Below are 71,689 nucleotides of genomic sequence, written 5' to 3' on the forward strand. Positions count from 1 at the left end.
TTATGAAGGAGTATCAGAAGTAAGCGATCTGGGGAAGCTGTGCTTCATTTAAGGGTGACACAACAGTACTTATCAACATAAATAATTTCTGAACATCATTATACAAGCTCTTCTACTGAATTTTAAAGAGCTAAAGCACGTATCTCAAGTTTTATTGCCTAGAGATGAAAATATGTGCTATTTTTCTGATTTGAGTCTTAGTAAAAAGTAATATGTACAAAATACTTTCCCGGGTACTTATCTGTTGGTATTTCTCTTATCAGGGAATACTGTACTGCTCTCAATGGCCATTTGCAGCAGCTCAAGGAATGGCTGGTGGCAAGGCTCTCTGTTAGCTTGCAGCTACCTAAGCCTGATCGACTTGGTCTAATACTAATTCCCTTCATAACTTTGTACTAGAAGGATAAATCCTTTCTGTGCCTGTAGAAGCTCACAAGAGTAGGGAAAACAAAGTTCCAAGACCTGCTTTTCAGGCTTTGTGTTTGACTGCTACGCGTGAAATGACAAGAGTGCAAGCTGGGGTGTTCCAGGCTGCTGTGCTCTGTTTTTCAGGCGTTACTGGAACCCATTTTGGAAGTGTTTTCTGACAGTGATACCATGTTGTTTGATTGCTTTGCACTCACAGCAGCTCAAAGCTCTGCACAGAAGGATGGTAAAAGTGTTTTGATTTTTCACTTAGGCACCCAAATGTACAGGTTTTTTTCCCATCTCTGAAGACAGTTGAACCTCAGCCTTTTGGTTTTCAAACATGGTTCCCTTGTTTCAAAGTGTTGAAAATGGTTGGCCCCAAACTCATTAAAAACAACTTTCTAACTCGGCAGCTGTTGGTGCTGCTTTTCCTCACATTGTCAATACAAATGAGGGCTGCCTGAAAGCAGCTGGAACAGAGTTCCCCTGCACTCCTTGCAGGTTCTCTCCTGGTACTTCAGTTCCACTGAATTTATCTTATTCATTAGACCTGCTTTCTCAGTAGCCTGCCTGTGCTGAACACCTCTTAGCAACTGTAATTACTTTAAAAAAAACCCAAAAAACCCCCACAATTTCTTTCTTGTTGCAATTGAGACTTTGCATTTAATTCAAGTCTGAAGCACAGCACCCTCACAAACAGCATTTGGGATGGTGACTGGGGAATGTCTACTGACAGTAGAATTCCAGGGTGGCACCCAAAAAATTACTGCAATGAAACTTTGAACAAACATAATCATTTTAATGGATGCTTTGTTCTGCCAGTGTATTTACATCTCTCAGTGTTGAGATAGAGTATCTTTGCTGCTTGTTGCTTTTGTGGCTCTCTTTTCCCCTCAATACTCTCCCATATTCTCCGCCTTCACAGGCACTGCACCCTCATGGATCCCTTTAAAAGCCTGTCCAGTGTCTTCTGTCTTGGCTCCCTCAACCAGTCCTGGCTCAGACCTTGAGTCTTTTCCAGGGCTTGGCACACAGCAAAGGTAATCAAGGATGGGATTCAATAAGAAGCCAGGCCAGACTGCATGGATGAGGGCCAGGGCCCAGCCAGGTGATTGTCCTGCCCAAACACTTGCTGTCATATCTGACCCCTCCAACCTCCTTCCTTGTCATCTTCCCATACTTGTTCCACCCTTATCCTTCCCTTCCTGTGTCTTTGGTCATTTCTGTAAACATCTTAGAGTAAGATTTGTTCAGTCCCCCAAGCTCCCTCAAATACACCTTTAATTTCACACTAACCATGTTTTCTCCATCTTAGCAGTTACAATATTGAGGCAGATCCTCTCAAAGCCAGAGTAGCTCCTTTAATGGCCATCAGTCAGTGCCTGGCGAGCTCTGGCTTCCCTTACTGTCTCTCTAATCACCTGCTCATTAATGGTTGTGTGCCCGTGTGTTTTCAGTCACTGTTTTCCTCGTTATTTGTTATTCCTGTGACATGGAATAACCAGACAATTTACTGAAGCAGAAAGAGGAGGGGGAAGGGGAAGAGGAGGGAAGAAGAGGACGGGTTCAGGGAAGGACGAGCAGGTTAAAGAGTCAAGCACATAGATGCATCAGCATTTTGCCAGCAATCTCGTGCTCACAGAAACCTCCTCCCCTGCTGGCAGCTCTTGCTGGTTGGGGAAGTAGGATGTGGTCCCAGCTCCTCGCTGCAGATGTTCCTCCTGCCTTGGCAGGAGCATCCAAATACCTCATCCAAGTGAGAGCTGTCCTGCTCGGGTGGATAAACTGCTGCCAGCTGCTTTGGGGATGGAGCAGAAAGCAGGGGGACTGGATATATGGCAGGCTTTTCATGTTTGCCCGGGGTGTCTAGAGGATGTCTGCTGTGCCGTCCTGGGGAGCATCCCTGTGCCAAGTACACGATGTTCCAGCCAGGGCTGGGATGTGAGCGAGGAGGAGCCAGCAGGTGGGCTGTGAGTGCGAGGAGATAAGTGCTAGGATGCTGTGCCTGGAGAGATGGGCTGGAGCCAGGCACGGGGATGTGTTGGGCAGTGTTTCTGGAGAAAAGGGCCTGGTGTCCCTGAAGATCAGCTTCTTTCTGTGGCTCTGGCTTCCTGAAGCTACAGACAGTGGAGCTCTTGCTCTGTGGTGATTACAACCTGCCAACTCCTACCCCAGCCTCCCTGAGATACATGTCCAACTTGTTCAGAAGGAACTTGAGTCACAGCCCAGAAGGACTCCTCTTCCCTCCACCGAACCCTTCAGAAAGGAGGAGGCCTGTGGACCAGAGATGAAAGATCACTGTTTGGAGGAGATGCTAATTAAAAACATGAACTATCTCATTGATAGCCTATCACTCACAACTTTGGCCTCAGCAAACGAGAAAGATTACTACACCTGCAACTACAAAGACAGAGATTTATTTAAACATCAGTGGATTAATATTTTGTCAGACCAAAGCAATATTTCAACAGAGAAGATATAGATAGATAGATAGATAGATAGATAGATAGATAGATAGATAGATGACAGACAGACAGATGTGAAGGAGGAGTTCAGAAGAGTTGTTTAGAAGAGATATTCATTGCCATAGAATGTGCATTGCAAACAGATTATTGAGAATGCAAGGCAACAGAAACAAAACTTAAGTATGTTTAGACAGTAAGAAGACATTAAAGTATCACTGGGAATCTTAGGAATAGCTTCTCTGTCATTTACAATCTTACCATTTATATCCATTACGTGGGAAAAACATCACACCAATTGTTCATAATTACTGCTTTACTATATCAGAGCAAGGTAGTAGGATCCATCTATACCAGATGAAATAATTTACCATCTGTAGCTGAGGAGGATGTGAAACATGACCTGCTAAATGCAAACACTTTAAGTTCAGAAATCTGGGGTCATGTACACTTCCATTCTTAAGACCAGTAGCTCAGTACTATCATTTCACTAATTTTAGATCTTAACAAACTTTGGAAAACTGGAGAGGTGCCAGAGGACTGATGGAGGGTCAACATGAACCCGTACTTAAAAGAGAATGATACTAGCCTGGATAAACAGACTCTAATCAGGGATAAATTAATGAAGTGGTTACACTGGGACTCTGTCAATAGAGGTTAGTAAGTATTTTCCACTGTGCTTCACTGATCAGACACATCTTGTCTGATACAAACAAGGTGGATACAGCGATGTAAGACAGATACAGAGCAGGCAGAGGTTTTGTTTCTGGGACATTATTTTACTGCCTGAGGACTAACACAGTTTCCAAACACTGTCATCAGTCTCAGCCCAGAGTTATCTGACTATAAGCAATGACTTGTGCTGTATGAGACCCCGAGAAGAGAGTTCACACCCTCTCACTTGGCATGGAGCCCTCTGCCCTCAGACTTATGGTGAAATCCATAAACTTTAGCAAGATAACAGCTCCCTGGTGCAAAGAGGATTTGCATGACTTGCTTTTCAATTCAGAGGCTGTAGCCACTGCAGGTTTTGAATTGCACATGCCCATGGAGAAGAAAAAACCTGCGGCTGGGGCAGTGCCAGCTGGAAACATTTCAGCACAAGAGGCGGCAGTCTGGATTTCAGGCAGATGTTTTAGTCAGCCTCTGGCTAGCCATTGTTTAACAGAGCATGTGCCTCAGGAACATTGAGTTTTGGGAAGAAAATCTCCTTCTCCTGGATGTGCTTGGCTGTCAGGTAGCCTTGAGGTGGCTTGGGAAGATGGATGAGGCACACAGACCCTCGCTGCTGGTGGGATGACCTCTCAGAGCGTGCTTGCTGTGGGCAAAGAAGGTTTTTCATCTCACCTCTCTGCAGAGAATCACAAACCCCTGCATTTCGAGGCTGTGGTAGTGCCAAAGGGGAGCTTATGCACATACTAAGGAAGGACAAATAGCTGCATAATTTTCTTTTCTGTTCATCCCACTGTGGAAAGCTTAAATGACAAGATGGAAATCCTGCCAAATCAGGAGGTGGTACTGCTGCTGTGTGTCCTTTTGCTATTCAAAGTGGCTCTTTTCTTCTTGAAGATCAGTACCAATGCAGATTTCCCTGTGATGTTCCTGCCACCCTTGGTGAGGTGAGGGGTGATGTGTGACTTGCAGATGCAGCAGATGAAGGGCTGTTTTGCTGCTCAGCTGGTGTGTAAGGACCGGTGTCACACCGAGCTCTATCCTCTGCTCTTCAAAGGGGTGTTTTGAAGCAGCCCCACAGCTGCTGCCCCATTTAATGTCTGCCACCAGCTCAGAGGAGCAGTTGGTAAACTGCTTATACATCTATCAGAAGCCCAGGAGGGAAATTTGCATTGTATATGCATACACGTGCATATATTAATGAAATGTTTATCTTTTTGAAGATATTTTTTCTCAAAAATAAAAAAATATTAAGGAAAATTTTCTCTAAATCTACCGAATGTTGACTGCTGAGATTTTGGAGCATGAAGGAGTAGATGGGAAAGCTTCTGCAATTCATTAAGTAAGAAAATATAAAAGAGGGAGAATCCACAATCCTCATAAAACTCAAATGCTGAAAAATCCACAGGAGAATGAAGATTATAATGAATAATTCAGACAATACATCCTTGCATGAGAATGTTTCAGCTTCCTCATTTGCTCAGTCACTCATCTGATCTCCAAGAGCCAAACATGAATGTGGAAAAAGTGAAATAAATAGTTTTTCAGAACTGTTTGAAGCCCTCTGCCTGCATTCCAGAGCTTGGAGGGATGCCAGGGGCTGAGGTTTGCACAGGATCTGTGTGCTCGTGCCTCCCTCTGCTGACTGCTTCCCAGGACCTCTCTCTCCTTGGCTACAAATCATAAAAGGCCACAGTTGTTTTCACCCTCCTGTTGGGCTGCTGTTCCTCCCCATGGCCCAGACAATGACAGTAAAATCCAGGGAGCTGTTGGGTACGGGCTGCTCACACCAGCCCCAGCCCCACAGTGACAGTGGGTGTCACCCCAGCAGCCCTGTGTTCCCTTTGTGGCATCTGCCCCATGGGTCCCAGTGCCACTCAGGTTCTCCATTAACTCTAAATTAAAGCATCCTTGTTTAGGGCAAAAACTCTGAAAGTTAAGGCAGAGACTCAGGGGAAGTTACCATAAACTGAGAGATGCAGGCAGAGACCTTTGGCTACATCCCTAGATTACACCTGGGGTATACTGGAAATACTTAGAAACTTCCTGTCCTCTCAGCAGAACATGTGCCCCCAGCAAAGGCAAGAAATGTACAATCTCAGCATGGCAGGATTAACAGAAAATCATGCCCCTTGCTCTGGGGGGAGCACGGCTGTCCTCGAGCTGGTTGTCCCTTGATGATCTGCCAGAGTCGGGTGACCCTTTCTGTGGAGGGAGTCAAACCCAGCTCTTCTGGGATGATGGAGAGGGATCTCAGTGTTGTAAACGTTTTGTCCATTTACTCCTCTTCCAGAGTATTTCCTCAGGTTGGGGGGCTGATAGAGATGAGATTAAAATCGGTTCTAACAAACCAAGTTTGTTAGTCAGGTTTCCTTTGGACAGTGAAAACAGCTCCTGGGTGCCTCAGAAGTTTTGTGTTGTGGAAGCTGTGTTAGAAAGCTCTGAGGAAACTGCTATCCTTTCAAAATAAAGTGTGCCAAGTGGAATGGCCCCATGGCCATTGTGCTGGGAGCCGAGGGCTGATTTAATAGTGCAAAAGCCAATGCCCAGGCTGTCACCAGTAATGCTGTGTCGGGAAGGAGACAGGAGCGCAGGGTCTGCTCTTGCTGGAGCCGAGAGCAAGATAAATGGCAGCAGAAAGCCTCTGCTACCAAAGAGCTATGGAATAAATTGATGCATTAGAAGCCCCAGCACATTAGATTACTAGAAAGGACACAGAGAACATCAGGGAGCCAGGTCAGTGAGGGGCTGAAGGCAGCACTGCCTGCCCAGATGAGTTACTGACCTCCACCCTGGGACTCCAACAGCCAGCCGGTGAGGTACAGAGGCTGCAGCATCAGTGACAGTGATATATAATTAGCCTTGGGATATACTGAAATTTTCATATTTGTGCTGAATTAAACCTTCACCCAGAGTACAGAGAAAAACACATGATAACTTTTAATATAAATAAAATATTAGACAGGAGAAAGCATATAGTCTTTTATAGTCTATGGTGCTGATGTTCTGAAGAGACTCCAAAGCTCTCTGCAATTTATGGGCCAAATCTATTTCTAGGAAGTAATGCCAGGAATATTTTTGAGGAAGGAGAGCTAAAGCTCAGCATGTAAACCTTGGAACTGCTGTAACAGATGCAGCCAACTGTAATAAATGTAAAACACACTAAATTAGACCGAGGGAGTCATGTCCAACCTGAGCAGTACAAATCCTTCCAATGTTAAATCATCCAAGATTTCCTTTGATATTACTTCCTCTATTAAATAGCAAGTTGTTTTTTATTTCAGACCTGAGAAGCATAGGTACTTTTCACTGAAGATTGATATACTTACTTTGAATTGTAGAAAGAAGTGAATCTTTTTGGTCTGTTACATTAGTGGCTCAATCTGACTCTCTCATCAAATTAGAGCTGCTGTCTACAAAGTGATCACATCACCCAGGAAGCACTTTGATGCATGAGTGGTCCAGGTGGGAGAGATGTAGGTTGGTTAAGTGTAGAAGATGTGTAGCACTTGGAAAACAAGATACTATAGCAAAGCATGGGCTGAGAAACAAGTAAGTCCCCTGTTCCAATATTCCCTGATTATTGATTCATTGATTGTTATGCACAAGTAACAATTTGTGGTTTTCAGCAAGTTTTGCCTGTGTTTTGCATTTGTTCTCAGTTATTCAGTGGATGTTGGAAGAAGGTTATGTCTCTTTGTCCCACCGAGCCGTAACTCCAAGTTTAAATGAGGCAGGGCGCTCCCACAGTCACCCCCTCCAGCACTGCCATGCCCCACCCAGACCCTACAACCCCCTCAGTATTTAATCTGGGCACAGCCAGAGCCTGCTCAGGAAAATAATTAACACACAAGTACTGAAAAATGAACACAGAACCAACTGTTCTGTAGGTCAAGAGCACTTGTGTGTCAGGAAGCCACATCCTTCACACCATGGGATTGTTTTTTTACCAAGTGGCTCAAGAGGACATAAAGAGTCTGGAGACCCTTCTTTCCCAGGGAACTCTGTTCTTTCCCCTCTGGGAACAGAGGGTTACAGGAGGCCTTTGTGCCTTCCCACCCAGCACTTCAGCTCAGGACACAGTCAAGCTCATTGAAGCTGTGATGATTTTCCAGCCTCTCTTGAATTCCATACTTTTCCCCTTTGGAGCTGGGATGATTTTCCAGCCTCACTTGAATTCAATACTTTTCCCCTTTGGAGCTGTGATGATTTTCCAGCCTCTCTTGAATTCCATACTTTTCCCCTTTGGAGCTGGGATGATTTTCCAGCCTCACTTGAATTCAATACTTTTCCCCTTTGGAGCTGTGATGATTTTCCAGCCTCTCTTGAATTCAATACTTTTCCCCTTCGAGGCGGCGGCGCTTTGGTCTCCGAGCCTGTTGAGCTCAGAGATGGAGTGCTCCAGCCCTGTGTGCACAGCACGGCCCCAAGGCAAAGCGAGCACTTGAGAGCTGAAATGACAGAAATGTTTCACAAGAGCAGCTGATTTCACCGGGCTCTTGCTCAACAGCTGGGGAGCTCCCATGAGCCGTGGCCTGTGGCCTACAGGAGGACCTTGGTGACAGGAATTGGAGCCACCAACAGAACAACTGCTCTGACTGCTCATATCTGCAGCTGGTGTTCTTCTTTCTGATCTTCTCACCTCCAGACCTGGCCTAGAAATCTTTTCGATCCAGCAAGAAGGAATTTCTCCTAAATTCCAGTGGTATTTATGGGAGTTTGTCTCTCAGGGGCAAAAAGCCCCCTGGAATTCCAGGAGGAGGTGCATGGCAGGGAGAGCAGGGTCAGGGGGAAACCACAGAGCTCATTTGAACAAAAAACTTACAATCTGTCCTGGAAGCCACAACATTTAATACGTCTTAATTGGTTTCTTTTCATCCTAAAATGCACTTGGAGAAAGGTTGTATCCATGATGGTCTGGGGGACATCCAAGAGGAAAGCTATTTTCTGAGACCAAGTAATATAAATAGAAAAAATTAAATTAATTAAAAAGTAACAAAACCCACCGAAACCAATATAAATTAATTTAAATAAAAAACGAAATGAAAATGTAAGTAAAATATAATTATAAAATTAAAATAGATAAAAATAAATTCAAAAATGACAATAAAATTAATGCCCCCAGGCTTTCTCACACACAAACCCATCAGCAGCTCCAAAGCAGCAGCAGCAGCAACAGTATATGGGATAACTTTGGCTAAGAAATGTATACAGCAAAAGTGTTTTACTGCCACCAATCCTAGCTCCAGGAATAATCCCTCTCTTTTATCTCGTTTAAGTGGGTAACTCATGTAGGAGACCAAGAAGAGCACATGTGAGTTCATTTTTCAGCTCTAGCAGGATCAGATGTTTATAAATAAATAAATAAATAAATAAATAAATAAATAAGCCCCTAAAAAATAAAGTAAAATAGAATAAAGTAAAATAAAATAAATTACAAAATAAGAAAAATACGACAGCTGTAAAATAACGGTTAGGTTGGACATCAGGAAAAGGTTTTACACCCAGAGGGTGGCTGGGCACTGGAAGAGGCTCCGCAGGGCAGCACTCACAGCGCTGAGCCTGACAGAGCTCAGGAAGGGTTTGGACAACGCTCTCGGGCACAGGGTGAGGTTTGTGGGGCATCCTGTGCACGGCCAGGAGTTACACTGATGTTACTTTTGGGTCCCTTCCAACTCAGGATATTCTGCTTCTGAGGGTAAAACATAATAAAGGGAAACACAATAAAAGGAAAAGAAAAAAGAAAATAAAACGTATAATAAGAAAAATCAAATCGAATCGAAACCAAATCAAATCAGGCTCCTTCCTCCAAGCTGCCATCATCATCCTTAATGAGATTTGCTCAAATACCGCAACTTTGTTGAGCAACAAATCGGCGCAGTCAGCGGCGGCGCTGGCCCCGCCCCGGCGGCTCCGCACCCGCGGGGCTCCCGGTGCCGGGGCCGCTCCCGCCGCTCCGCCCCTGCCGTTCCCGTGCCCGTGCCCCGCCCCTGCCGTGCCCGGTGCCGTTCCCGGTGCCGTTCCCGTTCCCGGTGCCGTTCCCGGTGCCCCGCCCCCGCCGTTCCCGTTCCCGGTGCCGTTCCCGTGCCCCGCCCCCGCCGTTCCCGGTGCCGTTCCCGTGCCCCGCCCCCGCTGTTCCCGGTGCCGTTCCCGGTGCCGTTCCCGTTCCCGGTGCCCCGCCCCCGCCGTTCCCGTTCCCGTTCCCGGGGCCGCAGGGGGGGCGGGCTGGGGGCAGGCGCAGCATGAGCGGGCGCCCCCCCCGCGGCCGCCGGCGCAGCGCCCCCGCGCCATGGAGGGATTCCCCGCCCGCGGGTACGGCACCGGCGGCGCGGACAACCGGCCGCTCTTCGGGGAGACCTCGGCCAGGGTAAGGGACGGCGCTCCGCCACGCCGGCGGCCACCCCCGGCACCCCCCTCCCCCAAAACAACCCCCCGCCAAAGCGAACCGCGGCGGAGGAAATGCGGCTGAAAGTCCCGTAGTGCCCCCCCTCCCCGCGCTCCCGGCGCAAATGCCCCCCGGTTATGAGGAAGCTCCTCCCGGCCGCCCCGGAGAGCGGCAGCTCGCCGCCCCCTGCCCCCGGGCTCGGCACGGAGCGCCGCAGGCAGCCGAGCGGCCGGCCCGAGCGAGGAACCTGCCCGAATCCTGCGAACAAATTTCAAAATCCCCACGAAATGAGAAAGAATCCTCGGTCCCCCTCCAAAACGGCATCAAAATCAGAAAGGCTGCATCCCGATGAAAAAAATCTAAAAGGAGCCCCCCCCAGATTCCAAAAGAAGGAAAAGCTTCAATTTGGCGTAATTATAAAAAAATCCCCCGAAATAAAACAAAAAATAACCATCCCCCAGTTAGTGCCCCAAACCAAAAATAATCCATCTACCCCAAACGAACACCGCGCCAAATTAAAAAAAACCCCAAACGATATCCCCAGAACTAAACTCCCCCCAGCAAGACCCCCTCCCCAAATAACTCACAAAACATTGCCCTCCCCTTCCCCCCAAGGAAATCAACTTTCCAATAATCCTCCCCAAAGCAACATCTCCCCAAAACTCTACCGGGAACTTGGGGCTCGGGGTCCCAGCGCGGGGGGACCCTCGGAGCGGGGCTGGGAAGGGCTCTGGGCACGGGCAGGGGTCACGGAGCCGCCGTGTCCCGTCCGGGTGTGCCGGGGCTCTGGGGCTGCCGCACCCCGGCCGCCTCTCACCCACTTTGGGGGATCTTTGCTGGGGATGGGGATGGGGATGGGGATGGGGATGGGGGGCTGCGTTTGGTTCTTCCTGGGAGCTGATTTTCCTCCCGGGCTGGAGGAGCTGGCTCCTCGGCTGACGGGTGGCAGCAGCGGCTCCTCAGGTGTCAATCCCCGTAAGCCGCTCGGCTCCAGGCGCTGCTGCGGGGGCTGTGCCGGGGAGGGAGGGGGCTCCTGGGGCCGCTCGGCATCGGGATCCCTCGGGAATCACGGTACCTGGAGGTGTCACATCATCCGTCTGGGACTCGGGGTTGTCCCCCGTTAGGAGGGGCTACCGCACTCGAGTGTGTTTGGGAGGTGCAGGCTGGAACTGCCTGAGATTATTCAGAAGTGTATCAAGTCCATCACCGCCCTCCCTGCAAGAACTTGGAACTGCTGCTACAATTACAATGTTTAATGAGAACGAAGTGATACCGACCGGATTTTCGGGGGAAAATGGAATGATGTGGCATGGGAGGACGGGCAGGACCCCAAGGAGATGAACTGAGGGGGGACAGGTATCCCCAGTAGCCCTGCTGCCCTGATGGGAGCACGGGAGGTGCTGGAGCTGTGCCCTGCGCTCGGGTCCTGCCGGACGGTCCTTGCGCAGGGATTTTGGGAAGCTCCCAGCGGTGGGCACTTCTAGGACTGGGATGTGCCATCGGAGCAGGGTGGCAGTCCTGGCACGTAACTCCCAAACTTTTCAGCCCAGGTTAAGCCTTCGATCCCCAATCCCTGTCTTTTTCCAGCTACGCCTCTGCTCTCAAGGGAGAGCGGTAAATAATAACCGTGGGATGCTAATTTCAGTTCCTGGGCTCTAACGGGGATCCGGCATCCTGCACTTCACCCCCTGCCTGTGTCCTGTGGCTTTTTTGGAACCTGCCAGCGGGGCCGAGCAGCAGCCTCTCGCTGCTGTGCCCGTGTCCCACAGGGACAGGGAATCTCTGTGCTGGTCGTTTCCTCCCCGATTCACCGGGGTTGCTTAGGAACGGACGCTGGTGAGGTCCCGAGCTGGAATGTTCTGTGTCAGAAGTGGAAAGCTAAACTTTGCCTTTAAACAGGAGCAGGTCTGCCGGGAGGAGTGCAGCTGCCCGCACCCCAGCTCTGCTTTTGGGTCTCTGCACTTGATGGCTGATACTGGCAAACCGGGATCCTCTGCTCGGGCTGGGGCCGAGGAGGGGCAGGGGCAGTGCTCGTGCCCAGGCAGCCCTGAGCCCAAAATTAGGGGTCTCCCACCCTTTGCCAGCAACTGGAAATGGATGTAGAGATGGGGATTCCCTCTTCATGCCTTCTTGCACTCTCCTGGTCCCCAAGCTGGTGACTTTGAGGGCAAAGCCACTCTGCGGGGCGGCAGAGCTGGGCAGCAGCATCCGCCTCCTTGCCCTGCCGTGGTCCGGCTGCCCCTGCCACGCTCGCTGTCCCGTGTGACTGCTGGGCAGAGCCTGGGGCGAGGTGGTGCCAGAGCGGTGGCTGGTGGGCAGAGGCGGTGACGAGTGCCAGGCCTGTGGACTCAGCTGTGCTTTCCAGGGATGCAGCACTGGCAGGGAGTGGGTGGGTATGAGACCGGGCAAAGGCACAGCTGTACAGTGCCAAAGAGGGGACAGGGTGCCACAGGTGCTCAGGGAAGGTCAAAGTTGGGTTCCTCCGTGGCGGGAGCGTTTGAGTGGGTGGGAGTTAATTGCTGTGGCTTGGAAGCAGAAGGCAATAGAGAGACTGGGCAGCTCAGGATGGGAATGATGAGCTTTTGAGGACACACCAGGAAGTCCCCATGTCTTGCAGAGGGTGGGTGTCCAGCATGGCCCTGAGCACAGCCTGTATTGCCTGCAATTCCACCAGGCTGGGTCTGGCACTGCGTTCAGGCGTCCCCTACGGCTGCAGCGGGCTGCAATGGCTGCTGACCATCTGGACTTGCTGATGTAAGGCATAAAAATGGCCTTTCTGTCACTCCTGCAGAGATGGCACCAGGTACCCGCGCTCCAGGGAACCTGTCCATTCCCTTCTCCTGGCCAAGCCTCTGTCAGGATCCCTGTGGGCTCAGCCCACGCGCCACTGACCTGGAGGATTCAAGGATGGAAGTGCTGAGCTGGAATGGAGCGAAGAGCAAAGCTGCCACTCTATCCAAGCCTGTGGAGGGAGTGTAGATGTAGCCTTGGTCTAGCCTCAGTTTCCCTGCTGCTCCAAGTAACCTTGACCCAGATCCTAAAGAATCCTGGATTGTGCCCTCCTGCTTTGCAAGGATTTGATGCTTCCTGACCTTATGTCCCTTTCCCAGAGGCAGGCAGAGGGAGACCTCTGTGCTGCGGAGGCTCCCTGGGAGAAGTCTGATGCCTCCAGCCCCTGCAATACCCTCCCCAGAGTAGAGGGACAGGGCAGAAACCCTCCTGTTTCAAAATGCATCTTGTGCAACAGTGAAACATGGAATTCCTCTCCTTTCTGGCCAGCAGCTCACTACGTCTCAGCAGCTGGCTGGCTGAATGGGGACCCCCATGGAGGCACTGCTGGGCTGTGTCAGAAGTTGGTGTGTGTGTGCCAGTACCCTGGGCTGGTCCAGGTGACCTCAGGCAGCTGCAGGCTCTCTGTTTTGGCGTGCCTGCTGGGTTTTTTTGTCTTTTTACTCTAGCAGCTATTGCAGTACATAGTGATGCTGGAAAAAAATCCTTCCTGAATCAGCTGTGCTGGCCGTAGGAGCTGGCTGTGCCAGCTGGGTGACTTGTAGGACACAAGGCTCACCACAGGCAGTTTCTGCATGCCCAGGAGTGTCTGCCTAGGCCAGGCTGTGCACTAGGACAGTGTGGAGGTGAAAGGCTCCAATCCCCAATCCCTTTAGCCGTCTTGGCCTCTGCTTGAGTATTTTTAACCTTTTTGCTGTGCTAAGCTGCCTGGGGCTGAAGTGTCAGTGGGCACTGGGGAATACAGCCTCTCACTGCTTTGCCAAGCCCAGGATTTCAGGATCAGTGTCTCTAATCCCTGGATCCTGAAATACCTTCTTGTGCCGGCAGTGTGTTTGGAAAATTTGAGTGCCTGCAGGTTTAAGCAGCAGAAGGGGCTGCCTTGGCTGCAGGGACTGGATGCCAGCAGGGGAAGGGGCTGCCTTGGCTGCAGGGACTGGATGCCAGCAGGGGAAGGGGCTGCCTTGGCTGCAGGGACTGGATGCCACTGCTCCACTGCTGGCATCCCTACCTGATCCCGCTGGCACTGGGAGGTGCCTCAGTGAGCAGAGTGAGATGAGGTCCCTGTGCTGGGGGATGCTGTCTCCCACACTGAAACAGTCAAGAGAGAAATGCTCCATGACTGCTGCCAAGTCTGACCCCCTTGTTTCCTCCTGCCAGTCCAGCCTGTCCTGGCACATGGGTCTCTAGGTAATGAGGAGCACAGGCATGGCTGGGTTTGTGAATGGTGACTGACTCTGTGTCCATCCCCCTGAGCTCTCTGCAGGCCTGGCTGTGACTCTGTGCTCACCAGGTGAGCTCTGCAGGTTGGTGACCCACTGCTAGTTCTGCTGCTGGTTCCCTGGCATTCCCTGCTATCTCTGCTGTTGGAAGCCCATCTCCCCATGGCATAAGGGATCCAGCTGCTCACCTCTTGCCATCCTGAATGGAGAAGCTGAGCCTGAATGCCAGTTCTGGTCCCCCTCTGTAACATTGCCTTGGTGGGCTCAGCCAGGTCTGCAGGGCAAGGGCCGAGCAAAACCGCCATCCTCTCCTGGTACTGGAGTGGATTTTGGGGTAAGGACCTTTCCATGTCCTGCCTAAAGTTAGCTTTGAGCTCTTTATTTTAGGTGAGGAGGAGGAGTCCAGCTGAGCTGTCAGGATGTGCTCTCATGGAGCATTTCATGCTTGCCCTTTTCAAGTTGCTCCTCTTGTTTGCCTGGAGTTACTTCTCCGGGCTCCTTTTTGGGGTCAGGGGTGGGTGTCTCGTAGCTGGCTCTCAGAGGCTGCTGTCACATCACCAACTCCATGTGTGGAAATGCCAGTGAGGACAAGGGGTTTGTGCCTGGCTGGTGAGAACCTTGCACAGGGGATGCTGGTGACACTTTCCTGTGGATGGGGAGGTCACCTCCCACTGCTGCAGCCACTGCTGTTCCCCCACAGCATGGGGCCTCTGACCTGCAGGAGCATCAGTGGTTTTGTTTTACAAAGAGGAGCTGGGGACTAATAGGAGAGGTTTTGGAGTCTGCTTGCTGTGGCCCTATCCCCTGGGGATGAACACAACCAGGACACAGCACCCACCTGTTCCTGAACCACCTCAACGTGAGCTCACCAGCCTTAGCTCAGGGCTGGTGGTGTCCCACAAAAGCATGATTTGCTGCTCTCTGCCTCCTCTTTGCTTTCTTCTAGTGCCCTGCTGCTGTCATGTGTTACTTCCTGATGATCTGAGACTTCTCCCTCTACAAATCCAAATTCTAGCAGGGAAGGACTGTGCCAGAGCAGGTGGAGGGATGCCCGTGTTGCCCTGCCTGCTGGCTGGCATGTCCTGGGCTAAATGCTTTTATTGCTCAAACTCTTTTCTCACTTTCCTTTCACCATACCTACTTAATGACTCTCAGGACACTTGATCGAAGTCTGGGGTGTTTTCCCTCTGCACATTTTTTCTGCTGTAGCAGTTTTAGCCTTTGATTTGAGTGATTTGATCTGGAGTGCCACACCTGGCTGTGTGCAGCCCAGTCTGATTGTGGTTTTTACATGTTTATACTCAGAGCAGCACCTGGGAGGAGGCAGTGTGCTGGCAGGGATTGGAATATCCTCCTTTTCCTTTGCTTTTTACTCCAGAAGATTCATCAGCACAGGATCTTGCTGTGGGTGCTCCTCTGAGCCTGTGGTCACACAGCCCAGTGTCACAGCCAGTCCCTGCCCTGATGCCACCGGGATGGGACTGATGCTGTCACTGAGGGATCTTTCTTCCCAGGGGCAAAAAGTTGTGTCCTCCCAGTTGTTCTATACTGATCAGGAGCAGCAGAAAGAAGTGAGGGGGGATATCTGTCTGTCCAAGCAGAGTCACTGTGTGCCATCTTCAGGTCTGCTGGTGTTAGGGTGGAGCATTTGGGGTGTGGGCAACGCTTCACCTCCTTGCCAGCAGCCCACAAATTCCCACCTAAGACTCTATCAGTCTATTAATTCTCAGGCAGTGAGGCTAAAAAAAGATTTTTCTGACAACCTCCATCTGTGCACTCCCACTTTAAAAAAACAGATTTAAATACAATTTGCACAATTGTAATTGATTTAGATGTAGCAGAGAAGCCGTTTGCAAATGAGCAAACCTGCTGTACAAGGCCTTGACCAGTGAAACCTCCCTGGGGTCTCTGGAGGAAGGGGAAACCTTCCTGTGTGGCAGAGCTGACCAGGGAGCCTTGTGTGTGCTGGCAATAATGTGGATCCTGGCTGATGCTCTCAGTGTTGCTGGTTAATGCTCTGTTTTATATGGTTTGGGGTTTGGTTTTTTTTGTGATTGTTTTTTTAGGTACACATAACACTCTTCTCTTTTCTTCAGGACAGAATCATCAATCTAGTTGTTGGTGGCTTAACAACCTTGCTGCTTGTAGTAAGTATCTCCCATCCCACCCCATGTTGCATCTTTAAGGGACGGGGAGAAAACCAGAATTCCTCCCCAAAAACGGCTGCTGAAGCTTCCAATGACCAAAGAGGCTCTGATTCAGAGCAGGCAGTCACTTTGGGACATACCTGTCTTTTGAAACTCTGACAACAGGAGAAGGGGAATACCTTTCTTTAAGAGCTGCAATAAAATCCTTGAAGTTCTCTGGTGGATTGTCCATCCTGGCTGAACGTGAGCCTGGGTGAGAACAAAGCACTTAGGCACCAGGAGAGCATGTTTTCTTCTATTTCCTTCTATTCACGATTTATTGTCCTCTATTTATGGCTTATATAAGTCTTTCCAAAGTTTGTCCCGTTGCGTTGAGCTGTGCTTTCCCCAAGCTTCAAAGACGAACCCAACACTGTGTGGTCCACGGGGGGATTGTTGGGAGCTGAGGGGCAGGGAGGCTGTGGGGACAGGTGAGGGGCAGGGAGGCTGTGGGGACAGGTGAGGTGCCAGCTGGTGGAACACCTGGCTGAAGGGATGCTCCTGCACGGGCAGTGTGCACCTCTGGGCCTGATGGCTTCATGGAGGGTGGTTTCTGGCAATAAGCCAGCGTGGCAAAGCTTTTGGCAAAGTTTTCTTCCCACTCCTCTCAGCGTGCAGCTGTATCAAAGCAGTTTTCCTCCAGACTTGCACATTCTCCTTCAGCTCCTCAGGGGTGGGAGTCAGAGACCAGGGAGGGGCGTGCAGATCAGGATGTGAGCGCTGCGCTGCTCCAGCCCTTGGGCTGAGCCTCTTCTCGCTGCAGCTCTGGCCAGAGTGAAATCCTCACCTTTGTTTTCCTCCATACAGGTCACTCTAATCAGTGCTTTTGTCTTCCCGCAACTACCTCCAAAACCTGTGAATGTATTTTTTGCTTTCTGCATCTCCTTGTGTTGCATTTCTGCTGGCATTCTTGTAAGTACCGCCACGTTTGCCGTGCTTTTGAGTCGATGGCTCGGAATAAAATCTGCTTCACGTGGTGCTGCCTTCTTTTTTACACTCTCCTAGAAAAGCTTTCCTGCCTCCATAACACAAGCTGACAATGAGGGAGTGGCAGTGAGTTTTGTATTTACTGCAGAGTAAGTGTGTGAACCGAGCCAGCTCCTGCAGCCCAGCTGTGGTGCAAGACTTGTCATCTCTGTGGCACTGCCACCCCCAGCTGCCAGCGGAGACACAGAGTAGGAAACCAGGGAGCAGAGCGCTGAAATGGGAATGCAGAGATGGATTGTGCTGCAGAAGACACCTGAATGGGATCAGCCGTGCACTTGCATTAGTCAGTGACCTTTCAAACACAGGGGATGAGTTACAGGGGTAGGAAGTGACAGCAAGTGGCTTGTCCACGTGCTACAGCAAGTCCTCTACTCATCAACTGCAGAATTCCAAGGGAGCTGGTCCCAAGCACTGGCAAAGGGAACTGGCAGGTCTTAGTTCACAGAATGGTTTGGGTTGGAAGGGGCTGTCAAAGACCATGTAGTCCAACCCCCCTTCCACGGGCAGGGCCATGGCTGGCTCCTTCTGCTGTAGCTTTTCATACTTGGAGCATTCTCCTTCCTCCAGCTGTGACCTGGAGCAGCCCTGACCCCCTCACTGCTGGGCACGCTGCGCAGCTGCTCTGCAGGGCCTGGTCAGTCCCAGTTTTTGGTCCTACAGCTGGTGGCCATGACTCGGCCCAGAACAGACTGTGTTAGTGCAAACCTGCTGTTTGTCCTCATCTGCCAGGGTGGAGCCAGCTCTGAGAGTTAAAACACCCCCAGCTAAGCCACCCACTCTCCCTCCCTCTCAGCAAAGCTGCCCAGACAGCACATGCCCTCAGGGCCAGTTTCACATACACACACTCACACACTCAGTCCCTCTGGCCAGAGGAAGTTGGATTGTTTCACAGGAAGAAAAAAACACCCAAAACTAAAGCTGCAAGTTGCCAATTCAGTTACCAAAGAAAGTTTCCTCAGAATACCTGGCTTTTTGAAATAACACAAACTCCTCTTCTCTTCTAGATCTACTGGTATCGACAAGGAGACCTGGAACCCAAATTCAGAAATCTAATTTACTACATATTGTTTTCTATTGTCATGTTATGTATATGTGCCAACCTGTACTTCCATGAAGTGGGTAAATGAAGGACACTGGGAATACCCAGCAATGATGCTGCTGTGTCAGGCTGCTTCCAGCTCAGCTCTCAGCTCTACTCGAGACATTGAAGTGAGAACCATCAGCCTGAAAGAAGTGGGTTGTGCAAGGATAAATCAGTACATGATTTTCATGTAAATGTATATGTAATGTCCCTCTTGTTGGGGAGAATTATTGCCATAAGACGTGACATTCTGCTTTTTTTTGAAGAGCTACTGTTGCGCTTAATGAACATTCCAGTTGTACTGATGTTTCAGAATGGCACAAGCTTTTTCATTTTGGAAAAAAACTGCACTTTTTTTTATTACTGTACAAATAAACTGCAGCACTGAAAGGATCTGTGGCAGTATAAATAAATGGCATCTTACAGTCAAGTAAGACAAATACTCTTTATTTTGTTGAAACTGAATATACAATTATTTCTGTTCCCTAGGCAACCATTTAAAACTACAACTTATTTTTCACATTAACAAAACCACAGACTGAAAAAGACCAACTCTTGATTATGAAGAGCTAATTACAGAAATAAATAAAATAATTTATACAAGTCTTTAGTTTCTATAGCTTTTTCTCTTGATTCCTAGCTAACAGGCTGCTGTTCAGCCTAGTGTCTGTTTCAAACAATGCAGGAATTAATTGGCCTTCTTTGCCTCAAGGCCCTATGTCCAGACTCTCACAGAGCTATTCCTCCAAGACTTTGCCACCTCCACACCACTTCCCCATTTACTAACTTGCTGCAGAAATCATGTCTGGAGAGGTGGCTGGTACTGTCAGGTAAACAGCAACAGAGACAAACGTTCCAACCTACTCACAATCTCCAAGGAATTCCAAGCTTTTGGGGGAGGCCAGTGGGTCCCAGTAGCTTCCCTTTCTCATAGCCCTTCCCTTTTTATTTAGCTTGCTGTAGTGATGAAAGAGAAAAAAAAAAACAAAAAAACAAGAAAAGATTTTCCACAAGTGATCTTTCTGAGGTCTGTCCATTGCCAGCAATGGACTCCTCAGGAACAAGCAGACCAGGCAAGTCCCATAAGCTTCTGCCTTCTTCCTCTGCCACAGACACAGGAACGAGCCAGGTGAGATGGGAACACACACCACTGCTTCACGATGCTGCCCATGCTCCCTGAAGTCTTTGATGGAACTTACTCCTTCCTGAAATGTAACAGTCTCTTACTCCATGTATTACAAGAGTCAGTAAGTGCAAAAATCCTCACCCATTCTTCATGAAACCTGTGCAAACTACCACTTGCTGCAGCACTAAGAGGCTACAGTCCACAATCCTTGACTTCTGTCCAGTTTTCCACGTGTGCAGTCCAGCACATCAGTAACAAGTCAGATCAGAACTGACTGGATGGATCTGAGCACTGTGAGCACTGCAACAGAGGCTCTTCAGCACACTGGAACACCCCAGTGAAATGTGGCACCTCAGTCCTCCCTCCTGGATGAGGGAAACAGCCTGAGCAGAGAAAGTGCACCGTAGTCATTCCACACTGGAAGCTTCTGCTCCAAGAGACAGACTGTGACTGCTTTCTTTGGAAACGTGGCACAGGGTTGTAACTAACTTCACAATGCAAACATGGTCAATAGAAAATGGACACCACTGCTGCTTCTCAGTGACAGCTCACTAAATCCTCAACATCCTTTGAATCTTCTGAGTCAGGACTGCCCAACGATGAGCCAATAATGTGTGACCCATCTCCATGATGTTGTAGGATAGGATCTGTCAAGGGACAAAAAGCATTACAACTATTGCTGTGCCACTATAACAAGATATAAAACACAAACTTAGGAGACAGGAAATGTAGCCTGGAATTCTAACCAATCATAGGCAGCGTTGCTCAAACTAGGCAGTTTGCAATTTCTAGTTTCACAGGAACACAGAATAGCTGGGGTTGGAAGGGACCTCTGGAGATCCTCTAGTCCAACCCCTTGCTAAAGCTGGTTCAGCTAGAGCACGTTGCACAGGACCACATCCAGGTGGGTTTTGAGTATCTTTAGAGAAGGCAAGTGATGGCCAGTTTGGATGGATATGGATGCAATGGTGTGACTCACATTTGCATCCATCAGGTATTGCACTATCAGTGCTGATCCTCTGATGGCTCTACAGGGAGATGCTTCCTCGGGGGAGGAGTATTTGGTGGGTTAGATGCAGTTTCATAGCACTGGTATGTAAAATTATTTAAGAAAAAGCAAGGATCTGTGAAGTGCTGTCTGCAGAGACTCAGAAGCTCTATACACTGCTTTAGTGACAGGGACTGTCATACCTGTGAGAGTTGTCAAGGGCAAGACTGATTCACTATCGATATCATCCGCTGCCTGGATAAAACCATGGGAAGAAGGAACAATAAGCACAGTCTCATCATCTATTGTAGGCTGATCAACTTGTTCTTCTATTGTCGGGGAACCCAGGTCCTGCACAACACAGAACAGGCCATGAGAATGGATTCATGGTGACATAAACAAAACCCTGCATTGCTCAGCCATACTCCACTCTGAATGAATTTTATCTCATTAAATTGAAATGTCACCACCTGAGAGAGTTTATTTCAGCATTTACAGGGCATGTTATCTTAATGCAGGCACCCATAAAGATGAGAAGACTTTTACCCTGTTAAGCAATGCGGAGAGGAAGGGAGACACTGCAAGGTGGTGATAAAATGTTCCCTTGCAAGTCAAATATTAAGTCTGTGAAAAGGAATAATTAGGCTTTTCCACTGCTTTCTGTCAAGATGTTCTGAGACTGAAGCATTACTGTTAGAGCACTTACCTGCTCCACAAACCTTAGAGCTTTACCTTAAATTTCACAACTCCTGTTGTCAAGTTTTTACTGACACTGAACAGAGAGCTCAAAAGACCCCCTTTATTTGCTGTGCCTTGCTTGGTCTGCCACTGGCTGGAATTTGGCTCCAGACTTTTTTTGCTGAACCTAATGTACCATAAGATTGGCAAGACACTGATTCCTTCCAGGTACAAGTTGTCAATACCCTCATTCTCTTCCAGTCCTGCCACTGCCCTGCTCCTGCCTCTTCCCTGGCCCCTGTGGTACTGGAATGGCAGCAACACATCTGGCTGACTCAGTGTCACAGCACATTCCTGGTTCCACAAATGCAGTGAAAAGTCATCCCACACAGTAGTGTCAGAACCAGCAGAGATATTTGGATTCCAGTTTTTGTGTGTAACACGTGTAAGGTTTGTTCAAACTTCAGGAATCCCTGATCTAGAATGCTAGCAACTGCTGCTGACACAATGGAAGGTACCTGGATTTATCACTGTTTTCAGAGGTTAGACCCCTCTGTGTTTAAGAAAATCCTGGTGTTCCTCTACCTTGTTTTTTGTAGGAAAACTTGTTTCCCTCTGTAACTGCACAGTGTTTTTGCAAAGGCAGCTGTCTGAAAAACCCTTCCTTGATGCTGCTGGGGAGGAGCTGACCTGTGCTGCAGCTCTGTGAACTGCACAAGGTCCCATCCACAAGGGCATGGTGTGCCTGACCTACAGGAGCAGCTCTCAGCAGAGCACACAGCTCTGCCCACCAGCAGCACTGGGCTGCAAGGCCTGAAACTGGGAAGAGGAGGCGTGAAAAACTAAAGAAGCCATTGTGGCAAATGGGCACCTTTCCCAGCCAGAAATAATAAAACCCTGCAGCACGACTGCCTGCCTCCCACTACCCACCCACAGTGACAATACAACTTTGGCAAGCTCATAAAAATAACACTGACTTAAAGAAAACAAAATTTAGGCATGTTTTTCTGGAGTAACTTTTCACTGAGAATTACTCACAGACAGTTCACTATTTCCTAGAATTTAAGTACACATGTCAAACTTGAATCTGACTTGAAGGGTAAGGCAAATTAGAATTACAAATTCAGTTTGTTTTTCTGTGTAGAAAAAAAAGTTTACATTCTGCTAGCCATGAGCAATTTGTACAAAGTTAAACTAGGAACTAGCTTAATATCAAAAGTTTATTAATTCTACCTCGAGAAGCTGAAGTTTTAAAATAAGAATAGAAAGCTGATGGTCTGCCTCAAATGTTGAAAATCTTATCACAATGATGTCAACCATGACACAGAAAGAGAAAAATGGAAGAATAATCCCCATCTTCTGATGCATTCAGGATTCAGATGCTTCTGTAGTAGCAGACTTGAGATGTACAAAGATTCTCCCTTTTGTAAGAGCATAACAGATATGCACTGTCTATTAGAAGCTTCTTCAAAGACAAGGCCAAAGCATATTAATGATGGGTTTTCAAGGCTTACAAGCAGAAATGCAGCTACGGTAGAAAACAGTGTTCTAAAAAACAGGAAGGAGTATTTCATCCTAACTCATCTTTTCCCAAATTCCAACTTAACCAAATCTGTAAAGGAACAAGAATTTTCTACCCACTAAAGAATATTATCTTCTTTTTAGCACCTCTGTTTTCTGTGACTTAGTCATTTTCATAATTCCAGCAACTGAAGGAAATGATCCAAATACCTGTCATCATTTGGATAAACTCATTTCTGCATCTTAGGTGCTGGAGATGAATAAATCTGAGGCCAGAGAGAGAAGTAGCTCGATGTCAAGTATCTACTTGACTGGAGCAGTATGTTTAACAGAAGTCCTCAAAACTAGAAACTGAGGTACATCTTGAAGCATGTTATTAGACTCATAAAGCAAAACCCAAATACTCTAGCTCATCTCCCTGGCTCAATCTATCTGTTGATGCAGGTGTGGTGGGCAATTAACAGCCCAGGTTACAGCAACAGCATCAAGCAGGAATCACCTGAAGGCACCTGTTCAGTGCCACCAAAGCTGCAGCTTTCCTCTGTCACCATGCAGAAGAACCCTGAGCAGTGAAGCAACTCCACAGCTAGTGAGGTGCTCAGTACTCCAGATGAAGTGAAATAGAAGCTTTGATAGCACATTAAATGCTGTTGCTTTCATACTTGTAACACACTAACAAAGCTCAAGGATAGAGGATCTCAGCAAATACTTGTAGAACTGTGATACAGAATCAAGGAATTGTTTGGATGGGAAGGGACCTTGAAGATCACTCCAGGCCCATCCAGTCTGGCCTTGAACACTTCCAGACATGAGGCAGCCCACAGCTTCTCTGGGCAACCTGCTCCAGTGCCTCACCCCTCTCACAGGAAAGAACTTTCTCCTAATGCCTCATCTAAACCTACATTCTTTCAGTTTGAAGCCATTCCCCCTTGTCCTGTCACTATATCTCTTATGAATAGTCTCTCTTCATCTTTCTCCCTTCAGCTCCCAATATAAATGAAAATCACTGAGATATTTCAGATTAATAGCTTAACATCAAGGCCACAGATTCAATGAAATAATTCTCCATGCAAAATGGGGGAAACATCAAGTATTACACCCTCCCTTACCTCAGTAACGTAAGTGCTGGGTAAACCAGAGTGAGGATCCTCATTCTGTTTCAGGCTAGCATCAGCAATCTCCTCCTCTGCTCTTACCATAACTCCATCCATCAGCTCTCTACTACTCCTGCTGCTAAATTTGGAGGCATCATCTTCGTTGTAGGCTGACTGCTCTTCGTCACTCAGCTTGGACTGATGGATATCATGTGGGAAAGTATTTGTTCCTAGGGTGTCTGGAGGATCTGTCAGGTCAGCTGACTGAATGTCTGCATCCACAGTCAGTTCTGTCTGGGTGACAGAGGAGGAGATGTCTTCAGCAGCTACGGTGCGGATTATGACACTCGGCGTGTGGCACTGCACTGTGACGTTGTCACTTGTGTTTAACAAATGCTCTGGCTGTCAGCAGCATTTGCCAAAAAGAAACAAAACAAAAACCCAAACAAGGTCAGAGACTTTCCTGTTACTATCTACAAATCTTTCAAGCAAATACAAGCAAAAAGATTCCAATTGCTAAGTGTAGTTTAGAGTTTCATATATACAGTATGTCAGCCCAGATCATCTGTTGACCTCTCCTGTTCCTAAAGGATAACTTTGTAGACTGAATGTGGTGTCATGTGTTCTTTAAGTCACAAAGTAAATACATAATAATATGAAAGAAGCAACCATTCAGGTGAGGATCACTGTAGATCCAAAAGGTCAGTGTTTTTTCCACTGAATTTTTCGTAGTTTTGTGATTCAGTCTCCAGTTTGCTTCCCCTTCCCTCCCTCTAGCAAAAAGCAATACTTGTCACTACTATCCAAGTGCTGTGGACCAGTGTCTAGTTGTGAGAGTAACTGAAAACATCACAAAACAACAAGACTTGGTTTTGCTGGGGACCGAGCCACTAAACGGAGACATTCTGTTCAGAACTTCCTCACTAAGCTAAGCTCTGAAGCAACCTGAGGTTGTTTTTTAAAAACAACGCACAAACCCCCAAATTCTCACTCTTCGGGATTTGAAGCAAAGTAACATGGTTACGACTTAAGAACCGCTTTGCAAGTTGAACATGCGTGTGCAGGGCTCCCCTTCCCCCAGGGCTGTCCCCCAGAGCTCTCACAGATAAGGCGTGAACGATGATCTGCTCCGGGGAGGCCGGAGCTGCCGCGGCCGTCAGGGTCATGGTGGGACTCGTAGTCAGCGTTAGAGGGAGGCCTTGGCTCGAGCTTGTCTGCAGTAAGTAGGTACCTGGCGTCCCAGTCGGCTGGAGGTGGAAAGACTACAAAGACAACACAGGTTTAACACCCAAAGGCAGCGCTCAGGACGTACTGGAGCATTTTCATTTCCATGAACCAGCCTAACGGCGACTCCCCTGGAAAACCACCACAGCAATCCAATCCCTTCGGCACTGACTGCTGCACTGCACCCAAAAGGCAGAAAAAAACTCATCTGTAGCCTTAGGCTACCAGGGCAAGTATTAAGGGCAGGAGCCTAGCAGGTCTGTAATATGCTGTTCCTTTTTTACTTGCTGTTGTACAAATTCAACTTACTTTTGCATTGAGATGGAAGAGAAACTGTGCTATGAATTACAGGACAATGGAACTGAGACAATCTTTAATTGCTGGGAGCTTTGTCTGGCTCCTTTATGCCAGATTTCAACAATGAAAAAAATCCAAGCACAAAGGAAAACTTTGCAGCACTAAAGCAAATTTAAAGCATTTAACTATAATTCACAATTTACTCAGGAGCCCTAATGGATGACACTTTCAGAAATAAGTTTTAGGACTTTTCTTCTTTCTACTTGAAAACATTCCCTTTTTTTTTTTTTTTTTTTTGGAAATGCACTCTTCTATAGTCTAAGAAGCAGCTGGGTTGAAAAGAAAAAAAACACAGTAACAAACACCAGTTACTTACTGGAAGAATCTCAAAGGTCTGTAGTGTTCCACTGTTCAGTGTTATTGTCTCAGAGTCAACAGTAGCAGCAGGGGAATCAGTTGAGGCTGCAAAAGGAAGGGGAAAAAAAAAAAAAGAAAAGGAAAGTATGTAAACCAGAATGTTCAGCCCTGTAGAGAGCATAACATACTATAATTAATACATGGCAGGGTACTGTTAATTCCCCTAAGAGGAAAAAGAAAACTGGCTGCAGTCCTAATGACAAGGTTCTCTAATTGGTACCCAAGATACAATTCTATTTAAAGAGAGCATTCCACAATCCACAAGAGCAAAAGAAAGTAAGTATGGGTTTAGCACACAGAGATAAAAACAGAAAATAAAGTTTCTGACATGATTTAATTACTTTTTTTAATGAGATTTGCAAGAGGTTCTAATGTAACAATGCCCTTTGGTGTAATAATATCCTCTGGATCATGTACTGCTTGTTTTAAACCAGTGTCAGGCTTAATATTGTTATCTTTCCCACAGACCTCTTTTTCTTTTTTTTGTATTTTTAATCTTTTCTGCCCTCCACAGTATGTCCACTCCTGATGAAAGTTTAGATGCTTCCCAGATATTTGCCTATCCTGTGTGTTATGACTGCAGTATAAAAGCTCTAAGTATTCTTACTACAACTATGTAATTACTTATGCAATTAGCTCCACTAATTCTAAAAGCAGTGAAGAGTAGCACTGGAAACAGTTCATGTACCAGGTATTTTAAGATCACCATCACACCAAACAACTTGTACTCAAAACTTTATAACCATAATTACAATTTCTACTTACTCTTAAAAAAAAAAAAAAAAAAAAATCACAAGTTCCAGGAAGCTGAAACCAAATTAATACTCTGCCTGGGGTTTTCCAGTAATTTCCTAAATACAAAAAGGGGAAAAGATCTACAAGATGATAACAGTGACCCAAGCACTGGAAACTTTGCCATTTCAGACTCCGTGGCTGCAAAATACAGTAATTTTGGTCTCCTAAGAAGATAAAAGCTCAATTTTGAAGCTATTATTGTTGTAGTGGCATGTTCAAGGTTTCCTGCTGCAGATTTCCTGGTACTCAGTAGCAGAGAGCTATAAAGTGTGGCCTGTCAGTCACCCAGCCAGCATATTCACAAAACCTCAGGAATTGCTCCTTTGAAACCTTGAGCCTTCCACCAAATGCAGCTCAAAGTGGGTAATAGGTTCAGCTCTCATGGGACTGTGAAACACACAATACAAAATACACTGTGATTACACAACCAGAAATTCTTCAAAAAAGCAGACTAAAATGGGGGGAAAGGCTTGTTAGGCAGACATGGGCAAGTGAAGTCATAAAACAACAATTACAGGATTCAATTCAGGAATGACTAAAGGTTCCAGGATCCCAGCCCATGTTGCCTGCTCATCAAAACCCATCGGCTTTGATCAGGCTTCATTCAAAGTCTGAGACTACTGACATACTATGACAGACAAAAAGCTCTTGGCTTGGTGTCATCTGTCATTCTAATTAGAAAATAAACCTCATAAAATGAAGCTAGCACTTAGTAAATAGATTAAGATAGACTGATCTACTAAAATTATAAACAGAAAATTGTCTGCCAAATGCCTGTTCAGGCATAGTCTGAAGAATCAGTTTGTAGACTGATAAGCTTAGCTCAGAGAAAGGTGCTAATGATGCCAGGGTTATATAGGGTCCAATCCCTGTATGGGCCATTCATTTAAGAGCTGGGACTCAATGACCCACGTGGATCCTTTCCAACTCAGAATATTCTGTAACTAATTTGGCAATCAGCAAGACCAAAGCACTAAATTCTCCAAATAAAATTTACAAATCACAAATGGTGCAAAATAATATACAGTGCAGATGACAGACTGCATGTGACTGGAGTTACTAAGTAAGATTAGTTACAAAATCAAGCAGTAAGAATTACACTCAGAGCAGATCTGGTAATCAGTGTTAGATAATGAGCAAAGTTCATCCTTAAGAGCATGGGAAGCATCCACTTGGAAAAAAAATACAGTGGTTTAACAGAACACTGGCTGAATGTTGGTGTGACTTAGCAGCTAACATTTTCCAGAGTGTTTGTGACTAGAAATAATTGCATAATAAAGGACTAGGAAAACACACTTACACCTTCCCTTCAGTGCCCTGCATCAGAACTTAGGGACAGCAGTCTATGTAACTTAGAAAAGGAAAACTTGTACATGATGTTCATTGCTCTGCACAAGAGTGACCAGAAACAACTTAAGGAATGAACATACACACTCTATCTTCCTTAAGAGGTTTGTGCACTGAAGTCTTTTCAAAGAACAGGTTATGTGGGAAACTCCTGTGTGCACACACACAGATACCTACAACACCTGTGTCCAGGTGCTCCAATTGTAGCTTCTCGGAACTACAGTCACAGCAATATCTACATTTGCCTAACAAAGTTAGAAATAGGTAAACAGAACACAGAAATGTTTCATCTCAAGTTATGGCAGGGCAAAGGGAGAATGAATACAACTCTTTAAGACATGCTCACTCCTCCTTCACCACCTCAGCAGAAGCAAGTTGCAGGTTTTGTGTGAGTGGTTTGTTGCAGTACTTACAGACGTGGGTGATCTGCACTGGGATCTGCAGAGCTGCCATGGGGCTCGGGGCACTGCCCGTGCTCTCCTCCAAGCGAGCCACCCGGATCTGCACGTGCTGCACCCCCGAGCTGGAGTTAGTGCTTGCTAAGCCACTGCCACATTTGCTCTCTGGAAGCTGGTGCCCTGGATTGTTTTTTTGGTTCTCGTGGAGCTGTTTAAGACCCTTTATCAGCACTGAGAGAAAAAACACTCATGCTAAAACAGGTTGAACAAGCACATTTGAAATGCTGCAATTGGTGATTTACCCAAGATGAAAAGAGCAAACAAAATCCTACAGAATCTGGAACTTAAGCAACCTCCAGAGATACAGAAACTAGAAATTTAGCACATACATAGACCATTTATAGCCAACTACAGCAGTGAACTAGATTTCCTCATGGAACCCAGGTACTTCACGATGCTCGGGGGAAAAAAAGAACACATAGCCCATACAATTTTGGAGCTTTCTGAAATGATGCATGGTATATCCCCAAGCTACAATCAAGTGCCAGTATCACTAGCTGTGTAATGCTGCTACCAGAAGTAAATCCTCCAATCTTCTACAACACAGAAGCAGATTTGTTCAAGAGGCTGACAGAGATGTCACTGAAAATGGGGAGCAAGAGAGAATGAATCCCACACTGGTTATATTACAATTCTTCACCTGTGCATGGAGAGGCCCACTGCTCCAACAGAATCACCCACCCTTCTCTATAACTGCTTTGGGAGCAGCTGATTTAACAGCAGGTCACAAAACCTGAGGCCTCAGCTTGTCTGGAATTCATTACAGCAAACTGCCTAAACATCTCCCCTTTGTCAGGGGAAAGAGAGCAGAGCCTGTTGATTCAGTGCTGCATTTATCTGATGAATTATTTGCTGCAACAACTGCCTATTAATGTGTGGCAACAGGGGCTCTGCTCCCAGCTGCAGCCTTGAGGCAGTTCTAATATATAACCACACTGTCAGCCACAGCACAAGTGTGCATTAAATTACATCTTTCATTAATTATGGCATGACTAATCTCTCTGATTTTTTTTCCTCTCCAAGTAAGACAAAGAGAGGTCTGAAGGTCACAGACATCCCTTTGGCTTAGGCACTAGTTTCTCCAAGCCAGAATGGGAAAATGGTATGAAATGTATTTGGGAGAGCTTTATACTCCTGACTCCTCCTCACTGCAGCGAGCAGTAGATCTACTTTCTGTCTACAGCTAAGGCTCAGCACCTGACAGAGATTACATTTTAACATCCTAAAGGCAACACATCTAACCTGAGGCAGATACATATCCTCTTCCACCTGAAGAGGTCACTGCCCTCCATACCAAAGATCAGCATCATCTGAGATCTGCCAGCTGAGCTGCTTATATACATACTCTCACTTCAGCCAAAGTGAGAAGGGATGGCAAAGTCTGTCTAGCTGTACACATCAGCTTGGCCTGCTTGACTGAAACCCTTCAGGATTGCTTGTAGGAGCAATTCAGCCAGCAGATCTAAGGGGCCAGTAACTGCCAGCAAAGAAGCAATGTGCTCTTTGGCCAGCAATGCTGTAAGCAGACAACAAAATGCAGCCTTATTCCTTTGACATATGTGAAAAGAGCTTTCAGAAGAGAAGTGTGCAAGTAGTACATTACCAGGGAATGAAACATCTTTGTGGTTTGCAATCTGTCTTTTAATGGTCCACCATTTACTCCGAAGCCACTGTGGGGAACGGACACTGCTCCATCCCTCAGCCAGTAAGTCCCAATTGATGTCATTTTCATCAGAAACTTCAAGTTCCGCTATCCTGGCAGGACACAGAAAACATGGACCTGTTAGAAAGTGCCCTCCAGACCGGCAGGGTGTCGCACACGTCCGGCCGTGGCACACGTAACAGCGCAGAACGACATGCTAGTGACCAGCCCACCAGAGCTCAGGAATCGACACAGGCTTCCAAGGCTCCACGCTGCCAGAGGTCAAGCAGAATCATAAACAACGGAAGATGGACTAGACCTGTTAGATGATCCAGTCCATCTCCTTGCCATGCAGGATTATTCTCCTTATTTACTTATACATTAGGTCTTAGATCGGATTATCGTGAAGCATTCCAAGTGGTGGTACTTGCATCTTTTCTTTTTGAAAAAACATTCCCCAAACACATCTCCAAGGCAGGAAATACTTCCTGAGATTCACTCTGAACATTCACTTAATTAATTTCATGTTATGATATTTACTTGTTTTCTTCTAAGTAACAACCATCCGTCCTTAACACAGACTTTTGCCTTCTCTCAGATGCTTCTTAGCCAAAGTAGATGAAGTTAACTACAGCATTAAACACTTCCTCATAAATCAATCCCACCAGGCTCTCCAGATAAGGGACAGTCTTCTCTACCAGAATCTGTTTGAAATCACTAAAAATGTCTCAAGTGCCCTTATCTGTACATAGAGCATATGAAAGACAGGTGAATAGTGGGGGGAAAATATTTTTGTGGAAGTTAAGAAAAGTCCTCTTCACAAATAAGGCAAGAGCACTCTTGCTAGCTAAAGAAAGAAAGAAGTAAAAATGAAAAAAAAAAATAAACCTGCCAAAACCAACCCTGTAGGATGAGTAAAGGATATCTGGACAGACCAAACCAGAAATACTAAGAAACACATCCAGCACATTCTGAAATGTGGAATCAGGCTCCTCATTTTGAGTTTATGTCAAACAGCTTCAGTAAATTTGTTAATACTACTTTGTAAGTCATCCTCAGATTCCCTGGATGTCTTGGCTTTTTTATTCCCACCCAACCCATAAAAATCCACTGGCTAAAAAGCTTGAGTTAAAGGCATTCAAAATGGGAGGAGGACTGGAGAGAGCAAAAGATTTCCAAAGTCACTACCAGGCTGCCAGTTCAAATGTAGTCAGAGATGCTGATATCCAATCAGTGTTTGTTGGCCTACATGAAATTAATTTGCAGTCTCAGTTTAGCTCTCTGTAGACAAGATGTCCACATCACAGAAACCACCACCACACTTGACCCTTGTTGGTCATCTCAGCAGAGAGGCCAAGGACTGAACGGGCAGGGAGACTGAGCTACCCTCCAGTTAAGGGTTAAAGCGCATCGGTGGGGCAACGTGTGGGAAGCTTGCACGGTTTGCTGCCTGTGCTGTACCTTTTCTGTGGAATAAAGAAGACTTCAGTCTCCAGGGTTTTCAATCTGACACCTTTCACGAACACTAACATTCACTAAAAAAACAAAAAACAAAAAATATGTTCAATAATAAATCTCTGGGAACTGTAAACACAGCAGTGATTTTTGGAAGGTTCTAGAATTTTCAGCGTCTAGGAAACCAGCAAAATGGACCCCAATGGAATCCTGCTAGCAACACATATTACAAACCTCTGAAAGTAACTAAAATAACAAACCTCAAGATCAGGTTTATTTCATCCTCCTTGGTCCACTCGGTGCCTCCACTTTGTTTCCAGTTGAGATAGTTGAGCCATTTAGAGCGGCACTGCTTCTCGGAGCGCGTCCCGACCCGCTCTGCCACCGCAGCCCACGACACACCTTGTGTGACAATGTCACCTGGCTCTGTGCTTGTCAGCTCGTGCACTACTTCTGCCAGTCTTTTCTCTTCTTTCTCTGTCCACTTTCCTGAAAGAGACAGAAGCCCTCCAACTTAATTAGCAAGACATAGTCTCTGTTCTGATCCATAACATGCCAGCAGATATTTAACTGCCATGTCCAGCACCTTATTCCAGATGCACATATTAACTTGTGAAAAAGATGTAACTGCTCTGAATTACTAACAATTTATATTATATTCATTCTTGATTACCAAATCTACAATTCCGTTGTTCTGCTGCCGAATTTCTTTTCTCTTCCTCTCACAGATGAATAAGGCCACACAGAACTTGTACAAATAGTGACCAGAGCAAACTGACCCAAGCTATCTGAACTGTATTAGCTCGAGTGAGTTACCCATGCACCAAATTAGTGCACATTATTCACATGAGGTCTGACTGAATTCTCCTTTATACTTGAATATATACTTTACAAAATAAACAGTCCTTTACTCCTGAAGTGCATCTGTCTCCCTCTTGACACCAAACACACAGTGTGAGTCTATAACCACTAAACACAAGGGACAGAATTTTAACCAGAATATCCACTTTGACACCAGCATTTACCTCACCTGTGTTGCAGGTATCCTTCATCAGTCTACATCGATCCTTTACAGATGAAGCACTTCTCCCCAGGGCAGCTCCTATTGTGGCCCAATCATTTCCATGCTTTACTCTCAGCCTACAGAGAAACGTGCTCATTAGCACTATATCCACTCAGGAAATTACCAAAATAGCAAATATTTGCAAATAAAAACACGATGAATGTGCTGCTTACAGGCTTAAAGACAGAATGGGGAAATCACTTTGCTACTTTACTATTACTATTTTCTGCTACTTTTTCCTAAGTGTTTCTAGAAGCATTTGGACCAGCTGAGCCACAAGATACACATAAAATGCATAGTATCTATCTTGCAGGAAGATTGTGAGGCTTAATGAGTGTGTTAAACACAATATGAATGTTTAGATAAACAGCTGATTTCCATTCTATACAGGTTCCCCAATGATTTTCAGGTGGTGTAGAGAGCACTTGAGAAATTTCAGTAATGCCTGATGAAAACCCAGGCATCCTACAATTTAAATTAAGCACAACACTGCATAATCACGTTCATCATTTTAGCAATCATCTCCCTCCTTCACATGACAGCAGGTTGCTTAAAATGTTGATCCATGAGTAGTTCTGACACATCTGGAACCTCAGGCACCTTGTGAATGACACAAACCAGCTCAGTTGGTCCAAACAGATCCATCAATGCAATGCAATATACTCCCTTCCTTCCTTCCTTCAGTCCAACAGTTCCTTCCAACTGCTCAACCCTGGACATGTGCAGCAGGGGATAAAGTCTGCAGCCCCATCTCCTAGATGTATAAAAATTAGGCTTTTTGAGCTGATAATTTATGTATCTGTAATACTTCCTAGGGGAGATCCTACTCTTGACCTGCCACTTCCTTTAGGAACAACCTTTGCTCAAATTTCATAAAGAAAAGGAACTTCTGTTTCTTATAACCACAAATACTGACTGCGCTTGTAAAAATCTGAAACTTTCCTAGTTACAACAGAAGCCTTGCTTTAGAACTTTGTTGCATATTGTTAGGTCCTGAACACACATTAGAAAAAAAATCTAAGAGAATCCAAACGTAGTTTCATTTTTCTTTAGACAGTAACCACTACTTTTGGGTAGTGTTGGAGAAGTCAAATTTATTTGTACCTCTTCAGTGATTTTATATAAGAAAACCTTTAAAAATGGATCAAGCTACTAAATATAAACACAAAAGAGTGACCTTGTCCATAAGATAACTTACTCTTTAAGCTTTTCAATTTCCTCAGGAGTATACCTAAGCAACAGGTAAATAAAAGGATATTATTTTAAACAGAAAGCATACAGGATCAATATTATTATTTTACTAACCACACAGCACACATTTAGTTACCAGAAGACATTAAGGAATTTCAGCTGTAAGATACAATCTGACTGAATACTTCAGAAGAATGTGAGGAACAAATGTCATTTTCCACATTAAGGCATTTCTAAGGTTAATTTCTAAGATTCCTCTAATTTGTCAGAAAAATTCCTCATTCTCCGTGATCTTACTCCTATGAAGAGAATTAGAATTTTCTGCATTAGTCTTTCAAATAAACAGCTTCCTCCTTTACTGTCCCAACTCACCATCACCATAAAGCTGACTTTCCATCAAAAAAGTGTATCAGCACTGAGAAGATAATTTTAATTTTCAACTACCTTCTAAAAATTTAAAAGTAAAATTTAAAATCCTTTTTGGATAGCACCAGATCACAACTTTAAAAAATGGCAAGCAAGGGCATAAGAGGTGAAGATAAATTACTTCCAGGTCACAGCTCTAGAAAAAGTTACATCTCAGCAGATCCATCCTCGTGTCCAAGTCCTGTCATCGTATCAGAATCTGTTATTCACCTTTGTTTTGGGTTTTTGTTTGTCCTTTAAATCTGTCATTGAATACCAGCAATTGAACACAACTATTGCCAAGGATGATCTATCAGAATTGAGCAGAGGTGACATATTAGCAACACCTAGGTCTGTTTGCCTACAATTTTCTGTCTCACACAGAACATGTCAAGCACAAATACATGACCCTAATCATACCAATAAAACCATGCAGCATTAGAGGGTTTCATACTTTCCAACATGGTTTCTGTCATCATACATGCGAAGAACTCTTCTATAGACAGCAAAGAGAGGCCGATTCAGACCCCAAGCTATTGTCCTGTAGAAATCTTTTCTTTCATCTTTTGACATTTCAAATATAATTTCAGTGGCATCTTTTATTCCACGGGCCTAGAACAAAGCATTTAAAAAAAAACAACAAAACAAACAAAAACAAAAACCACAAACAAAACACCTTAGATAAAGTCTCCTAGGAATGAAGAAGCAGAACACAAGAACTGAAGCCATTATGCAACTTTCAGTGTATCACAAATACTACAGTTCAAAAGTAAAACTGAGTATTTATGGATTAGCTCCCTCAAATACAAACCCTTGAACACTAGATTTTGTTGTTTTGGTATTTTTACATTGCAATCCAGGGAGACATAGAAATTCTAACACCTATCCACATACAATAAAAAAAGTCCGTCCAATGTATATTTTAAGATCAAAAATTGAACCATCATATAGAACATGATGGAATATGTACTGTGGTGGAATTAGTCTGGGGCCATTCAAGGGAAGGTTGTCAAATAGTGCTATATTGATTTATTACATAATTTTAGCTATTCCTTATGCAAAAGCTATTTCTTTCAATTAAACTACTCTTCTTGTTCTGATGGAAACTCAAATAAATTCAGTACAAAACCACTGCAAAGTATAACAGTAAAGCTTAACTTCAGCTTAAACTAAGAATCACTATATTTCAATTATCCAAAGCAGTACAAGAAAGCAGATAAATGGGAAAAGAATGAATCAAATGATTTATCAGTAACTCAGAAAAGTTATTTAGCTAGGTTAAAAAAGCTTCACTAGATTTAAAGTGTAGTATTACCCATGAATGATTTTGTGGCAGAAACTCTAATATGCATGTGGGCAGACACTCTCTTCAACTAATACTGTGGATTTTTATCCCAATGAACACTAAATTCAGGGCTTTTTTTTAAACCACAAGTGAAGGATGGTGAAACTGTAATATTCAGGCTATATATTCCCAGCTGCAAGGGCTCAGCTCAAATATTCTCAGCTGCAAGCCTACCACAAATATGATTTATGGGCAATTATCACCATCAGTGTGTTCACCACATGCCCATTTACACTGAACTCTGACCCCAGTAATTTAAGGGGAAGAAGGCAGACACAGGCATCCTGCTACTATAGTACACAATCACAGACTTGGCACCAAGGATGTCTGGAAGTTGTATTCAGTGCTCAGTAAGGAAACTGCTAGCGCAATTTTTTTCCAGCATCTTCTACAAAGGTTTTATGAGTCCTCAATGTATAGTCAGAGAAAGAGAATTGACCATGTAAAATGTCATGTCAGCATGCTCAAAACAGGCTATATCCAGTAGACAAAGGAAAAGCAATGTTACATACATTAAATGCACTGAAATCCTCTCTATGAATACATTTTTCTTATGTATTTCAAATGGGTGATAACCATTCCTACAACAAACCAATCCAAATCACTTATTGTGTATTCTGGGAAGTACTAAAGAAAGTCGGTTTCTAGTAGGAACTGCATCACCACATCAACGTGCAGGGAACATACTCTAAACATACCTTTAAATAACGCTCAATGTTACTCATCAAAATGTCAATTTCTTCCTTTGACCACATCCCTTGCTTCCACTTATGGCCTGAAAATAGAAATGACAACTAATTACTGAAGTAAAGGCCAGAAAAACAGCAAGAACAGAAGTATCTGAAAATATGACCCATGCTGCAATTAACAAGAAAAAGAATAATTTTAGTTACTAAAATATAACTAGCATTAATTTTAAACAGATGTTATTTCATAACTGACAGTAACATTCAACTAATATTTAAATAATGTGAGTCAGACCCCTCTTCAAAAACATCCCATTTTTAAAAACAGAACATGAACTCCTCTATGAGCTGTCAAGTCACATTTTCAGCCTTTCTCTTCAGCTGCAACTAGAAAATTTCTGCCTTTAAACTGACAGCTGAAATTTCCATGCACTCAAAATGATTCCAGAAGCTGGAACTTAAAATACATCTCGGAAGATTACCTGAGGAATTGGCAACAAGGTGGGGTTCTCTTGCATGCCTAAACATTGCTGAACATGAGAGCAGTGCCACCTACTGTGAGTGCTTTTCATAGAGGTAAAGGCTCCATTAAGCCTCTTTTTGACAAGCTGGACCCCATCTCTTTCCTTCTTTTTGCATTGGGAGTAATGCTCAGGGGTCACAGCCAACATAAAACCTTGTGGTGGGTCTTTTACTTCCCCAAATAAAAGTGGCAAGAAACAACGTTTCCTCTCTGTCTATGCCTTTAGTAACTACAATGCCAGCTAAACTTTAAAAGCAAATCTGACCAACTTCATTCAGAAAATTTCAAACCTGAAGTCTATCAATAAAACATTAAACTATTCCTACTTTAGATTATCCTTTTTTCCCCTTATGGTCATACCAGACTTTTAATTGAGCTTATGCTGGTGTGACCCAGTTTACATATTGGTGTGTGCTGGCTATCTGCCCACCTCTGCTCAGAAAAATCAGGGTACTTCCTTCTCAGCCTGCTAATTACCAGAGCTGAGAGACAGAACACACCAAAGAGACTGTCTACTCAAATCCAATTATAATGAAAAGTACAGGCATTATTACTAATTCCATTGGAACTGGTGAGAGAGTACTCTTTCCCTGTGTCCCATAGCTTCAATCTCTTCTTCCACTGTTACACAGACAGAAAAATAATGGATTCCAGTAACTGTGATTCACATAGGTCCAAGCCTCTGAACTGACTTAATGGGACACTGCTACTCTTTGCAGGGAATAACCTTTAATACCAAACTATTTTAGGAAAGGGCAGATATTCTGCACTTCACATGTTTGCATATTCATAGTCAAGATTATCATAACCTGCCCACAGGTCTGGGAAGAAAGCATTATTAGGTGGAGACTGCTATGAAGTGATGAGCTCAGGCAACACATGCCAAACTCTGAGTGACTGTAGAAGACACACACTAGCATTCCCCCACTGCTATCTCTGTGACAAACCACAGAGCTTACAAGAAAAGTTCAGCCAGTAGAGATTCTCAAATATTTTTCTTGGCATCTTTTACTAGAAATATCTTCCTCAAGTTATTAATCTCTTAACTGGAATCACCAGATTGAGTGTCCTCCTTTGACTGGCTGACAACGCTGTGTCTCTGCCTGAAGGTTTCTAACAAAAAGAGGGTGCTGCTTTGAACTGACTGAAAAAAAATACTTTTCCTCTAGAAAAAGTAGAAGTCAAAGTACGAAAAACAGCAGAGGGGCTGAGGAAACCAGAGAAACAACCCGTCTTCATTTGACAATACATTTTTTCTCTAGGTTTAGAAAGCCACTTCCCCTGTGGGCAGGAAAGAAAAAGACAAAATTTCTGGAGTTCAGCAACTACTACATGATTGCACAGATACATTTGGAAAGGGAGGAATGCCCAGTGGGGTGGAAGTTTTAGGAGTAGTAGAGATTATTTCATTAGGTTCTGGTCTGCAGGAGTCCTCTTCTTCTGAAGCAACTCCATTAATCTGAGCATGGATTGTTTTTTTTCTTCGTGTCCCCCACTTCTGCTGCAGATTCCCACCCCCTGACCAGGCAAACACAACTCTCTGCCCAGTCTGGGCTGACACACAGCACCCACAGCCCTTCTCTACTCTGGCCACTACTGTTACCACTGCAGGCATGGCCCATCTCCAGAAAGCCAGACCAGAGACTACTTTACACAACTTGCAAAATGTTCTGAGACATTTGGAATAATTTACCTTTCCACAGCACGGGAGAACTGCTTTTGAAATACCCTACCTTTATTGGTTAGAGAATCCTTATCCTCTTTGGTTGTGAACCAGGCTTGACTAACAGCTGATACTTCTTCATTGCCCATTGGGGAGATTTCATCCAACTGCTCATTCTGAAGAATCTTGAAAAGACCAATGTGAAATGATACAGTCAGATATTGCTTATATCACTTGGCAATTAACATGGAGACATAGTTTGAAGGAAAATGAAATCACAACACCTCATCACCTTGCTGACTGTTCAAAAGTGTCATGTCTTAGATATGGCACTGGAACTGTCACCTTTCTTAAAACACCTAAGCAAGATTTAGCATTTTAATATACAGATGTTGTGAGAATTAAACAGGTAACATTCTTCATCTTGTTTAATGTACAGTAAGTAAGAAGAGTCTCTTCTGTGGTGGGAACAGGACTATATCCAGCATCTCCAATCTAGAACTTTTAAACATACTATACCCACAAAGAAAACTTCATCTAAATGTTAGAACTGGTGACAAGACAAAGACTATTTGAGCATGTTATAAAGCTTAATTTATAATCATAGAATGATAGAAATAACAGATAAACTTATCTTCTATGCAGATCACAACAGAGAACATAACTACCAGTGGAGGGTTACCTTTATTACTCTTTGCAGTATTGCTCTTTGGGCAGCAACTTCAGACTACAAATAACCTCTCATACATAAAACTATTCAACTGTCCTTTTACAGACCAACATTTTACAAACAAGATCCCTGGTCACAAACATCAGTTTCAAAGAGTTTTATTCATTTAGTAAGCATTTCTGATACTTGTTTCCCTTTTCATTTCAATTTAAATAAAGGCATACATCAAATAGGTAAATTTTGAAGTTTTACTGTACCTGAATCTGGGTAACAGTTCCTTCATTAATCTCATCTTCAGCTACCTCAGCGGTAGCAGTCATGGTCACCTCAAAGCTCTGATCATTTTCTGAAACTTCAGAATGGGTAAATTAGTTGCATACTTAACACCTGAAGCATTTTTTTACAAGTGTTACAAGTTTTATAAATTGCTAGCTTGGAAGTGAAAATTTTGAAGAGCCTTATTTGGTATTTATTTGTTGACACAGTAAATTCTAGAATTATTATCAACTGATTATCAACTAAAATGATTATCAACTGCTTCTCTTCATAAAATTTAATATGGATTTTGAAACCTTCAGTTTTATGCTTTACTACAATTATGACCTAATGTAAAACATAAACAAAATGTGTTTGATGCAAAAATTTGAAACTGTATTAATATTTCTTTTCCAGCCCTACCTCCACTACTTTCCAATTAAAGGACAACATTCAAATCTTTTGGCTGCATGCATTTTCCCCAGTCCTCTTCCAAGTTCAACATGATAATGCCTTTACTTCTAAGGAATTTTCACCCAGTTCCACCAAATAAACAGGTACTCCAGGTACTGCAAATTAGTATTTTAACTAGATCTGGTTTTGTCTCCCTTCAGGAGATTTTATTAAACTTTCCAATATTCAATCAACTTCCAGAAGACTAATTCAGTATTCATCCTATATTTTTTTCAAATCTTTTTAACACACACCTCAATATTACAAAACACTGAAATACTAACCATACTGTCTGATCATTAAAAAATCCCAAATCTCTTTGCAGGAGAGCATCTAGTTGCTAATTTACTTATCCTTCATTTTATTCAATGCACCTGCAGGTCTCTAAACTACTTTAACACAGGCTTATTTTGCCAGAACTAATTGCTGCAAAACTATCCAAGATTGAAAAGTATATTAATAAAATTTGGAAGAAAAAGACCCCATGCAGAATATTCTACTCTGATTCAAGATCCACTTTTAATCTTTACCAACAGATATATTTGCTACAGGAGTACATAAAAGAACTTACTTGGAACTGCAACAACAGAAATGCATGGAGTAGAATCATCAAGGCTTTGATCATCCTCTGATAAGCAAAGCCTCTTGTGTGGAGGTTCAGAGCTGTCTTCAGAGTCTACTTCATCAGCTTCTAACAAAAAAAACACACCCAGGTTACCTCCTGTAAGCTAAGGAGCCTTGGACAGAGTTCTCCTATAAAGCTAGCCAAAGCAAATAGTAGAAAGAAATGTGACAAGCTGGTTCATGCTTTTCTGCTGCCCAGGAACCTGGTCTAAGTTATGGGCAACAACAGTCCCCATGCTTTCTTCAACATGCATTTTCTTTGAAAATTCCTTTCACAGTCTGTTGAACACTAATCAGTCCATAAAAATTTGGGTATGTGCTTGGTTCAAAGAATCCATTTCAAATGAAATAAACCACAGCAGCTGTAACTTTGTTGGGCACACACAGACAGCTTTGGGATTTACACCTAATTCAACACTATCATTCTTTAAACTAAAGCAGAACATTTTTTGTACAGTAAGCTGCACCTGAGTAGCTCACAGAATTTGTGGGCAGGGATATATGGTGGTCAGATCAATCAAAACAAAGAAGAGAAAAAAAATACTATGTAAAACAATTCTGTACCATTTTGAGGGCAATGAAGAATTAGGTTCCCTTCAGTATCCTGAGTCAAAGTCACTGAGTTCACGGTTTCTACTGTCACTGTGTCAGACTCTTCTTCAACTGTGCTCATACTCAAACCTGAAAGAGCAACACACAGATTATCTTTCTGCACCTGGACTCCACTTGGACCTCAATGCTGCTTCCATACCCCACACAACCAGCACCAATTCCCACAGGGAATGAGCCTGCTCTTTCACATGACAAAGCCACAATTTCAGACATTCACCTACCTTTACTTTGCTGCACACATATACTGCACAGGGAAAAACCAGAGAGCTTTAAAGTAACTCTCCCAGCTGAAAAAAGTACCTAAACTCCTTACTATGAGGATTTGCAATCTACTGATTTCTGTGGTTTTTTTTTTTTTTTTTGAACACAAACCCAGGCTATTACTTTTTCAGCATTTCTAAATTCTTCACATCTGATGACTTTTGTCCAGTATTTGTTCCACTGTTAATTTAATAATTCTGCTATTATAGAACTGAAAGCTAGTCAGGACTGACAAACATTTTTCTAGTGTCCTATTAGTCACAGCTGCCCTATTTATAGACTGTCAACTTGCAAAGTTTTATTCTCCTTCCATGCATATAACTAAATGTGAAACTTGTATTTTTAATTCAGCATTTAAACAACAAGAGCAACAGAAAAATTGTTGGCAAGCAATCACCAGCACAGAAAGCAACTGAGAGAATAAGTAATCCAGGATAAGCCATATACATTGAAGTCACAGAATTAGGGCAATATAAAGTGTCTCTGATAATTTCATTTCCACTATAAAAGTACTGCAAACACAAAGTTTCTAAGAAATTCTATGTAAACCACAAGCAGTAATTCTGAATTAAAACAAAGCAAAACCCCAAAATACAAGTGTTATCTAAATACAAAGAGATGCAACTTTTGCTGCTGCAGAAGCTAAATGAAATCACATCTAAAATATCCAGAAGCTTTACAAAGATTTCATCAGTTTTAAGCCTGCTTTTGTTGACTTTGGCAGAGATTTGTAAAAAGAAAATATAATTTATTTCTCCTTTAACTGCTCAGTCCTTTTTCTGTGCTTACTCATATGTCAGCAAATACAAAAAAATTACTTTTTACTTTTATTTTGAAGCCAAAATGTTGTTACAAAATATCTGACTATAGCTTTATAAAAAAAAGAAATCACAAATACATTACAAATTTTCCATGTACTAGGCAGGGATAGCTACATACCCACATGTAAGTGGAATATACAACCTGGATTTCAAATTCCCTGTATAATGTTAACATTATTGCGTCAGCAGGAGATTATTTAATTTTTAATCAGAAAACATGTTCTTCAGTATTGAAGATTCCCAAGAGAATGTTATCCTAGAAAGATAAATCTACTGCCAGTCCTTCTAAAAAACTACTTCTCACCTCTCGAGCTTGTTGAAGATTTGGCACATCTTTAGGCACACACAGTGACTGATTCCTCAAATGAAGTGATGTTACCCTTCTGAACATGTAAAAAATTTCAGATATCACTGACATTTTAAATCAGAGGGTTCTCAGACTTACTTTCACATCTACCATCAACAGTTCCTTGCCACATGCAAGTGTAGGAGGGAGTAACTTCCTTGGGATTCATCTGCTGCTGAGTTTTACAGCCTGTGCTCTATCCTTCCCTAGAAGCTGCTGTTTGCTGCATGGTTGTAATACTGATTTTAGGAACCCAGTGAGGCATCCTTAATGCTAAACCATGAAGGAAGACATCCAAAGCATTACAGCTAAATTAGCAGACTGTAACTTTTTCAACTCAGTTTTAAGTCATTAATTTAGCTTTTGGGGAGTGAATAAACTGGGCCAAAATAAACAGATTCTCTTTTTCATGTTCTTATGTTCTTTCTACGTAAGTTTTACTACAGGGACTGCTGTAGTAAAAATTCCTGAAGTTACTGGAAATGAGATGGAGGATTCTTCCTTAATTTATGTCAACTAGTTGTCACAACATTTATTTTTCTACAATCAGTTGAAAGCATCCATTTTTCACCATTTTAGAGGCCTGAAAGACATGAGATTTATAAGGCACATTACAACAATCATTTACTTCACCTCCAGCTGTTCTGAAAGCAGTGGAAACTACAGCACCATCCACGGCAGAATACAGAGCAAACCATTCCTTCTTTTTATTTGAAGGCTGATGAAAATTGAGTACAGGCACAGCAAAGCTGGGTCATTTTTTCAGCAGTTACTCAGAACTCGATGAAAATCAATCTGTATATTTAGAGGATTTGGCTACCAAATAAAAAACATAGGGCAATTAATCCCTTTACATCGCCTGCCTTGCTGGTTTGCAAGTTAGGAGGGAACAGGACATGGCATAAAAGGGATCCATCCATCCAAATATGGCATTCCAGGGATGGGGAGGAAGCTACACCCAGGATCAGTAGCTGCTACCCTGGCACTTCCATGCAGAGCTGTAACAGGATTTACTGAGGCAGCACATCTGAAAGCACCACTGAGTCCTCTGATCAAGTCACACATCTGCAGCTCAGCTCCAGCTCCCCCAAATTGCAGAGCACCCAACACTGAGCACTGCACTTTGTTCAGGGACCTGTGACTTCCCAAGGAACAATCCTCAGTGTAATTCCTGGATGCAGGATGGGCTTATAACTCCTTGATTTCCCAAAAATGGTTTATGCCACCTGTAAGTGCAGGCTCTCCCCCCTCCAAAAAGTAATGCTCTGTGTAAGATACTCATGATTTACCATATCTTAAGTTTTCTGAGTAAAGGTAATAACCTTGACCAAGCCTTGATAAAAACTTGAAAAGAGCCACATCCTTGATTCCCATCAACTTTAATGCATATGGCCTTGGACCACAATTGAACACTGAGTAGCAAGAACATGAGGAAAGAGGCCAAAGTCAAATGCATATTTTGGACACTGTTTTTTATTCATTAGAGAATACAAACACAAGAAAACTGAAAGAAAAAACAACCAGCCAGGTTCTTTCAATCTACATTTAACCCAGAACAGGGGCACCAACCCATTAATACATGAATGAGTGACCAAAATCAGGAATAACTGTGGTTGTTCTTTTGAGTGAATAGGAAACAATCCCCAGATCTTACAAACCTCACTGTTTGACACTTAAACAATGATGGAGCTACCAGGTACTCTGAACATGCATCGGATATGGCACATCCACAGGAAGCTCAGTGGCCAAAGCCCAGTGCTGCTGCCTGAGCCAACACCCTTTGATGCCTTCTCCTGATCCTGGCTGCAGGGCCACTGAGCCTGCAGGACACCCTCGATCATCCCAGCAGAAGCTGGAGCCGTGGTGAGCAGTGCCAGACCACGGCAGAGGCTTTGGGATGTGCCACGTGAATTCTGCTCATTACACACACCTGCACATCCACACATCCGCTCTTGCAAAAGCCAAATGCTGAGTAAATGACAGCCATGGGTTATTAATTAGTGAGAATTAGGACCTGAGTAGTCTCATCACCTCCAAAATATCACCTTCTTTTCAGAAGTTCACTAGGTGTGCTTTTGAAAATGCAAACCAGTTTTATTTTAAACAAAAGGCTTCCTTGAATTTTAAATGAACAACCCAAGGTTTTTATTTAATCCTTGATTCAGACACATTCTTTACAGAGGTGCCAATCTATCACTAATATTTCATTTTCTGAGAGAGGTTGTTAGCTTTTAGGGAAGAGAATAGCGTTGGATAGACATGCACCAAAAGTGTGGGTGCCATAATCCATAATGAAATAGCACCTGAGAAATCAGTGTCAATTCAATAAGCATTTTTTGCCTTGTTAGATTTCTGTGTTTATTTACCAAATTCAACACTTTTTAGAGCAGTATTACAATTTCAAACTGGTTTCAACATGAAGCCAAAGAAGTGGGAAAATATTTGTCTACAAGACTCATTTAATACAGATTTCCAATATAAATTTTCCACTAAAGCCATATAATAGAGTTGTTCTTATTTATCTGGGAAGCATGCAGCAGAATTATGGCAGAAAAAGCCCCCACAAAGCTGATTTTACACCAAACTGAAAAAAAAAAAAAGTAGTAATACTCTAATACAAAATTCCTTTACTTCTAAATAACCCTCATCAGGCAGAGGGGATCAATCATTCTGTGGGCTGTAAAAGTTCAGCACTTCTAAGAAATAGTATTTTTACTCTTGTAGACAGAATTCCGTCATTGCCCCTAGTTATTAACTGAATGTTGTGTCTAGACTTTAGTGGACTGTTGTAAAGCTTAAAATTTCTATAGTAAGTTGAACTAAAGGCTGTGTTCTCTGCGTTGGGCAATAAGTGTATTTCACTAAATCCTGTAAAAAGCAAAAATTGAAGATTATTAAGGGAGGTTTCCAGTTACTGTGGCATTTAACTGGAACAATCCCATGGAACACATTGGGATTTCAAGGCATTTGTTCAAGACTAACACTAAGGAAACAAAGTCATTACAGGACCTCATATTTTAGGAAGCCTGGATGTTTAGTGTATTCCACACCAAGTCAGTACTTCCAGTACGTTATCAGGAGCTTTCATTATTAAACTAGTGCCAGTGCTGTTATGCTAATATTCAACAAAACCTCCCCAACTTTACTCCAGACCAAATGGGTTCTGCTCAAATTTAAAATTCCATCAGGCAGAAATTTCCTCCAACAGCTGCCAGCAAGGGATATGAAAAGGAACCAAACGGGGCAGAAACCAATCTCAAGGACCCAGGGACCTGAGTCTGGGGCATACAAGGATTTATTAATCTGTATCATCATGAGATTACAGTCCTGTAGATACTGTTGCATCCTACTCATCAGTGATATTTAGAGAAGTGGGCCATCACTGAAACAGAATATATGGGAGACACAATGGGACAAAGTGTTCGCATTTGCATCGATCCCAATTTGGCAGAACTCCATGAGTTTTAGCCTGTCCATCGAAAGTTTAATAAAAAAGAACTGAGCATGCTTTAAATGTCACACAGGGGAAAAAAAACCAACATAAAACAAAATAAAACCTATGTCCTAGCTCTTTCAAAAGAAATAAACACAGAAAGTTTCAAGTTTTCTTTTTCAGGAATTGGCTCTTGGGCACAAGGTTATGGCTATGAATAGAAATCTTCCTAAGCATATGTACTAAAATTCTTTTCCCTTCATGTAAATCCAGTTCCATGCTAAGCATTTCAGTAACTTCTTCACCTTTATAAACAATTGGTAGAATTTCAGCACGCAAGAAAAATAAGAAAAATTATCCTAACTGTAAGACTGATAAGCAAAGAGAAGTCTTTCTTGCTGTCTGATGGACAGATAAGCACAGAAATGATGCTCAAAAAAAGGAGAACATGCAAAACACAGTAAAGAGATCTTTGTCTCTTATATGGCCACTTTTCATAATTTTGTGTGGTCAAGACAAAAATCAGTATTTCTTGGTGTTCTCCTTGAGGAGTTATAATTAATGCCCAATCTTTTCAGTAAGTCATAAAACATCATGAAGTTGTTTATTATTATAATCACATGAAATGATGTAAATGAAAACCAGAATGAGATGTGTCCATCTCAATGCAAAACCCACATCTCCTGCTTTTGCAAAAGAATTCTAACTATGCTGTCAAGAGGCCAACTTCCATCTGCAGCCAGAGCAGTGCTGGCAAACAAAAAGCATTTTCCAGATTACTTCAACTAACAATGGCCAGGTGGGGCTGAACAGCGCAACTCTTTGTGAATGGATACATACGAATACTACCAGACAGCTGAAGAAGTAGATGGTACAAGTGTAATACGCTTCACCAAGACCAAGGGCACGACCAAGAATAAAGAGACCTCAAAAAGGAAAAAAAAAAAAAAAAGAAAAGAAAGAAGGGGAGGGGGAAAAATAGTCTTTTCCAACCGGAATCCTTTATTTTGGCAGAACAGAGACTAGCTCTAGTGCAGAAAATCCTGGTGCCGCACTAAGATGAAACCCCTGATCTTGGCAGAGGCGAACACTTCAGACTCCACTTGCCCTGAGCAACCTCAAATCACAACCCTAGCCGGGAAAAAAAAAAAAAAAAAAAAAAGCCTATGAAACAAAACAGATAAAACCCACAAGCCCAGGGTACCCCAAGCGCAGACCCAGCGAGAGGAAATGGAGAAATTCAAATGCGATCGTGCAGGTGGGCCTCTTATTACAGACATCCAGGCACGGGGGAGGGAGTTAAAACCACAAAAACAACAATTAGAATAATAATAAAACACAATAAACAAAACAAAGGCGCTGGCCGGCCACCCCTAGCCGTGCCCTCCCCAGGGAGCCGAGTTTGGTGATCGCCTGGGCCGGTCCGTCCCTCCGCTTCCCAATTTCTCTGCGCGCAGCGCTCCCGCCGCCGGCAGCTCCCCGGGAAGGCGGGGAGCCGCGGCCCAGGGCCTGCCCAGGGCTCTCCCAGGAGAGCAGCCGGCGGGAGGCAGCGGCCCTGCCCCTGCCCCGGCACTGCCCCCGGGGCGGCGGCTCCGGGCCCGCCTCAGCCCCCGCTGCCCCGCGGCCGCCAGCGCCGCCATTTGGCCCCGGGCGGCCGCCGCCATTTTCCCGTGCCCTCGGCGGGCGGCGGCGCTGGACGGCCCCGCCGCGGGCTCCGCTGTCCGCCCGGCGCTGCCCGCCCGGCCGGCAGCCCGGCCCGAGCGCGCCGAGCCGCGGGGCCGCACACGGCCGCTCCCCGCCCCGTCCCCTCCCCTCCGCCCGCGGCCGCCGCCGCTGCCCGGAGCTCCCGGCCCTGCGATCCCGCGGGGCCCCGCGCACTTACTTCCTGTTTTGGGTCCGGGCACTTGAGAAACCAGGATGGAGACTCCCAAGTACCAGGATGGAGGCGCCGGGCGGCGGCGGGCGGCGAGCGGGGGAGGCGGAGGCGGCGGCGGGGCGAGGCGCTGCGAGCCCGCCGGAAGGGCCCGCGTCCGCCCGCCCGGCGCTTCCGCCCGCCCGCCCGGCGCCACAAAGCGCACGGAGCGGGGCCCCGAGCGCCGGCGGCGCCACAAAGCGCACGGCGCCTTCCCCGCCTCGCTGAGGGGCCCCGGGGCCGGACCCCTGAGCATCCACACGGGATCGATTGGGTTGGGAAAGACCTCTGAGACCATCGAGCCCGAACTACAACCGAATATCTCCCTGTTAACCAGACCATGGCACGCAGTGCCACATCCAGACCTTCCTTAAACACCTCCAGCGATGTGACTCTGCCACTTCCCTGGGCAGCCCATTCCAATGTTTAATCAATGGATGTCAATCAATGTCCAGTTAATGGCCACACATCTGATGAGGGCTCTGGAGCATCTCTCGTATGAGGAGAGACTGTGCGAGGTGGGCCTTTTTAATCTGGGCAGGATGGAAGGGAACCTCAATGTGTATAAATTTCTCAAAGGTGGGTGCCAAGAGAATGGTGCCAGACATTTTTTGGTGGTGCCCAGCAGCAGGATGAAGAGCAGGGGCCATAAACTAAAACACAGAAAGTTTCACCTCAACATGAGAAACAACTTCTTTACATTGGGTGGGGCAGAGCACTGGAACAGGCTGCCCATGGAAGTAGTGGAATCTTCTCTGGAGACATTCCAAACCCACCTGGATTCCTGTGTAAGCTGCTCTGGGTTGACCCTGCCTTGGCAGGGGGGGTTGGACTGGATGGTCTCCAGAGGTCCCTTCGAATCCTACCCATTCTGTGACTCTGTGGTCACTTTTTGTTTCCCTCCTGCCCAACAACCTCACAAAACCAAGGCACATTAATAAAAAATTATCCACAAAGCCAAGAATAAGCAAGCTTGTGCCCAGCTTGTGATGCCTGCTATCCTGTGGAGTGGGTGCCTGCAGGTGCCATGATCTTTGGCAAACAAGCCCAGTCCCTCACAGACAAACTGGGCACATAAGGGCAAGAGGGTGCATGGCATCCCCTGCCTGCAATTTTTTGTCTAAAAACCTCATTGCACTTCTACCACAAAGCCCCTTTAGCCCCTTTTTTGGCCACTTCCCTTATGTGTGACCTCCAGCTGTGTCCTCCCCAAAACCTTGGGAGCTTTAATAAGTGTCCTCATGGGAAGACAGGGCGGTTTAGGGGAGAAGACATTGCCCATAAAAATGGTGGTAAAGTATGGAGATGGAATGTGTAGCGGGGACAAAAAGGTAACTGGTATAAGGAGCTGAAAGCAGGATTTATAGCACCTGCTTTGGTCAAAGCACACTTGCATTAACTCTTGTCTGTGTGTACTTGATATTTCTGGACATCAAAACTCAGGAATCTTGAGCTCCACACCCAGTAATTGACTTCCACGGAAAAAAAATTAAGTGCCTGGTACCCTTAGGCACTAATTGGCCAAAGCAGAGACACAGTTTGCTATTCTAGGGTTGCATACAGCTGTTGGATTCACTAGCCATGATCTCTTGTAGCTTCTGGGTTTTCCCCCTAGTTTTTGCAGGAAGTGAAGCATGAACACTACATTTGCCTTCCATGAAGTACCTCCCTGTTCTGTTGTTGTGGTGGTGTTTTTTTGTTTCTGTTTGTTTTTTTGGGTTTTGTTTATTTGTTTGGGTGGTTTAGTTTGGTTTGCTTTGGTTTAGCTATGGGCTTGCTTTGAAAGTAGCAGGATACCACTTCTTGAGCTGTACCAAAATGCTTCATCAGGAGGCTGTGTTCAGACTGCAGGAAACAATACTGAAATTTCACATAAATCTTCACCATGTGGAAATTTCTAAAAAGACCTTGTGCACTAAGCAGCAAACACAAAGAGGACTCCTTCCATAAATTAGGTTCCCCATATGTCATCCCTTCAGTTACGAGCCTTTCCCACGCTGGATATAAACATATTTCTCTTTACTATATTTTTATCTTACTTATCTGCATGTACCTTGTAGAAAACATTATTTTAACTGCAAAATCTGTACCTCCTTTTACACAGTGGTGTTGTTCTGGGACTTACCATAGCAAGATACAAAGATGATAAGCTGTGAAGTGGCAGCATGTGTTTGGAATGATGACCTCCGTTTGGGCCCCATTTGCTGTTTATGCCACAGAAAGAATCTAATTTTCCTCACAGATATGTGCTATAACCACACTCAGGAACATTCACTTTATATCAGATTCATGGTGTATGTAGATAAAATGATGACTGGAATTCTCTGGTGTTTCAGCAGCAGGATGAAATCGTACTCTTGTAAGAGATTCCTGTTCCACAGAGCAAATGAGGTTCATGAATCCTGAGTTCTCTCATGTTAATGGAACAATTGCATGCATCTATACCTATTCAACTTGATTAAAGACTTGAACACAGAGTTTTCTATGAACACAGAGTTTTTCTTTAATCTCTTTAGAGATTAAAGTTAGCTTTTCACTAACACCGAGTTTTCTTCCAGAGGCCCTGTGTTCCTGGTAGCCACCAGGTGTCCCTACTGCCATGTACTCCAGACCCACCAGTTGCATCCCAGAGATGGAACATCTCTCCCTCTCATTAAAGCCCAATTAGCATTGCTCTGTAGGTACAGCAAACTCACTCCTCCTCAAGCACTAGGGGAAAAGTGAGACTGGGGTGTTGCTTGATAAGGCAGAGATGTGAGAAGGAGGATCGACATGCTGATGACTCACCATAAATCCTGAAGGCAAAGTGTGAATTTAATAATCCCAAATCTGATTACTTGAGTGGTGGCAGAAAGCTTGGAGCAGATCCTTTTTCATAATAGAGGAAATAAAGTTTTATTCTGCAAGATTCAGGGAAGAAATGCAAAACATAGAAGTTAGAAAAGGCCTTGATTCCTGTTTGTTTGTGAGATTTTTCATATTTCTATCTGTATAGATAGATTATACATTTCTATCTGTATAGATATGAACCTAACTACATATGGGTACAGCAAATATACTCATTGACAGAAAAATATTTATATCTATAAATAAATAATCTAGTATTTATATAACACTTGTTCATTTGTATGCTCACAGTTTGGTAGGGGCTGGCTATGGAGAATTGCTCAGGCTCTGAAGAGCTGCCATGAAAGAGAGAGATGCCAGAGAAGGAGTAACAGAGCACTGGTGGCAGTTCGTGTGGGTTCTTCACTGCAGAATTAATCTCCTGTAAGAAAAATTTTTACCTTGTGGCCTGGCCTAGGAAGAATCCTATAAAGAGCACTCACTCATTCTGAGACTTTGGTGACAATCTCGTAATTTCCTGACTTGCACCTGTGTGAGGCTGTAATGGACTGACCACCTTGAAAGTCTCTATGTATTGGTTTTGAGTGCCTGCTCTGTCACCTACCCTCTGTCAGAGTCCTGGAAGATGTTAGAGAATGACAATGTATCCAGGACCCTCAATGCCCAGTCTGCAGAGCTGGCAATGAGGGCACTGTCGTGTTCTTTTTTTCCTGCAACCTCTGCTGAGGCACCTGAATTCCGATTGCAGTCAGTGCAGGCTGCACACCTGCAGCCTGGGCTGCCATCTGGACGTGCCCAGCCCTCTCCATACCTTGGGCAGTAGCAATCCCACTGAACTCAGTCCAAGACTAGGAATGGTTCTGTTGATATGGCTAAATGTGAGGAAGGAAAAGGATCACAATTCCAGAGACAGTGAGAAGAGGTCAAGGTCTGCATGGATCTGAGCTGCCAGTGACATTGGGATGAGCCTTTCTTCCTGCTGCTGAGTTTAGCAGGAAGGCAGCTGTGCAATTCACAGCATCCATAAGGATTTGGTGTTTGGAGGGGATATCCAAGAAAACAGGAAGGAGGAAGTGGTTTCTGTAAGGAGGGTGTATGGACAGCAGAAGAGCAGAAGCAATGAGACCTCACAGGATCACTGGCAGAAGAGAAGGGAGAGAAAAGGACAGAGCAGATGGGAGGAGCAGATGGATCCCAGCTGGGAAGTGCTTTACTGTGCTCTACTGAAATCAAAGGCGCTGATGGCAGTGTGTCATGGGCAGAGGGGGAGCTTCAGACAAAGTTCATTAGAGAAACCCTCCTGTTGAGTCATGAGATGCAGAGAGGACGCCCCTTGCTTTCTAAAGTCTTTCTTAGAGAGGAGCCTGAGTGCAGCTGGATCCAATCTGAGCCCCAGACTTTGTCAGTAGTTTATATGTAAAGGTTTTTTTAGGTGTAATCAAACCTCAGTAGTTTATATGTAAAGGTTTTTTTTAGGTGCAATCAAACCTTTAGGTAATTTTGTCCCACAGGATTAAGGCTGGCAAACCAGATGTATTTATATAAATATATATGATTTAGTATGACTGTGATTAGACAAAAAGATCTTAATCAGAATTATTTAGTAGACAGTACAGGAGCTGTAATTATTATAACACAGTGCACTTATGAAGCAATATTGAAGGAATTGCATTAAAGCAATTGTATTAAAGCAATTGTATTCAAGCTACAAGAGCAATTATTAAGTAGAGATTGATGTTACTCACCCATATCAATGACCATGGGCAGATTTCTTTCGCTCAGCTTCGAGGAATAACCTTTAGGGGCATCCCCACTGAAGGAGGAATCTCTTCACATACACCCCAAGAAGGGGTATGTTATGTTAAAATTTGGAACTGGGTTTTTATAGTGTAAAGTGATGCACTCTCAGTCACACGTCTCCAGGCCAGCTGTGTCAGCTCAGCATCTCTATGTAAGTGATCAGTAGTGGCACTTGCTTGTTCTTTTATTCAGGTATTTTACCAGGTCTGCCACATCTTTGTCTCACTGTCAGGATGTTTAACTTTGAGATTGATGTGTCATACTGGTTTCAGCACTAATCAGCACCAAAAGCAGCATGAGGTTCCCTTTTTCATTTACCACTGAGAACTTTGGAAATTGAGCCTTGTTCAAGTTGTTTTCTAGGCAAAGCATCCTGCTACACAGGGGAGGCATGAGGAGAGGGTGGCAAATGTAGTTTTTTTCTGTAGGAGGGACAGGTAGAAGTGGGCAGGTGCTTTCTGCATGGCATTGTGCACAAGTCATGGGCAGGGGGGCTGCAGCTGTGTAGGGGAGAGAGGGACAACCAGAGGTCCAAGAGCTGCCTTCCTTGGCCTGTGTTACCCATAAAACCCCAGTAATTGAACAGTCATAATCTTGAACTCTGATAAATTCAAGCTGTGAGAGGAGAGTGATGTATTCCACAGTGGAAAAATTTGTCCTGTTTTGGAGCTGCATGTTGATTTAGCTTTTGTATAGGTTCAGCTTTTTTGGCAGCTTTTGCTAAATGCTGGGTTATCATGAAAGCAATGACAAACCTTCTGTGCATTTGAAGGGGACAAAGTGTTAGGGAAAATGTGCCATTTATGATGTAATTCTATTCTCTGCTGGCAGATGGTGCTGTGATTTATCCCGGAGCTGGGAATCAGATTTTTTTCGACTTTGAGAGGATGTGAGCAAGCAGTTTCTCCTTTACATTTTCATTCGAGTTTGTTCCTAAATTTGTTTTACTACGAAATGAAATTCTCTCCTCTCTCTTGTTCTGCTCCCAACTTCAACTATCTAAGCAGATTGGCCAGTTTTGGTTTTGCCTCTTTGGATTATCACAGGGCTGGCAGGAAGAATACAACTCCAAACCCAAATCTTTCCACTGGAAGAAAATCTATTTGTGGCAGTATTCCCCACAATTTAAGGTTTTCTTATGTTTACAAATCCAGCCTTTCAGACCCATGCTAGTCTTGCAGTCTCCCTGTCAATAGATACACCTGAGACACAACCTAAACAACCTCTGAGAGTCACTTCTGCCCTAGTTTTTAATGTTTCTTTTTATATCACATGCTTGATACTGTGATCCATTGCTGATTGTTTTCCTTGCAATGTACAGTGTGATTAAAGGTTTCTCTCAGTGGTTTCTTTCTGGGAAACAAAAAACCCCAGAACCAACCCAAATGCTTTTATATTGAAAAAAAAAAAAGAAGAAAGAATGTTTGAAGGCATTAGTGAAGGATGGGATAAGCCTATTTAATATCTAAATTTAAATGTCTAAAAAGCTGCTATAAAATTAGGGGTAGATCTCATTTGCTTTCTGGAACTGCTGTCTAAGAGTGCACAAACTCTTCTTGTTTTGCTCAAGAGGCCCATGGAGCACCCGTGTTCTCAGAGGGTGGCTGAAAGTGCTAGAGCTAAAGGCCAGAAGCACCAAGAAGAAAGACCTTATTACTGCAGCCAGCACACTTGGAGTCAAACAAGGATTTCTGTCACTTGCCTTGGGTTTTTCCTGTGAGAATGTAATGTGAAAGTCCAGGAAACTGAGTGGGAGACCCCTGTTTTATCCTTCCCATCTGAGCATCAGGCTTCCTACCCTGGATTCATGTCAGGCTCTGTGTAAGAAGAGAGGGAGCAGGTCCCTCCACCATCCCTGCCAGAATGCTACATGACTGAAACGATCTGGGTTAAGAAACATGTTCAAAATAAGTGGTTTTTTGCTGTTTTTCTGCTTTGCCCTGGATCTTTCCAGCGACCCAGTTTCCAGCACAAACCTATAAAGTTGTTAAAAAGTCAGAGACGAGAGCTGCAGGATGTGAGCAGAAATGATTGCAGGGAGACATCTCTCTGGGTAGCTTCACTGCTGAGGAGAACATGCCCGTGGACCCATGCTCCACAAGGAGGAGGAGTCTGGACAGAAGCCTGCCAGCTCCTGGGGAAGAAATTGTGCCAGAAGCTGTCAGGCAAAAAGAAATTAGCACCTTTTTTCCGTTTTAATGAGAAAACAGTCCATCAGGGACCACTTCTGAGGTGATGCCCAGGTGGATGTGTCCTCCTAGAATCTATGTACCTAAAATTTTCTGTGGATGTTTTACATTCAAGAAGAGACAGAGGTAAACTTAGGGAGACAAGGTTATCCTCCTGAAATCTCCAGAGCACTTTTCTGTCTCCTTCAATGTCTTGAGAAATGCATTTGCATCAGAAGGACCAAGGGGAGGTCCCTCATGCTTAAGCACATCTGGACCTCAGGCAGTATTTTCCAAAGTCAGCACTTCATAAAAATCATCAATAACATCAGTCCAGTCCTGCTTGGCCAAGTTCTTCAGATACATTTATCTTGCTGATGGCAATTCCACCTGAGCTCACAAAAAATCAATGGGTCTCAGTGCAAAAATATACCCAGTGCCAGGGCTCAGTTGCAGTGGTGATTTAAAGTGCTCATGTGCCTTTTCCTGGGCTCTCTCATGCTCACAGCAAGGCTCAAATGTTCCAGGTGCTCTGTAGAGTGGATTTCTGTGCCCATGTGCCCATTCACTCATGTGGGGTAGTATGAGTGTGAAGAATGTGAGAAGTTTGCCTCTTGGAAAATCCATGGCAGGATAGAACTTGAAACCTGAGCCACAACAGGTTTATTTTTTCCTATTACAGACGTGCAAAAACTGGTGAGAATAATCTTCAGAAGCAATTAATGCAGTAAAACAAATGTGACAGTTTAAAGGGCAGTGGTCAGGATAACATTATCCATTTCCAAAAGTGACAGTGGTATGTTTCTGGACTTCAAACAGGGCTGCATTTCCCTGTGATTTAGCAGAAAGATGTTTTGCATTCTAATCTTATTTCCTAGGCTGGAGAAGAAGTGACTAAATGAGCTGATAATACCTGGCAGCTGTCAAATGACTTTTTGCCATCTAGAGAGAAACAGGGGAACATATGTTCTGATCTCCTGCTACTTAAGTTAGAGGATGAAAGAAATAGAAGGGGTTTAAGTTGGAAACGAGATCATGCATTATGCCCTTCGGACAGCGTGTAATCTGGCTAATGGCATCACAGAGTTATATAAATAACTTCATTAAAATGAACTTGTTTCAAATGAGCTAAATAAATCAGACTCATTTGTCAAAGAGCTGGGATGAAATAATCAGGTTAATTTAAAGCTGCTCGCTGGGGGGATGATTCCTGAATTTGTTCCACCAGTGAAACTGCCATCAGTAGCTTCAGTCACCAGTGGGAGCCCTGAGCCCAATGTGGAAATGCAGACTGGGCTGCCACATTTGCCTTTCCAGGAGCCCTCTCTTGTGTCTGTAGCACAGTCTGCAGGGTCCCACAGCTGAAGGTGTGTGTTCCAGGGCATTTAAAGCATTGTCCAAGACCCACCAGATTGAAATCCTTCTCTGGTGGCTGGAAGTTGTTCATCTCCATAGTCTGTGCTCTGCTGTCTGCTCTCTGCCTCAGAATGAATGGTAAAATGAATTTTAACCAATTGCTTTCAGCACCTGTCTCTGCCTTGATGGGAGGACTATGTGATACCTCAGGTCTTTTCCTCACAATTAATTCAGTGCTTTGTGTCTGTATTTTCCCTTTCCTCATTATCTCGTTCATATCCTCTTTCCTTTGAAGAGGTCAGAAGGATAAATCCAGTTCTTCAGGCTAGAGATGGACTTGCTCCTCTGTGATCTGAACACCCCTTACCTTTGCAGAGATGAGTATTTACCTGCTGCAAACTCATTCCACTGCAGGAGTCAGTCAGACAGTGCAGAATTAGAGCAGCTATGGATGTGAATCTGTAGGGAGTGAACGAGTAGGAAGATTGTCCCAGATACAGGCTGTCTGTGCTGTAGTTTACTGAAAATCTCAGGTTTTAGCTTGCACCCTAATGTAAGAAGAATTGCTCATATGCCATCATCATGCAGTGCACATCCCACCTTTACCCGGTGACCAGTTTTCTCTTTGTTGCATTTTGGATACTTTTTTTTTTTTTTTAACAAGTAGAGAGAAAGGATGAGAACATAGATCTCATGGAAAATGAGTTTATAATCAGCATTTACAGACAGTCACATTTTGAACAAAGGAGTGAGAAACCAATTCTTTGTGTTTATGTCTTCCAGGATCACAGTTGTGTGTACAGCACATTGTGCTTCTATACAGCAAATCTGCCCTGAAGTGCCTGTAGCTGACAGCTAGGAATTTATCAAGTGAGAAACTGGACTGTGAATTCAACTTTCAGGAATAAAAAGCCTTTCAGCTCTTTAATACCTCTCACTCCTGCCCTTTGGTTGTGCTCCAGCACAGGTGAAGGGTTGTGTGGACATCAGGCTGCAAGACAAATTCTTTGTTCCCAGAGCATTGATTTATCCAGCTTGGTTGCTGCTAGCAACCTCTGGGCTGTTCTAGCCCTGTGAGATGAAAACTACTTTGGGGATCTGTTCACAGGTGGCTACTCCAACCTCACCCCCTCCTCCTGTTCCAGTCAGGTGTGTGACATGCTCCCCAAGGACTGTCCTAATCACAGCTTCTCTTCCATCCACCGGTCAGTACCTGTAGACCAGTGCGGGGTTTGGAGCACCCTGGCCCTATAGGGTTTGAGGGTTTGTTTTAAACAATTTGGGAACTTGGGAAAGTTCCCAAAGCCATGCAGTCACCATCCACCTCTGAGTGGGGTCAGATCAGGAGCAAGTGCTGGGCAGAAGCTAAAATGCCTTCCTCAGGGCTGGGATACAGGGGAGCATGACAAATTGATGCCCAGCTATGAGCTGCAGGATTCAACCCATAACCAGCTCAAAAAGGGATTGAACTAAGAAATTCTAGACTTGTTATCAGGATTTTACCACTGGCTGAGATTCCCTCTTTCCCCAGGTCTGAGTTACAGGGCAGCTTTCTCCTCTGACAGCTATTACACAAATGTCAGCTCACCTGGGGCCAGCACGGCTGCAGCATTTGAGCAAATCTCGTTGATATCAAACAGCAGCTGTATGTGTGGGGCCAGAAGTTGCAGTGCTGTGGTGTTTGGGATGTGATGCTGGAGGCTGTGCTAATCCTTTAGTAAATGTCAGAGTGCTGCTGCACTGGGGATTGGATCATGTCCAAGCAGGAAACTTTGCTTCGAGCTTGCAAATGATTTGTGAATTTCTTCATTATGATAATTTTGAGAGTGCAGGTTTCTCTGTACGGGACTCTTATGAGAGAAAAAGAGTGATCCTCCTAGGGATTTGAAAGTGTCTGGAAGATCTTGTGGTTATGCATTTTTTTAATACATGCCAGATGGGTCATATCCTCCTCATTTATATGGCTGTAAATCTGGATTTATCCCACCTGGATGACTCTTGTCAGAATCTGTCCACTGTTCTCTAATAGATTCCAGTCTGAACTGATGGAGTTAACCAGTAAAATCACTCTTACCAGTGAAGTGATCAGTATGTTTCAAGTGTCAGATTCATTCCTTCCACTCCTTTGTAAAAACTTCCTAACCATCTTGAACCAACCAGAATTAAAATAAAGGACAAAATGTTACACTCACAAACATATGGCCACATTCCTGCATTGGAGCAGTTCAGTGCTATACTACAAATTGCATCATGGTTTCTGTTGTGATTTGTGTTTTCATCTGTTCAATCTTTTTAAAATGAATTTGTTCTCAAATTAAACCAGCACAAATCTTTAGATATGGCATGTAGTTGGCAGGGCACCTTTCCCTGCATCTCAGTAGAAGGAGCAGGAAGCAGGATAAGAAGATGCTGCTGCTGATGGAGGTCACTGGGTGACATAAAAATTTGGGAGGGATATTTCAGCTGGATGGAGAATCTGTATTTCCATATTCTTCTCTTACTTAATCTGAAATGTTTCCACAACTCAGAAGCACAACTTTTTCAAACGTTGATACAAGGCAGAACTACAGCCAGCAAACGAGGCGTTATAAAATAAACCAGCCAGCTTCACCCACCAGTGCAAGGAACAGTTAAAGCATACCTGGACTGTCTCTAACAGGTGATTCTGAGTTAATTGTCTAGGAAATCATCTTCATCTCTGCAGCTGACAAGATATGTCACTGGTGATCAGAAAAGTCTGTGTTCATGGGGAAAAAAAAACGCATCTCTGCTTTTGGGACTGACAAGAAGAACAAGAAATTACAAAATCCCTTTTTTTCCAGCTTCAAATGAACAATATCCCAATTAAAATACTCTGTCATCAATCTGCTATTTTAGAAAGAAAATCTAAAGGCATCGATGTTGAGATGATATTCCTGAGATCTGCCTCTTACATGTTCTTCCCTTTAAGACAATGTGAATATCCATATAAGCAGGAGAAATTTAAGAAGTCAGTCCTCAGCATTCTCACTGTGTAAATACCTTAGTATATCCCTAATTTCAATCATGAGTAGTTCTATGAGTTTAGATCAGGAATATATATGATGGGATCTCAAGCAATAAAAATTCTTAAATTTCTGTTTCGGTATTTTGGGCCAAATCAGAATGGCTGAAATGCAGGGAGTGATACAAGTTAAAAAATCTGAAGGGAAAGGAAGAATTTCCTGAAAGGAAAAAAAAAAAATTCTGGATTTTTCAATTTCATTTTTGATTGACCATAACTCCTTTCTGGAGGGTTTGTTCAACTCTGTCCTCCAATTTCAAGATTCAGTCTTGCAGTTTCAATGGGAATCAATTGGGCAAGCTTCAGTCCATATTTCTGCACTTCATGTCATCCCATTGGCTTTTCTTGTTTTCACATCCTACCTGTTTTGGTTTTTTTTTTCTTTTTGTAATGAATTTTCTATTCTTCTGTTTCTCATCTGTCTCTTTGTTTATCTTTCTTCCCTGATTCTAGAGATTTCCAAGGGAATAATTTTGGCAAGTTTTGGTCTATTTCCCTGCACCTAATTTCATCTCAGTACAATTGGCTGTAGTCACTCAATTTCAAATTTTCTGGATTTTTCAATTTCATTTTTGATTGACCATATCTCCTTTTGGGAGCGTTTGTTCAACTCTATCCTCCAATCTCAAAATTTCATTCCCTTTCCTGAAAGGAAGAATTTGAGGTCCTTGCACAAGAGCTGCAAATCCCTTTTAGACTTCTTGCAAATTCCCTGCTGAGAAATACTGTCAGCTGTATCAAATAGAATTAATTGCCATATATAACATCAGAATAATTGCCAGCTCTGGCAAACAGTCCAATGATTAGAAATTCCAGCAATTCAAAACTCTTTTGGGGAAAAAATAGTTTTGGTTACATATATGAAAAAATGTGCATAAACACCTCAGCCCTCTTGAAAAGACAATAATTGATAACTTTAATAATTCACATCTAATTGTAGTGTGTATTAGACACCACAGGCAGTTGTGAGGAGTAAATGGGAAAGTATCAAAAAAAAAAGGAAAAAACCCCAGTACACTGCAATTACAGTGAATATTGCAGTTATCAATTTGAGGAAAGAACAAATAAATACTTTTGAGATATATCTATGTATATGTGCAGCGATGTGGCTGAAATCCTTGACTGAATTTGTTGTTTTGGCTTTGGTTTTTTGGTTTTTTGTCTTTGTTTTCTTTTTTGCTTAGCAGTACTATGCTTTTAATCTCAGAGCTCTTTGCTGCCTGCAGCAGCAGAAGCAGCAGCAGCTGAGAATCAGGCCAGTCCATCTATTAGGTCTGGTGCAGGATGCTGCACAGATTCCTGGCTTTTCCCCCTGTTTTTTCACCTTTTAATGATGGTTTGACCATAGAAGCTCTTCTAATTGACAGCGGAGATGCTCTAACCTTTTACACCCTGCTCTTTCAGGCTGATGGAGTTGCCTTCACTCTGATCATTGGTAGCAGCAAGTCAGGCTCCAGCATTAAAAAGTAGGTTTTAGGTGCAGATTCCAATGTCAATTCATCTCGGAATATTTTCTAAATGTGGAGCTGCTTATGTCTGAAGCCAAGGCAGAGAGGCAGCAAAGGTCACTTGTAGAGGTTATGTCTGTATCCAGCCTTTTCCTAGTTTTCTTAGCATTCAGATGAAGGGATTTGGATATGGCCCCTGTCAGAATTCAGTAGGATGAGATATTTTCTGAGTGCCATGTGAATTTGTGTGAAGTCCCTCTTGCTCTGTGACCTTCACAGGATCTGCCAGTCAAGTTCATTTTCTCTGTGCAGCTATTTTTTAACCTTGCAGTGTGTGATAGCTCCATTATGTGCATGAAGAGCCCAGAGAGGTGAATATCTCAATGAAGTGACAAAAATATGATGCATTACCCAGATATTATTTCTGTCCAAGTTCATTGCATTGTTTAGTCACAAAATATTGCAGAGAAATATCTTCCCAGTAATTTAGCAATAATATCTATTATGTGCTTTGCCAATAAGAGAAAGGGGAGTCAAATTTATCAGAAAGAAAAAAACTCTGAAAAAAACCAATTCACCAACAGTTCAGCAGCATATATGAGAGTCAGACAGCTTTCTTTAAAAATGACTCTGTTTTCTATTTGCTCATTGCAGGTAATCATTGCTTTTTTGATTTGGACAGCTCTGTGCAAATTTGTTTTGTTCTGCTTCTGCAAATAGGAAATGGAAAGAAGCGTGATGTAGTGATGAAGCTGCACACAGAGCAGGCAAACCTGAGTTATCTCCTCACTTTGGCTCTGTGTTGCATTAAGTATTGCCTTGTCCTGGTTGAAAATTAGAACTACTCAATTTTTAGTTCACCCTTTTTCCAAAACTGGGGTCTTTCAGTAAAAAAAGGTTTTGATTAAACCCTTATTGGTAATAATATTTGGATTTGATTAAAAAAAAAAAGAAGAAGTTTTAAGATCTCTTTTCATCTAGAAAACTCTAACCAAAAGTATTAATTTTTTTTCCTTTCTCTAAGAAGATGTCGGAGCTGTCCTTTTAAAATTCCTTAGCCACTGGAGCATTATCTGTACATTTCTGTTTCTATGGCAGATATATCCCATATATATCCCAGATATATCCCCTGGGCTCCTATACAGGTTTTCATGGTTTCATAACATGAAAACAGTTTAGTTCCACTCAAATGGACAAGACTGGTTTTAAGTGACAGTCCAAGCACTGTGCATTTTAAAATTGTATGTTTTAACACCTCTTTCCCTTTCTCTCATCGTGGTCAACCTGGCAGGTTTTTTGTTTTTGAGAAAAGGAAAACATTATTTAATGACTTAAAATGCCATGAAGTTTGATGAATATTGATATAATATCCTGGAACTACATAACTAGCAAACATTTATATTTATTTATTCTTTGAGTTTGAAATCTTCTCTCTAATTTTTCCTTCTAGCTTGGCCACTGAGCCAGTTCCAGTGTGAGATAATTTTCAGTGCTGAATGGTTATTGTGCAGAGGCTGTAGGACTCTTCCATCATTTCCCCATCACAATTTGTCAACCACAATCCTCATTAGAGAATGGGGAACTAAAGAAGAGCTTTTTCTACCTCCATCTGTCTTTGTCTCTGAGTTTCAGAAGTAAAATGTCCCCGTAGCAGAGGCAGGACAAACATGGTAAACGAAGGATTCATGTCTGATGGAGGCTTCAGGATTGAATCCTGACCCAGACCTCAGTATACCTCCAGAATACCCCCTTGGCTCCATGGATGATTCTTAGTTTCTACTGTGAGGTCTTTTACACTTTCTTTAATCATTGCAATAAACTTTAGGTCAGCCAGAGATTTCTCTGCCTTGGAAATAGCTGGTTTCAAGATAGTTTGGACTCAGAGGTACGTCCCCCAGCCCAAGTAAATACATTTAATACAAAGGTTTTGGCTATTCTATTTCTTTTTCTCTACCTTTTCACAAATGAGCTTGCTTCATGGTGCAGAAAGCAAGCTGACAATAGAGCCCAAAGGTCACATGATGGAAAAAAGTATTTCCTCACCATCTGTGTCCACGTTACTGCACTGGCAAACAAAGAAATAAATAATGGGATAAATTGTTCATAGAGCTATTTGGACAATTATGGGATTTTTCTTGTGATAAGTATAAAATCTGATTATTACTTACAGCTATCTGAGGGCTAATGCTTCTCACAGGAACTGAGAGTCTGGATAAGTCTCCACATCCATGTGGCTCAGCATCCTGCTCCTGTTGTGTCTGCACAGCTGCATCCAAAATCTCACACCAGCAGATGGGGAAGAAACCAGCTCCAGCAATGACCTCATCAAGACCAAAATTCTCTGGGTTTTGACCTGCTGTGAATTAATATCCTCAGAGTCTCTGTAAATGCTGAATCTCTTCCCTAAACATCAGTACTTGAATACCAGTGTGAGTTCTGTTTATTTCCAGGCACTCTGCAGGCAACAGTGATTAAAGGATGAAATATCTGTTGCTGTTCCTACAGTTTCTGTGGACCCAAAGAGTCAAAGCCAAGACCTGAAGCCCCTTGTGTGACCCACTACACAAAAAGAAACAATGGAAAGGTGGTTTTGCCCCCAAGCACTTTACAATCTGTTTCTCAGAGAAGACATGGCAGAGGGGGCCAAATCAACAGCTTGAGGAATACCATGAAACAGGGAGTTTGGTCAGCAGGATCAGCAGCAATTGCAGTCTCCCAGGTGCCTTTTTAGTGGTTTGGAGGCACCACTTCTGTGCCTGCTAACTGAGGCACTGCTGGGATGGGGACCAGTTATTTGCACTGCTCAAACAAATGTGCTTTTTTGTGAATTACACTTCCGTTTTATGTGTTATTTTGAACCAAGCATGTTATTAAGGAGCAAGATTTGACCTTCGCTCTCACTCCATTAGCATCCACAGTTCCAGCCTGTTGTTTATGACTGTTACCTGAAATTCATATTTGTTGAGCCAGCTGCTGTTTGCTTTGGCTCTCTTTTGATCTTTTTCTCTTATGGCTACAATGATGGTTTTATCTTCCTGTCTCTCTGAGCTCTGTGGAAAGGGGAAGTTAAAACCTCCCCCTTCCCGCAGAGCTCAGAGAGATGGTCAGAGAGAAAGAATTTCTTGATTTTTCAGGTGGATGTTGTAATCACCTTTAACTAACTCACCTCTTGTATAGCACAGATCTCCAAATCCCACATAGTAATTTCTTCATGGAGTGGGAAATTCTGTTTCAGCTCTAGTGGTCCTTTCAGAATAATATCTGACCATGATTTAAAGATTTCTGGTGATATATAACCCACACAACCCTATACATGACTTGCCTTTCCTGTTACCATTCTATGCCTTATCTTTTTTTTTTTAATATGAAATTATTTAGCATCAATTTCCAGCTGGATATAATTCTCATTATGTCTTTTTGGAGAGGGAGAAGGAACTATCTAGAATCCAAAATCTGTTTCTTATACAAGCTGTGAACAAGGCACCTTTTAACATTCTTTGAATAAATGGAGGAAAAGGAGCATCTTTTCCCTCTTGCTGCAAGCTGAGCTTCCCAGACTTACTTAGATTAATTATGTGTCTAATTTTTTTCAGTTGCAGATTGGATTAGGGGGGCTTAGGTGCCTGCATTTTAGTTCTACCTTTTCATAACCTCAGAAAATACCTGTCAATGGCTGAGCTTACAGTCTCACCCTATAAATAGTCTGTGAAAAGGCACAAACCATTCACATACATATTTTATAGCCATTAGGAATTGGGAACACTCAGCACTGCAGCTCCCATGCACTGAATGAAGTGGTGATCATCTTGATCAAGGAAAGGATCTCCCTGCTGAGTCAGAATTAACTTGAAGAGCTGTGATTTCTGGAGAAAGCCACTCCTTTTTTATCAAAATTCTGTTAATTATAGGGAAATGAACCTCATCAGGAATATCCTTGCTAAAATATAGTTGCACATTTCTATTTTCTTCAACAGATGTGAGGAGATCTACAGGATCTTTTTTCTTCCAAACAGCCCATTGTTTGACTTAGGACATATTAAGTTAACACATGTGTCCAGAACCAACAGTTAACAGCTAAATAGTTTAATGTGCTGTCAGTGCAGGATTTCAGAAAAGTATTAAATAGTCAAGAAAAAAAGAGCAGGTATATAAGGAGTCACAAAGCCTCTTATGCACTTTGTCTGCACCCTGCTAATTTCTGCCCTGGCATCTTTCACTCACAGTTACCTCTCTTTACCAGTCACAGGCAATCCTGACCCAAGCCAGTCCTGCCTGCTGGCTAAAGGACAGCAATTTTGTTTCCTTTTCCAGGGCACATCCAGCCAGGAAGTTCTCTTGAAAATACTAAAGCTTTTCACATGAATCTGTGTGGGAACCCAGGACATCCCCCTGGGTGCCCTGGATAGCCAGAGCCGCTGGCAGGGGGCTCTGAGACCCTGGCATGCAGCCAAAGACAGGCGTGGGGTTTTGATCTTAGCCCGTGGAGCAAATTACCAACTCTGTATGAAGAATTACAAGCCAAACACACAAGTTTAGGTATTGTAGTAGAAGTAGTCACGAAGTGAAAGGAAGGATTTTTGAGTGCTGTACAGGGGCGTTTAAGCCTTGTACGCAGGGGTCCAAGTTTTGTACATGGGGGTCAGGAGTTCTAAGATGGAGGGATTTGGGTGTTCCCTGTCCTCCTTCTTTCTCCTTCCTAGCCTCCATGTCTTTGGTGATGTTGGCACTCACAGATTGGTTTAGAGTAGAAATTCACCATTCAATATAGATAGTAGGTATTGGAGAAAAAGTATAAACATGTAACACGTAATGTGTGATATAAAAGATGGCACCAGCCCCCTGGGAGGGCAGTGTGCCTTTGTCTGAGCTGCTGAACGGGCCACAGCAGTTCAGAGAGAAGAATCTTTTATATAACCAACAATAAACTACCTTGAGACCGGACAACAGAGGACTACTGAGTCTTTCTTTAAAGGCACGGGTTGGAGCAGAGACTTTTCCATCTTTCGGGATCACCCCAATCCGGGGGCACGAAACTCCACAAATCTGGAACAAAGTTAGTGATGAGCCCTGAAAGCTGCTTTGTGGTAGTGTGTCATCGTCCTTCAACTTTCAAAGTTTCAGGCTTTAAAAAACACTTTCCAGGCCAGCTGGAGGCTGCTGAGTGTTAATTGCATGATGCCCTCTTGCCTTGCCTTGCCTTGCCTTTTCTTCCCTTCCTGCTTTGCCTGAGCTGTGCTGTGGGTGCTGCCTGGGCGAGCCAGGGCTGCAAGAGCAGCAGAGCAGGTTCAAAGGGAAAGAGATGGGGTCAGTACACAGCAGTGGTACAGATATTTGCAAAAAAATAGCTGAATTATCACTCTATTGCTAGCAGGAAAAATAGTTTAATTCTCTGTCAAACCCTGAAGTGAACCCACACTTACAGTCCAGGAGTTTATAGCCTATAAATATATTTAAATATTTGAGATTTGGAAGGAAGGAGAAGGAGAAAGGAGGGGGAGGGAAAGAAGAGGAAAGAAAAGGGCAGGTTTGTGTTTGAACCTGACCTTTGAGTACAAGCCATCTGGACCCTGCAACAGCCCTGACACACCTGAAAGTACAATACTGGATAAATGGAGGAAAACTCCCTTGCTGCTTGTGTTTAAGTTTCAAGGGTGTTTCAATACTATTGGGATGTTTTACAGAGTCAAAATATTAATAAAATCTTAGTACCTAGCCTTCAGAAAATTGCTGATGTGACAATCCCTGTGTTACTTGAGCTCTGAAAGGAGATCTGATGTTTGGAAAGCAGCCTGGAATAAAAGCACATGTGTTTTTTTTGCCACAACATTGTTTAAATTTTTAATGAGAAAGTTTCCAATATAAAAAATGTAACTGCACTTAAATAAGACAGCACAGGAACAACATGGGAACAGGTGAGTTCCTCAGGATGGTTGTGTCAGAGGGTCAGAGTGAATGTTGTGCATCTGCACTCACTGTGGCAGGGCTGAAGCAGATCTGGGCTGGAGGAAGCTGTAGGGCACCTGCAGAGCCTCTGGAGATCTCATCTGCACAGACTGAGTCACCCAGCTCCCATCATCAGTACTTGAATGGGCCAAGATGGACAGAACTGCCCTTTGAACACATGCTCCCTCCACACAGATCAGCTGTGATACCAAAGAGAAATTTCATGCCTGGTGTGAAGCTCTTTCAGTCCTGGTGTTCAGCTTTGTGCTTTATTTCTAGGGGAGAAAACAGCTCAGGCTTTATTTTGCCGAATGAGTGAGAGCTTCCACAGCCAGGAGTGCCAGTGTGACACAGGGAAAAACCAGAGATGACAATTCATCTCCTCCTGTTTCCAAACTTCACTTGCACCACTTTCTGTGGACATCCAAGGGAAAGATAAAAAGAAGTGAGGAACTCAAGACAGACTTTTCAATCAAAGCTTTCACCTGTGTCTTTATTCGCAATACACTCTGCATACTTTGAGTTTCCTGATTGGCAGTACTCATCTGAATTCCTATAGGCAGCTTCAACAAGTTCCTTAAAGATGTGTGATCATTAAAATTAAAAAAGGAACTGGTTATTTCTGTGCAAATTTTGCCAGAAATTTAGCATCCTACAAATTATAATTGCAAACCTTCACCATGAATATTCATCCATTACAAGAAAAGGTGATGTGAATGATTTATTAGATTCTAGGCAGATTTGGAAGCAATTCTGCAATTGGTGCACAGGAAAAGAATGAGTTTGTCTTCATGAGGCTGCAGTCATTTACAGACTGAAATAACCTCAGCACTTTCTGTTTGCTCCTTGAGGCTTTTACATGAAGGCATTCAGTGTTTTGGGGAACCCAAAGGTCTATTTCACAGGAAATATGACAAATCTCCCAACAATTACATCTGCTCAGCTTTACTTGCCATGGCAAATGTTCAGGTGCCATCCAGGCACCCCTGTTCACTGCTATGCACACCTTGGGTAATTTTTCCTCAACAAACAAGTGGCAAACTGGGCAATACCGAGTCCCAAATATGCAAATTAATCAGGACAGTCAGAAATAATTGCAATAAACCCAGACTGGTCTGATCTTTTATATTCTGCCATCTGTGTATTAAATGCTATAGCAGCTGGAGAGGAATTTTTGGCTTTTGCAAGCTCATAAGCATCACATTAGGAACTCATAGGATCACAGAATACCCTGAGTTGGAAGGGGCACACAGGGATCATGGAGTCCAGCTCCTGGCCCTGCACAGGACACCCCAAGAGTCACACCCTGTGCCTGAGAGCACTGTCCAAATGCTCCTTGAACTCTGTCAGGCTGGTGCTGTGACCGCTGCCCTGGGGAGCCTCTTCCAGTGCCCAACCATCCTCTGGGTGAAGAAACTTCTCCTGATATCCAGCTTAAACCTCCCCTGATACAGCTTCAGGCCATTCCCTTGGATCCTGTCACTGATCACCAGAGAAGACATCAGTGGCTGTTCCTCTGCTCCCGGTCATGAGGATGTTGAAGACCATCAGAAGGTCTCCCCTGTCACTGTCATATTTTCTGAAAAATCCTCTTTGCCCAGGGTTCTTCTCCTGGGAAGCTGAGAAGCCTCAGAGAGAAATGAAAACAATATTATCTGATTGCTTCTCCCTGTTTTGCTGCTTTGGAATGTGGCTTGGACATTGTTTACCAACAGGTGCATGTTTGACTGGTTCCTTGTGAATTGTTTTTATTTAATGACCAATCACCATCCGCTGTGCCAGACTCTGAGGAGCCAGTCACGAGTTTTCATTATCACTCTTTTTAAGCCTTCTGTCTGTATCCTTTCTCTATTTCTTTATTATAGTTTTAGTATAGCATTCTTTTATATAATATAATATCATAAAATAATAAATCAGCCTTCTGAGAATATGGAGTCAGTTTCTTATCTCTTCCCTCATCCTGGGGACCCTCACAAAGACCACACTCCCCCCTGCTTCTTTTTCCATGGCCCTGGCCATGTCCTCCCATGATTAAAGAGATCCCTACAAGGTCATGTGGTGTCTCTGCAGTCAGGCATAGACATTTATTTTGACATGCATGAAATTGTTTTTTGAGCTTCCTAATCTTTGGGGGTAGAAGAGGCCTCTTTCTGCCATTTTACTTTTCTACTCAATTTTCATTCTCTACAGTATTCACTCTGCAATCTTAGTCTGTTGGAATATTCAAGTCCCATTTACATATATAGAAAAAGGCTCTTAAATGCTCTGTAATTAGATGATTCAGAGTAAGAGCTATTTCATTTGGGCTGACCCAAATCTGCTGTTTATCACTGCATACAGTCTGAGTACACGCCAGGGTTTTCTTCTGTGCTGTAACAAACTCATCAAATTTGTGGGGAAGTCTATTTTATTGTTCTCAGAGAATGAAATATTGTTTTTTCTTTCTTGGTCGTCATGGAAAGGAGCTGAGAAGCAATTTTGGAGCTGCCAACTTTTTACAAGGCTGATCTGGAATACTAATTCAAAACTCACATTAAACATCTGATCAAAGTGTTTTGGGTTCCATTATCGTGGATTTCTTAAATAGAAGCAGATGGTATTTTACTGTGTGACAGCATTGAGATTTCCTTTCTCTCAGTTTTATCCAGAGGGAGTACTATTCATGTGAATTCTTATGTAATTCTTAAAACCAAAAAGCCCAAATATATAAAAAGCTAGCATGATACATGCAACTTTTCCTAATGAGGTAAATTCTCCATATCTATATCAGTCTTTATTGCACTTGCCAAAACAGAATTTGGAAGCCCCAGATCCTCCATGATTAAAACTTAAGCATGCAAACAGGTTTTGTGTGATTTATATTTTTTTGTGCAGTAATGTTCCTCTGGCAATAAAATTGGAACAGGAAATGATGAAGGTCCTTAAGTGTCACTCTTGACAGGGATGAGCTAGGAAGAAAATCCCAGGTGCCAGGGTCACACTGTAGTCCTTTCTCTCATAACTGTAAAAATAACCTGAAATAACATGTGAAATCTGCCATGGAAACAGTGGTGGGGCTCCACCCAAATTTAAAGCTCTGCTCGTGTAATCAGCTGGCTGGGAAAGGGTCTCAGATCAATGTTCCTGTATTTTCCTCCTGAAAACCAGTCATTTATCAAACAAACACAAGTGGGACATTGCTCCCTCTCCATCAGCTTTGCTTCTGCTTTATCTATTTATTCCTTGCCCCAGAATTACAACTCATTTACTCTGTAAATCTGCAGGTTTGACTCTGCTGTATTTGATGAAGAAATGTTGTTATTAGACTCCAAGTTTACAGTGAAGACTAAGAGAGCAGCTTATGCTCTTTTCTGTCCCAAGCTACTCCCTGAGGCAATCCAGGACAGTTCTGCATGACAGCAGATCTGAGAGGTGATTCTCCCAATGATGTGATTAAAACCAGATCTTCTTTGGGTGGCAAAAGTGGATTTTCAGGGGATGATTTTATGAATTAAGCCAGCAGAACTGGTTCTATAAGCCAGAATTTATCCTGTCTGGTCTAAAACAAAAAGAAAACTGAATATATATATATATATATATATAGCTTAGTTATATGGGATAATAAGGACTTCAGGAGTGTCAGACTATTACCATGACTGATGGAAAGTGAATCCTGGCTCCCAGCACTATGAATTTTACATAGAGGTTAAGAAAGATAATGAACTTTATAAAAGCAGCTCCCAGAATTGCTGCATGAGGCCACGAGTTTCAGTGCCTGGAATGTGGATGAGGTATCCCCTGCCCTGGAGATTGCTTCCAGGCCTGTGTTTCTAAGATTAGGAAGGGCTCTGCTTTCAGTTATCTTGCATAATGGTATTGTGCCAATGAGGGCATGTTAGTTTTATATAAATTGCACATGATAACTTTTCATTTCTACACAAACAAAACAAAACCAACAAAATCTAAACAACAACAACAAAAAACCACCAAAAAAACAAGTACACCAAACAACCCTTTTTCCTGTCCAAAAATCAAAGCACTGTGAAACTTGTAAAACACTTAAAATTCAGTTTCCTTGTGGAGACAACAGTGGGGTTTTACAGTTTTTGAGAGTAAGGAATTCAGGGCAGTTCAGCTTTACCAACTGTGAATAATCAATCCCTGCTGTTACTTGTGGACCCTAGTGTGGAGAAACGTCCCCATGTTTGGGTACAGTCTTAGTGAAAACAACAGACTTGATATGGGCTTGAATAATTTAAATGCTTTGTAGGAGCTTTGTAGGGTCACTTTTAATCCTCTTTGGAACAAGTGGAAATATTCTTAGCAATGTCAGTGATTCTTAACTATTCTCTGAAGGCAGGTAGTTTGGGATGGCCCTGAGCAAAGTTGTGTCTACAGCACAGATCCCTGCATTTCAACAAGTTCCTAGGACTATCCCAGCCACAAAGAAATAGGTGTCTGTTGGATGTCATTCATCCTATTTCAGTGCAGATGTCTGAAATAAGCCATGTGAATCCAAATGCACAGCAGATGGCTCCGAAGTGTTTGATACTCCAACAGCTCCACCTTAAAAATCAGAGAGCTTTAGGCTATTTTTAGCAAATCAGTGTAACAGGACAAAATCCTTCCATTAGGCAATAGATAACAATCATTCCACAATCTTTTTCAATCAAAACTGCAGTTGGTACAAAACACACTTATTGTTAGCTCACTTACTAAATATATGTTATAGACTCAGTGCTCCAATTGTGTGGAGACCCCACAACCTCTCCCCACACAGTCTTGCTGGATATTACAGCAGCTTTGGTTGATGTTTGCAAGTGAGAGTCCCTTCTCCATAAACTCAGTTGTCAGCTTTGGGAATTCCTGACACCACTTCAGGATGTTTGGCACAGCAGGCTGACTGTTTCAATGCTGCTCTTCCTTGGCTGTCGCTCTGCCAAGAACTTTTTAAATCTCTGAAATGACTAAGAAAGCTTTAAGGTAAGAGTAAAATGAGCATCAATTATTAAAATGCAAAATATGAAATCAGTTATTAGTTTCAAAGTGACATATCAAAATATAAGTGATGATATGCCTTACAGTTTCCCCTTTGCTGGCAGTGGGATGTCTGAAAACTACGAGGTGAAGGTATTACAGATGGAGAAGGTCCTGGTCAGCTGGCCAGGCTTGCAGTCCATCAGCACAAAACCCTGAGCATGCTGAGCGATACAAAGTGGAATCAGACTTCACAATAGCTGTGCTACTTTTAAACCTTCAGCATTTGAACGATTCTTGACCCTGTGTGCTTCCACTGCCTTCAGAAAACTTGATTTTGGTTGATATTTTATTCATGGAATCCCATTTGCCTGTGTTTGCTGGAGACACACAATGGGGTACCATGGAAAGCA

At 43.6% G+C, this 71,689-nt stretch overlaps 2 protein-coding genes across 2 annotated transcripts; one reads left to right on the forward strand and one right to left on the reverse strand.

The window, feature by feature from the left end:
* The first annotated feature begins 9,670 nt into the window (after nucleotides 1–9,670).
* Nucleotides 9,671–18,802, forward strand: TMEM243 (transmembrane protein 243). Its single transcript, XM_038154276.1, has 4 exons — nucleotides 9,671–9,909; nucleotides 16,253–16,303; nucleotides 17,150–17,254; nucleotides 18,334–18,802. Exons 1-4 carry the CDS (start codon nucleotides 9,832–9,834, stop codon nucleotides 18,454–18,456), a joined length of 357 nt encoding a protein of 118 aa, XP_038010204.1. The 5' UTR covers nucleotides 9,671–9,831; the 3' UTR covers nucleotides 18,457–18,802.
* Nucleotides 18,803–18,841: 39 nt separating this feature from the next.
* On the reverse strand, nucleotides 18,842–48,097 carry DMTF1 (cyclin D binding myb like transcription factor 1). Its single transcript, XM_038154274.1, has 17 exons — nucleotides 47,686–48,097; nucleotides 40,895–41,011; nucleotides 40,278–40,397; nucleotides 39,256–39,350; nucleotides 38,399–38,513; nucleotides 36,155–36,231; nucleotides 34,566–34,723; nucleotides 33,714–33,746; nucleotides 32,483–32,592; nucleotides 31,713–31,941; nucleotides 29,959–30,110; nucleotides 28,311–28,526; nucleotides 25,715–25,800; nucleotides 24,921–25,079; nucleotides 23,833–24,219; nucleotides 20,728–20,875; nucleotides 18,842–20,183 (listed from the first exon to the last, which is right to left on the reverse strand). Exons 1-17 carry the CDS (start codon nucleotides 48,011–48,013, stop codon nucleotides 20,074–20,076), a joined length of 2,640 nt encoding a protein of 879 aa, XP_038010202.1. The 5' UTR covers nucleotides 48,014–48,097; the 3' UTR covers nucleotides 18,842–20,073.
* Nucleotides 48,098–71,689: the final 23,592 nt, after the last annotated feature.

This window comes from Motacilla alba, chromosome 1A (genome assembly GCF_015832195.1).
Source record: "Motacilla alba alba isolate MOTALB_02 chromosome 1A, Motacilla_alba_V1.0_pri, whole genome shotgun sequence".
In the NCBI taxonomy this organism is placed as follows: Eukaryota; Metazoa; Chordata; class Aves; order Passeriformes; family Motacillidae; genus Motacilla; species Motacilla alba.

Coding starts and splice junctions, on each gene's coding strand:
- TMEM243 (XM_038154276.1), top strand. CDS start 9,832: ATGGAGGGATTCCCCGCCCGCGGGTACGGCACCGGCGGCGCGGACAAC. Junction 16,304..17,149: donor TAACAACCTTGCTGCTTGTA/GTAAGTATCTCC, acceptor TCCTCCATACAG/GTCACTCTAATCAGTGCTTT. Junction 17,255..18,333: donor GCATTTCTGCTGGCATTCTT/GTAAGTACCGCC, acceptor CTTCTCTTCTAG/ATCTACTGGTATCGACAAGG.
- DMTF1 (XM_038154274.1), bottom strand. CDS start 48,013: ATGGTCTCAGAGGTCTTTCCCAACCCAATCGATCCCGTGTGGATGCTC. Junction 24,220..24,920: donor TCATCGTTCACGCCTTATCT/GTGAGAGCTCTG, acceptor TGCTGCTGACAG/CCAGAGCATTTGTTAAACAC. Junction 20,876..23,832: donor CCAGCACTTACGTTACTGAG/GTAAGGGAGGGT, acceptor TGTGTTGTGCAG/GACCTGGGTTCCCCGACAAT.